This window comes from Mustelus asterias, chromosome 27, assembly GCF_964213995.1.
Source record: "Mustelus asterias chromosome 27, sMusAst1.hap1.1, whole genome shotgun sequence".
In the NCBI taxonomy this organism is placed as follows: domain Eukaryota; kingdom Metazoa; phylum Chordata; class Chondrichthyes; order Carcharhiniformes; family Triakidae; genus Mustelus; species Mustelus asterias.
Window position 1 is genome coordinate 24,708,538 of NC_135827.1, and position 72,089 is coordinate 24,780,626.

The 72,089-nt window shown below is 42.9% G+C and overlaps 1 protein-coding gene across 1 annotated transcript; it reads left to right on the top strand.

The window, feature by feature from the left end:
• The first annotated feature begins 3,809 nt into the window (after positions 1-3,809).
• LOC144479873 (A disintegrin and metalloproteinase with thrombospondin motifs 15-like) lies at positions 3,810-60,373 on the top strand. The gene is made up of 9 exons (XM_078198901.1): positions 3,810-4,567; positions 10,457-10,845; positions 31,959-32,091; positions 34,658-34,825; positions 41,321-41,604; positions 47,290-47,467; positions 51,153-51,328; positions 55,071-55,246; positions 58,076-60,373. Exons 1-9 carry the CDS (start codon positions 4,009-4,011, stop codon positions 58,860-58,862), a joined length of 2,850 nt encoding a protein of 949 aa, XP_078055027.1. The 5' UTR covers positions 3,810-4,008; the 3' UTR covers positions 58,863-60,373.
• Positions 60,374-72,089: the final 11,716 nt, after the last annotated feature.

Sequence of the window (72,089 nt, forward strand, 5' to 3'; positions counted from 1 at the left end):
TGAGTAAGTCCTGCCCTGGTTCAATCTACCAAAATGCATTACCTCGCATTTGTCTAAATTAAACTCCATCTGCCATTTGTCAGCCCACTGGCCCAATTGATCAAGATTCCGCTGCAATTGGAGATAACCTTCCTCACTGTCCACCATGCCACCAATCTTGGTGTCATCTGCAAATTTACTAATCATGCCCCCTATATTCTCATCCAAATTATTAATATAAATGACAAATAACAGTGGGCCCAGCACTGATCCCTGAGGCACACCGGTGGTCACAGGCCTCCAGTTTGAAAAACAACTCTCTACAACCACCCTCTGGCTTCTGTCAAGAAGCCAATTTTGTATCCATTTAGATACCTCACCCTGGATCCTGTGAGATTTAACTTTATGCAATAACCTACCATGCGGTACCTTGTCAAAGGCCTTGCTAAAGTCCATGTGGACAACATCAACTGCACTGCCCTCATCTACCTTCTTCGTTACCCCTTCAAAAAACTCAATTAAATTTGTGAGACATGATTAGGGCTGACTGTCCCTAATCAGTCCTTGCATCTCTAAATGTCTGTAGATCCTGTCTCTCAAAATACCTTCCAACAATTTACCCACCACAGATGTGAGGCTAACTGGCCTGTAGTTCCCAGGCTTTTCCCTGCAGCCCTTTTTAAACAAAGGCACAACATTTGCCACTCTCCAATCTTCAGGTACCTCACCTGTGACTTTCGATGATTCAAATATTTCAGCTATGGGACCCGCAATTTCCTCCCTAGCCTCCCACAACGTCCTGGGATATACCTCATCTGGTCCTGCAGATTTATCTACCTTGATGCACTTTAAGACTTCCAGCACCTCCTTCTCTGTAATATGTACACTCCTGAAGACATCAATATTTAATTCCCCAAGTTCCCTAACATCCATGCTTTTCTGATGAGAAATATTCATTTAGGATCTCACCCATCTCTTGTGGATCCACACATAGATGACCTTGTTTATCCTTAAGAGGCCCTACTCTCTCCCTTGTTACTTTTTTGCCCTTTACGTATTTGTAGAAGCTCTTTGGATTCTCCTTTGCCTTATCTGCCAAAACAATTTTGTGTCCCCTTTTTGCCCTCCTGATTTCTCTCTTAACTTTACTCCTTCTCCTGGGGGTTGTATGTTCTTCCTGTGTCTGTATGGGTTGCCTCGGGTGCTCTGGTTTCCTCCCACAGTCTGAAAGAAATGCTGGTTAGGTGCATTTGCCATGCTAAATTCTCTCTCGGTGTATCTGAACAGATGCCAGAGTGTGATGACTAGGGGTTTTCACAGTAACTTCATTGCAGTGTGAATGTAAGCCTACTTGTGATTAATAAAATAAAACTTTAAAAAAAACTTTTCCAAGGTTGCAAACAATTCACAACAATAAACCAGCATGTTATAATATCAACAGTACCGACAGCTAACGCCGTTCTTTAACCAACAATAAACAATTCCCTTACAATAAGAAAGGGTTTGTTGTAAGTTATCTACAACTTTCCAGGACATTGTCCCTTCATATTTTCGCCGACCGAGGCTTCTGCTCTCGGGAGGGGACAGAACAATCGTCAGGAGCAATTTTTCACTCGTTGGAAGTTGAGGGCAAGTCCACTTACCATCATTAGATGGCGGTGGCGAGCCTTGAACAAATCCAACCCAACAGTGAGAGCCACCTGTTTACTGGGCAGTAACAGCAGCAGAAAGCTCCCAGAACAGAGCCCAGCTCCAAACCACAAGCCCCTGTGCTTGAATACATCTCTCTCTGCAGATAGTGAGCAGCTAATCAAATCTGCAATCACACAATACATTTCTGGAGCTCGGAGGTGAGTGAGGACTAGGGCTTGGAATATGAAATGGGACTCCTTCACACAACTTTTAGGAGTTTAATAATACATACAGAGGAATAGGTCATCGTACGTCACATAACTGTTGCAACCATCGCTGCAGAATCATTTTTATGGATGTCTCTGAAGATTAATTAACAACATCAAATATTCAGACAGGGCAATTTCCACACTGATAACTTCAGCGCTGGTCTGACCCCCACCACACTGGGTGACAGGCATTTTACCACTCAGGTTCTGGTGTAATTCTCTTGTCTCTGTCTCTCAATCATCGATATATAATAGACACCGTTATCTTTCGGTTGGTGGGTTGGTCATAAGTCAGAGATAGTCATTTGGAAAAGTGTCTGTTCTGACCAGATGAGAGGTGGAGGCTGGGGACGGTGGTGAATATCCCGGTGGGAATGAAGGTCTCGCAGGAAAAGTGAATATCACTGCTTGCAGTAACCGGGTTAAGAGGCAGCTCATAGTTGGCGCTGTTGTTCTGCGAATGACCAAAGCACAGGATTTAAGAGGAAACCAATTTATCCATTCTGACCCCAAAGCAAGAAACAATCATTGCTCCAGAATGTAAATAAATCGTCCCCTCCACGCATTTTAAAATCTCGCTTTAATAAAGGCTTGTTTAATTTCCCCGCGTCTTAACTGACTTGCATTGGGATCTGTTGTGTGTTTTTTTTATATTAACAGGAGAATATGGGTGTAAACATCTTTATTCAGTTAGCGCTACAGGTCTGTCCCACTGGAATCATCTTCAGTCTGCAGCGTGTCCTCTGTGCATTCCGACATATTTTCACGGCAAGTTTACAGAGAGGCTGGGTAAGTGCAGCAGTGACAAGTGGGGTGGTGGTTGGGGGAGGGGGGGGGGGGTTGCATTCGGGATCAGGTCAGGTTCACCGCTGCGGATCTAGAGGGGAACACTGTTCCTTAAAGATGTAAGTGTGTCCAGATATTAGACTGGGAGACGCTCTGATATGCTTGTACTGGACTCCCTCACCCACCTCCCTTTGCCTCGGACGCTGCATTGCCGGGCAGTCAATGTGATGCAGAACCGTGCTGTGTCTCCGCCTCTGCACAGACTGGAAGCAATGCAATGATTTAACACATACACACAGGCTCACTTCATTCTGTACCCGGAGAGTTGGGGGATACAGGATGAGGCTCTCGCTGTTGTATAACTGACTCTCTCCACTGCAAACCACCCCCCCCCCCCTTGTCCTTTCCTCAATTACCCCAACACCCCGACAGGAGATTTTCACATTAAAACATTAAAAGAAGATAAAACGCCAGTGCGCGAAATGTGTTGCAGAGTGTGGACAGCTCAGATCATCTGCTGTAATTCCAGCTTAGACAACAACTGGTTTCCAATTCAACAGCAATAACACAGAATACAGCGCACACTACAAACAATCCTTAGAATTAAAGGGGGGCAATGCGAACACTATCTGGTCTTTTCAAGTAAGTGCCAGTGGTCTGCCAGATGTGTGAGTTTAGGAGTGTTGAAGGAGAGACCATCCCAAAAGCAACGAAAGCAATTTTCTCTCTCTCCCTCTCTCCCACAGAGAGTGAGAGCCACTTGATTCTAAACCGGGAGAATTCAATCCGGCAATAACCAGTTAAAAGAGGGAAATGTCACGATGCAACCTTCAGATCCTCATCATGTTAGGTAGCTCAAGTCAATAATAAAATCCTGGATGCTGCCCAGAGTCCAAACCTTCTCCTGGGTGGGATGCACATTCCCACTGATGGGATGTACATGATAATATTTGGGTGGGATTGGGAACAGGGTGGGATGGACTAACAGCCTCCAAGTGGCGGAGACACTGCATTATGGATATATATGTATTTAGAAAAGCTCCCACATCCAATAAGCATTTTCCAGGAGGTCCCAGCCCTGATTTGCACGGCTTTTTCACACATGACTGAATGTATATATAGCAGAGACTCTCTCCTCACTCCAACACACCGGTACCAGAGGTAATGGAGTGGGAGCAGCCCAGCGGTGGATTTTACATTACAGTTTGCTGAGAAAACATCTCTGGATTTATTGTTTTTTTTTTGTAAATGAACAAGCAACTCCTGGTTTGTTTTCTATCTATATATATGTGAAGGATTCGTGTTGGACCTTTCTGTGTGTTTAATATTGAGGAATTCCACAATGTTAGCTGTGAGCGGATCGGTGGTAATTTTGGTTTTGAGTGTCGCCTGTCCCATCTCCAGCGACTCCCTGGAAAGTCAGCTTGTCACTCCCGTCCGGCTGGGAGGTACATCCAGCCAGGGCCACTTCTTGAGGAAGGGTCTGCAGGATGGCAGCGGGCAGGGGGTGGCTTTTAAGATCGCGGCGTTCGACCAGGAGTTCTACCTGAGCCTGGTGCCCGACTCCAGCTTCCTGGCTCCGGCTTTCACGGTGCAGTCTGTGTCCGCCGCCCCCCGCCCAGCCTGGGGTACCACTCTCAGCCACTGCTTCTACTCGGGCTCGGTGAACGGCGAGCCGGCTTCTTTCGCCGCCCTCAGCCTGTGCGACGGCATGCACGGGGCTTTTGGCACCAACGGGTCGGAATATCTCATCCAGCCGGCCAGGAGGGAGAGCCCGCTGGGGACAGGTGCCCGCACCCCTCACCTTATCCGCCGCAGGAGTGCCTCCAGCCCCCCGCTGCCCTCCAGGTGTGGAGTGAGTGGCACCTCCGCCAATGTCGAGGTCCTGCAGAAATTTAAAGGTGACCTGATTTTCTTTCTCTCCTCTCTCTCTCTCTCTTTATTTTGCAAATGACAGATTCACCTCCAGTTATCAGACACACCAATGTCCCCACGCATCGCATCTGTATCAGGATATGTATTCCCTGCAATTGGAAATAGCAACATTCCCACCTGACCTTGAATGATGTTAGAGGCTTCCTGTGACTTGTCCCAATCGGTTTAATTGGAGGGTAGGTGTCAGTGAGGTAGATTTTTGGTGCAATTCTGTAAATGATGCAGCCAGAGGGTGGATGGGGAACAGTCCCAGCCGCATCTCCACATTCAAACCCTTCTGTGCAAAAATCTCTCGCAATTCCCGCCTGAACCTCTCTGCCTTTCGGCTAAAGAACAAGCGTAGGATCAACCCTCCGAGATCAGGTGTAAAAATTTATTCTTGTCAGTTTGGATCTAGTATGTCCTCTTTATGATTCAATTGGTATTTGGAGCAAGCAAGGAGATAGACTTATCCTGCACACTCTGCACACTGTGACCCTGAGAATGGAATAAAATGTAATCTTAAACAGAATAATTATAAGAACTACTTCTGATTTAATATGAGTAAAATATTTATTGACTGCCCCTTTCCTTCCCTTGGCACTCCTCTAGGACAGAGCAATTATTTATTGACGAGATATTTACACAAAAACCACTCTGAGAATGGAATAAAATTTAATTTTATGCAGAATAATTGAAGAAAACTTCTGATTTAATGAATAAAACATGTATGGACTGCATCCTCCCTTCACACTCCTCTAATACAGTGCAATGTATCTATTGGGATGGGATGGTGATTCTATGTTGATGTAACGGGGATGCGGTGTTTCCGGAACATTTTCTTACCGTATGTAAAGTAAACCCTGACCCCCCGAGTCCTTCTCTAACAGTTGTCGGAGTTGGGACTCCTGCTGCCCACTGTGTGAGGACACAGTCAGCACTTGTGTTGCTCTCTCTCTGTGTGTAAAGTGCAGTTGGAGGGGGGAGGGGGGGCGGGGGTGAGACCTGCTCCCCACGTGATCAAACATGTCATGTGTGATCCCCCGCATTGCAGCTGTATATTTTACCCACATCTGTTGGCATTCTGTCATCCAGGCAGAGCGGGAGCTTCCTCATGGTCTGCTGATTATGATGTCTGTTCTGATGACTCTCAGAGTCCTGATCCTCCTTCACAGCGGCGGTGGGTCAAACCTATGGCAGCTGAATTATTGACACAGCAACAGTTTCCACGTGACTGGAGTCTCTTTTGGGGGGTTAACCCTTTGCAGGCTGCAATGCCAATTCCGCCCAGCCACGTTCTGCGTTCCCCATCTCGGTTAATGCAGACATACGTTTAATTTCAATGTAAAACATTGTTTGCAGTAATCTACTGGCCCATAATCTGTACAGTAAGAAGTCTCACAGCACCAGGTTAAAGTCCAACAGGTTTATTTGGAATCACGAGCTTTCTGAGCACTGCTCCTTCATCAGGTAAGTGTGCCCATCCCAGTCCAACGCCGGCATCTCCACACCATAATCTACATGCCAAGACTACCTCTGTCCTGTCAGAGTGATTGGTCTGATCTGGTATCCAGCCCCAGATAAGCTGCAATTTTCTCCGATCAAATGGCCGTCAGCACCAATGCCAGACTTTTGCTGTCAATTCCTGTTCACTATCAGGCTGCAGCTCCATCCTGGTTCAATTCCTCTCCATTGCCTACTCTCACATCCTAACATTGCTTCACCTCTTTCTCCTCAGATTAGTTCTTGTTGAAACCCTCGCCCGCGTTTTGTTACGTCCACGTTGCATTGTTCTCCTGACAAGTCCCCACTTCCCATACAGTTACAACCACTGTTCTAACTCACTTTCCATACAGTTACAACCACTGTTCTAACTCACTTTCCAAACAGTCACAGCCCCTGTTCTAACTCACGTTCCATACAATTACAGCCCATATTTTAACCCATACAAATTCCTAATCACTCTTCATGCCCGTGCTCGCTGAAGTCCATTGGCTCCTGATCTACCAATGCCTTGATTTTAAAATCTTTATTTTTACAGCACTTAATGGCTTTGGCCTTCTCCAACCGAACAACCCTCCAGGATTCCTACATACCTCCAAATCTCACCTCTTGTCCCCGCCCGCCCCTTAACCCACCATTGGTGTCTGTTCCTTTATCCACCTAAGCCATGCACTCTGAAATTTCCTTGCTAAACACATCTGTCTCCCCCCCCCGCGCCCCCCCCCCCCCCCCAACTTTGAAACCTATCTCTTTGATTAAATGTTTAGTCAGTTGCTGTGAATCATGAATCCCTTGGCTGGATGTCAATTGTTTGCTGTCTTGTTACGCTCCTGTGAAGTGTATTGGGACCTCTTCCTTTTTAAAAGGTGCTACATAAATGCAATCTGTTGTTGTAGCTCAGGTTACAATGGCTGGCTTCACTGTCACTTCACTCCCTCTCCCCAATCCACCCTTCCCTCACCCTGACTTCATTTTTACTACCATTTCGCGCGGTGAGAAAGCAATCAAATCTGAGATGCCCCTTTATTACAGAAAACTATTCAACTTACCTTCTGGTTGTGCGATGACCATTTTGATGAGCTTCAGAGCATACTGCTCTCCTCCCCTGTTTGTGACAACTGGACTTAAATAATAAAATTGAGCCGATCTGCTCAGTAACCAAACTCCCAATGCATGGCCTATGATCACAGGGAATGCAGAACAAGCAGAATGATGGATCTAACTTAATAAAGATCGTTCTATATCTTTGTGAGAATGAGTCAGGTGTGCCTTCTGACTTTCACTGGTGAATAAAAATACTAACTCTGAAATTGTATAGCAGTGGGAACATCTATTATTGATCATCTAGTTCAGTTTGTTTGAGAACAATACTTTTGCCACCTTTCCTTTGGAGAAATTCAGCTTAATAATTAGCAACTAAATGAGAAATGTGTTAAATGGTGCAATTCGGCCACAGAATTCTACCCTGTTTATGAGACTCTTGTGATTTGGAGGTTTATGAGGTTATTTGCTTCTATTAGCAGCTTCTTCAATATCTTCGTGGGGAAGTGCACTTGTGTGCTTTTAATGTTAAGTCATTAAGATCCCAAGCCCTCAGGCTGCTACCACAGAAAGTAGTTGAGGCCAAGACATTGAATGTTTTCAAGAAGCAGTTAGATATAGCACTTGAGGCGAAGGGGATCAAAGAATATTGGTGGGGGGGCCGGGGTGTGGGTGGGAGGGGGAGGTGGGGATTAGGCTATTGAGTTGGACGATCAAACATGATCATAATGAATGGTGGAGCAGGTTCGAAGGCCCTAATAGCATTCTCCTACTCCTACTTACTATGTCTGATTGCTGAACTATGTTGAGTTAACTGATCCTGTGTGCGCGAGCAACAATTTAGCTTCAGTCTGAATTGACAGCTTCAGCTGACATAGGGAGATGTTAAAAATCAGCTGATATATCCCTGTTCCTGATTACTGTCCAATATCTCCAGCAAGAAATGGGTGTCTGGATTAAATTCAGTCTAATGCCTATTGATGCTCGAATGTTCTGCCAACAGTTACTGTCTAACTTTGCACAAAGTGCTTGGGCAAGATACCAAAGGGCTGTCAGGCCCAGACAAACTTTTTGCGGGGACTTTTCCCATCCCACCTGCCATGGGTATCGTAGCAGGCAGGTGGAGGACGGACCATGCAAAGGTCCATTGACCTCGGGCGGGATTTTCCAGTTTTGGGGTGAGCGCGGCCAGAAAATCCTCTCTCGGTAAGAGTTAGCACCTTTTAAGAGAAGAGGGATATGAAGTAATAATTTACATTGGAGTACAAGATACCAAGTTACTTAAACAAATCTCCATTCTCTATCCAGAACACTGGAATAACCATTATAATTCTAGTTAGTAAATTTTAAGTTCGATGGATAATTCTTGGCTGTGGTATCAGATGCATTTTTGCAGTTCCTTAGTAAAGAAAGGGGGGTGCTGTGACACATTTGGTGTTCACATAGTTGAACAGATCATTTTATTCCATTCATTTATTTTACTCATTAAAAGGTTCCCTTTTTGTCTGCATTTTGATCATTATTTGCTGTTACATTTATTTTCCTTTTTTGGAGGTAACCCTACCTCATGTACCAATCCTAGCTGACAACATTGTTAAATCAATTTATTTCAAGCAGTTTATAAAAGGACAGAGTTATCCATGGGGTGAGGGGAAGAGTGACAACTCTATTTCCAACAAGACTAACCAATCAGATCTCTGGAGACCAAACAGTTATGATATATTCTTCGACACATGATTCCATAAACTTATTCAGTGCTCCCAGAAACACCTTCCCAAGAGAAATGGAGCCCAATTTAACATTTTTAAAAATGGAAGAACTTCAGAACATGTGTGGTTTATTAATCACACACAGCTCATAAAAACTGGAGATATAAGACCAACAAAAGGGGACCAATAGTTCATATTGATTCAATGTCTCAATGCGTTAAACATGATGATGAAGCAGGTATCAATATTTTTCCACATGCTTTGTGATCACCATAACCAGTGGATTTAACACAGTACATTAATTCATTCAGTATGGTTATTGTTGTCACTTACCTATTATCATCCTTGCTGACTCATTGACTGAAAATGAGATTTCATTATAAGATGGATGGGATTCTATGGCCTTGCTCGATTCGAAACCGCAAAATCTTTCCATGGTCTGCCCCTCGCCTGCTCTGAGTCTCATGGCAGGCGGGACGGTAAAATTCCAGCCCATGTGTTTATAAAATTAGAGTGAAAGTCTATTAATCAATAGATCAGAAACACTAATGTTGTTCTAAAGCAATAATTGTTTATCTTCCATGGATGCGGATGGTGCATAGTAAAGATGTTTTAAGGGCTAATAGTCCTAGCATGTCTGGCCCATTTAAATAGACCATCTCCAATACCCACATTCTCAGCACATCCTTCATACTTTCCTCTCCATTAAGTTTGCTTCTTTTTGATTTGATTTATTATTGTCACATGTATTAACATACAGTGAAAAGTATTGTTTCTTGTGTGCTATGCAGACAGAGCATACCATTCATAGAGAAGGAAAGGAGAGGGTGCAGAATGTAGTGTTATAGCTAGGGTGTAGAGAAAGATCAACTTAATATAAGGTAGGTCCATTCAAAAGTCTGGTGGCAGCAGGGAAGAGAATGAGAGTAAAAGATAGAATTAGAGGGTATGCTGGGCACAGCTTGCAAGAAGTCACCATGCTCCAGCTCCATTTTGGATCAGTTTCTTGAAACCAATATAATAATGCTCACTCAAAACTAATGATGAAAATTTTTGATGAATGGGATTTTGCAAGTCTGACTCCAGATAGGCAGCTACTGGACCCAACTGATTTAATTATAGTTTTAATTGATACTATGGATAACAGTGTAATTATGCACTTGGATGTTTAAACTCTGTATTTGTTTAATTTAGGAGGGGAGCAATGCTATTGGCTCCTGATACACTTGCCAACAGTGATCCCAAAGTGTGTTTGCCAGATTTTCTAATCCTGGCCATTTGGAAAACTAATTTCAACAAATTTGTGTGGATTAAAAATCTGGCAACTTCACCTTGGCATTGCTACCTGCTTCACCCAACGGTCATTTTAAATTTGGTGGTTTGAAATGCTAATAGATTCAATCCATTTTATACTCTGATACCCATTATTGAGGTACCCATATTATCAGCTGATTATTCCATATAGTTGCAAGTTTTATCATCATTCATTTTATCATTGAAGATGAAGATATTTCTTTGTGAGATGCATGTTTATAACAAATTTCTAATTAATGAAGATAGCATATTATACTTTACAAAATCAGCTTTGGATTCTGGCTAACATTTTAATTTTCTCTTTTTAAGCATCCCATACCATGGATCATTCATCTGAGGGGGAACCTCTGACTAAAAAGGCCAGTAGATCCAAGCGTTTTGCGTCAATACCCCGCTTTGTGGAAACCTTAGTAGTGGCTGATGAGTCCATGGCCACCTTCCACGGTGACGATCTTAAACATTATGTCCTGATGTTAATGGCAGTGGCAGCCAGGTTATACAAACACCCCAGCATTTTGAATCCTGTCAGCATTGTGGTGGTGAAATTTATGGTCATCAATCATGAAGACAAGGGCCCAAAAATCTCCAGCAACGCAGCCCTAACTCTGAGAAACTTTTGTGCATGGCAGAAAAAATTTAACAAGGCCAACGATAAGAATCCTGAGTACTATGACACTGCAGTTCTTTTCACAAAGCAGGTATGTCCCTTTATCTCTTTTTCTATTGTGATTGATGGCTTGTCAGTGTCCATTAACAGCACTGAGAAGTCAGTCTCTGGTTTTGTGGCATTCCATCAGCGTATGTTCCTTGTCTGCACAGACCTTTACCTCACTAGAATGTAGAATGATTCTGTTGCCTGTGACATGGACGTACTGTCAGTTCCACATCGACAGCTCAAATAACACTCTCCTTCTGCATCTTGCTCCATCAGGAATTTGACTTTGCACTAAAACGTGACAAGTTTAATCTCTATGCCATGTTACAGAATACACTAGGGCTAGGTTGTAATGAACTGCGTAACCTGTTAATACCTAATGTCACCCAGTGAGGTTCTTTCTTTAACAACCGAAAATATGTAAAGCTCTCCCTTTATGCCATGTGTTCTAAAAGGAAATGTATTAGAAAATCTAGTACAGCTCTTTGTCGTATTTTCACCTTGTATTTATTTTATTGTTATTCAGGATATGTACCAGATACAAAACTTAAAGAACAGAACTAAACTGGCCTTTTAATTGGCCTGTTCTGTTTATTTGCAGACTTAGGCATTTTTGTTTTAATGGATCAAAAATTCAACTTGCCAGAACAGCTCTATTTCTGGACCACTGGAGCATTGACCCTGACACTAGTGTCTGCTCCTCTTCATTTGGACAGCTTGTGTGTTTTATCCTGTCAATCATTAACGACTAACGTCTCCTCAGCTTCACAAGATCAGTGTCTTGATGGCTTGGTTATTCACAGGACATGTTTTAGTTTAGACATTTACTCAATTAAATATACACCAGGTCAAACTAAAATGGCAATGCCAAATCAGCCTTTCATTTAACCTGATCCAGTCAGGTAATGATTAAATGCCGTAACAAGGGTTTTGTGAAATGACCTAGCCAACAGAAGTGGGACAATATTGATCAGTCTTCAAGTTAGCAATCAGTCTAAATCATAAAAAAGGCTCCTTTATTTGCTTTCTTTTCTTCCCCATCACATCTAACACTTGTTTGGGTATAAAGTGTACAAACATCTCTTTTGTACCTTCCCTCTGCAGTCATTACGAAATGGCCTACACAATGAGTGTCAGCAGACTATCGATGGAGTATACCCATTAAGCTCAATTCTGTTCCTCCACAATGCCCACCAATGCTTACGGCAGGATTATTAGGCAGCAAGAAAGAATAGCATCTTGCCATTCCTAAGCCCAAGGACACTGAGGCCAATTCTAGCACCATGACTGTTATTATTGGTAAAGTCTTTTTACTATGCTACGTGCTATTGGTTTCATAGAACTGCAAAGCTTTGTTTGTATGACCACAGGTGTTTGCAGGTGCTTTCCTGGTCCTATTATGGTTTAGAATGACAGATTCACTGATGCATTCCAACCTAATAGCCTGCAATAAGTTGGGCCAAGTTGGACTTGTTTTATGAATGGGTCTCTACACGCTCAGTTTTGTGTGAAGTGCGCACGGGGTTTTACTTCCCTTCTGTAGATGTGAGGATTTCTCAGAAATCCTCACATCTACATTTCCACACTTCCTGGTTACTTTTTAAATGGCATTTTCTTTCTCAATATATCTTTAAAAAAAAAGAAATGCACAATTTGTGAACCTGTTTTCAACACCTGTATTTTCCTGCTCTGAAACCACACACCAGTTTCTTTCTCACGCTCTGTTTTGCTTGCCACTTCCACCATGATCACTTTGCTTTCTGTAATTATTGCCTCACCTGGCTTTGCTCCCTGGTATAAAACCACCCTAATTTGCAATTTTACTGTCCCTACCCCTGATACATTCAAAATCAACATTCACTCTCTAAAGCGTTAGAGAGAGCAGATGCTCCAAATATAAATCTACGAAGGACATATTAACCAAAACAAATGTCATCTGTCTAGCTGCTGTCAAGGCCTGTGGGTTATATTGGAATCAAGCCTTGTAACTAGCCATGTGATGTAATTTGCATGTAATCCTGAAGCATAAGCAATATTTACTGATCTTAATTATAACTACATTGTGGTCTACAGAAACTGTCTAGAAATCTGTGCTATATGCAGATGGAACTATCTATTTTAGCCAAATTAGTTGATTTTGAATCATCTGGGTTGTTTGACCAATATATCTGGCGATATGCTAGCCTCATCACAATATGAGCATTAATTCTCTGTGCTGAAATTGTTTGGAGGGGTTGGAGATTGAAGTGAAAGTTGCGATGGGGTATTCAACATCTTTTCATAACTGTTATATTCTTGTGGTGGACAATCATAGAGTAATACAGCACAGAAGAACCCCATTTGGCCCATCCAATCCATGATTGGTGTGGCCAAAAGCAGATACATTCCTTAGCTATCCAATTTCTGCGCCACAGGGAGTGCCTTGAGACTGCTGGTTGCCATTTTCCTGTCTGTAAAATGAGCCAGTGGAAGTTGAAAAATTAGGCACGAGGGGGCACTTCAGCCACTTTCTAGTCACCTGAAGCACAACCAATGCAATTTTTAGCTGGGCAACTAAGTGAGCGAAGAGCATGCCTGCCCATTTCTAGTGGGAGGCTCAAATCAAGGACGTACATTGTTGTAGGACCTGATTGCAATTTGAAGTACAGACGGGTGATGTGTAATCCATGCTTGCTCTGCTCATTTGAACCTGATGGTGAGCAGTATAATCAATGTTCCTTAAAAGGATAACTGGTGACCACAAAAGGGCTTCAAACTATTTTTTTGCAACTTCACTACCTCAGAGATTGACTCCCACTATCAAGACCTGGTCTGTTGATGGGCTCAGCAAAGTTACCGGCCCATTTCTCTGTCCTCACTCAACTGAGTGCCCACCAACTACATTCAGGTGAGCCCCAAAACTAAGGATGGATTATGGCTCCTCATGCTGGTTGCAGGGCAGGTGGCATTGTGCCCTGCCCACTTCTCACCCATAATGGGCAAAAGTTGTGGGTTTTTTACACTGTGTCTGCATTTGTTATCACTTCAACATTTGTTTATTGCACTTAGCCAGATGGACACAATGAAAAAGATAAAGCATGAGAATATTAATCCAAGGATAACCACAAACTGTTGTTTCAGTTAATTTGTACAGTACAATGTGTTCTGACAGAGTGGAACTTAGCTTATGATGGAAAGTGGCAACCACTTCATGTTTAACCCAACATTTCCATAATATTCAAGGAGATTAACTCATTATGGAGAAACTCTGAACTCTGAATTTTCCAATGTTAAATCAGTCAGGTTTTGTGGAATGCTTGTTGCAGATGCATGGAAACTCCCATTTACAAAGTATTTTATTTCTGTCTGCATAGTGACTGGAACCTGGTGTGACATTATCATTCAAATGCTTAATACACTCATGTCAAATTCCTTTGCCATTAAATAGATGTGTTAGCTGGTTTATGTTTTAAAGTTAATGCTCCTCTTAAAGTTTTAGACAAAGGAATGTGTTAAGTGCTTCTATTAAATAATAGAAATCTGAAAATTGTGGGTTGGAATTTTCTGGCTGTTCACTCTGGCGGGGTCTTCTGGTCCCGTTGATGGCTTACCCCCACCTTGGATTTCCTAGCAGCGTGGCGTTTAGTCAATGGGCAATCCCAAATATAGTGGTGGGACTGGTGGAAAGATCCTACCACCAACAAATGGCACGTTGCCTTCCACTGCAAGAAATACGCCACGGGGAGGCCAGAGAAAGCCACCCCCCCTCCCCCCTCCCGCCCATCCTCCCCGGTGATCTCTGACAACTCTTAAATTTAACTTGCACAGACAGAGCTCTTTTAAAAAATATTTTATGTTCATTTGATGTGCTGCAGGATCAGTTGCTTGGTTTTAAGAAGTTCCCACAAATGTCACATCAGCAGCTGGAACTTGACGAGTTAAATTTAATTCATAAATCTGAAATTGAAAGCTAGTCTCAATTTTACTCTCATCGATGTTGTAAAACTCCATCTGGGTTCATTATGCCCTTTAAGGGAGGAAATCTGCCATCCTTACCTGGTCTGGCCTACATGTGGCTCCAGACCCACAGCAATGCTCTTAACTGCCCTCTGAAATGGTTGAACAGCCAATCAGTTCAGGGGCAATTAGGGATGGACAACAAATGCTGACCTTGCCAGTGATGCCCATGTACCATGAATGAATAAAAAAAAGTTCCTTGCAAAGTGAAATTTTTAAAGTTAAAGTTAATTTATCAGTGTCACAAGTAGGCTTACATTAACACTGCAATGAAGTTACTGTGAAGATCACCCAGTTGCCACACTCCGGCATCTGTTCGGGTACACTGAGGGAGAATTTTAGTATGGCCAATGCACCTAACCAGCACGTCATTCAAACTGTGGGAGGAAACCGGAGCACCCGGAGGAAACCCACGTGGAGAACATGCAAACCCCACACAGACAGTGACCCAAGCCAGGAATCGAACCCGGGTCCCTGGCGCTGTGAGGCAGCAGTGCTGACCACTGTGCCACCAGTGTTCTGATGAACAATCACTCCTTTTGAAATTGGTTCTGTTGTCCAATGCAGCACTCCTAACTTAGCAGCTGTTGCATTCATTAACAAAAGTTCAGTTCTTTACAGCGAAATCATTGCAACAAATATTTTTGTTTTGAGAGGAAGAAGATGCAGGAGAATGGTATGTCACATTTACCACAACTGATGCCGTGGTGCACTTTGTTCCTGTCAGGAGGTGTATCTGTAAACCTGGATCCATATTACCATTGTGCTTCTAGAGGTAGCTCTATCCTTATAGAGACTTGTAAGTGACACAGTGAAGATAGCTAATCTAAATCTGTGTTGTGGCTAAAAAGCAGTCCGATCATCATATTCTGTCTATGAGTGACGAAGCTATCAACCTGTCCATCAATCCAGTACATTTCACACTGATTATGAAGAAGGATCATGCCCCAAAATGTGGAGGCTCACAGTGCCATGTAAAGCATGGAAATATTGCTGCATTTTGGATGCCAGCACCTCACATAATCGGGCATCCGGACCTGAGGCCTGTTCCATACCTGATGTGGTGATTAATGGAAGTCTGCACGAGGTTCATTTAAGGCCATGTATTTCATTTCAGCTGACGGATATCACTCCGCAATGCTGTTGGACCACCTGAGCCACACTCTGGGTGTTTGGCACTGCCACTCCTGGGTGCCTCAGATGAGGTCACAATTTTAAAAACAGCAAAAATGTGCCAACTGACAACGTGACCTGTTCTTAGGCCTGAAAGCAGCTCTCTCCTCTTGTGGCTGGCATCAAACAGGCAATGAATCAGGAGTAGCTTCCAGCCCTTGAAATGCCACTGGCACCTAGCATCCCAGATGCTGATCTTCTGGCACTCCTAGGATATGTTTTGGTAAATGCCTCACATCCCATGAGCTTGAGAGCAGAGTGCAGCGGGCCTGAGGAGATGTATTTCCTGTGGCACAGCGTCAGGACCACATTATCCACCCCGTTAATTGGCAAAATGTGACTTGTGCACACTACCACCTGCCAACATGCACAATTCGCTTAACATTGCAGTTCAGACTCATAAACAGCTTTGCCACATGATACGTTTAATGTGTCACTTTCAAATTGCACCATTTCATACGAAATGAATAGAGGCAATTGACCTGGGCGGTTAAATTCAATCAGCAGTCTGCTTCATTCACGGGAAGATATTCAGACCCACTGGGAGTGTTTGAGAGATCATAGGACTTTTACACACTTTCTGACCTCCTGAAGCCATAAGGGGACGGCGCGCTTGCTCTTCTGACCCTGCTGGTGTATGCACTTCAAAGCGAATTTGGATATCCTTGATCTGAATTTATTGCACGAGTCCTGGAGTTCTCCACCTCGCTAAGAAGATATTGTGCAGAGGAAGCTTTTATCTGGGGAGCAGAGTGAAAAGGGCAGCCGTGGCAAGTTATTAAAGGAGCAGAGGATTTGGGAATTGTGGATACATAGTCAGTTTAGAGACTTAGAAAGATAACATGAGTTGCTATGCAAGAATATCCTGTTTTAAGTAGTCGTTACATTGCTGGACACCACTGCTTAATATCGAAACCACTTATTTTGAAGCAAATATTCTCATTTAAGTGTATGAAATATCAGGAGATGTGTTCCCAACCAAGATTTCCAGCCCCAATATGTAACATGAACATGAAATAAACAAAACATTACGTTTCTTTGCATTCCCAGTGATATGACAAAGAACCAGGGTGCACGGTGGCACAATGGTTAGCACTGCTGCTTCACAGCGCCAGGGGGTTGGATTCCTGGCTTGGGTGACTGTCTGTCCGGAGTCTGCATGTTCTCCATGTGTCTGTGTGGGTTTCCTCCGGGTGCTCCGGTTTCCTCCCACAGTCCAAAGATGTGCGGGTTAGGTGCATTGGCCACGCTAAATTGCCCCTCAGTGTCCCAGGATGCGTAGGTTCGAGGAATTAGAGGGGTGAATATGTGGGGTTATGGGGATAAGGCCTATGTGGAATTGTTGTCGGTGTAGACTTGTTGGAATGAATGGCCCCTTCTGCAGTGTAAGGATTCTATGACTTCTAGGAACCAAGTGGAAAAAGTTTTTATTCTGATTGCTGTAAAATAAGGCTACAAAGTACATCCCCAAAATAGAGTTGGCACATTTTTGTGAGATTGTTTTCTCCCCTCTCCTCACTTATGTTAACTCATTTTATCCCTTAAAATGGCCCGGAGGCCTGTGCTAATTTTTATCCTGTTTGTGGATGTTTGACCTGTTACTGGAGGGTTTCTTGGCTTTGACCCCCTTCTTTGTGTGGAACCAGTGACCAACATCTGGGGGTAGGGGTGCTAGTTGGTACCATCGTCTTTGTGGCTATCTGCTTCACTGTCATGTTCATGGTCATTGGGTGCTTTGGTGGTCTCTGGAAATTTCAGCGGGAGGTTGTGGTGACCAGGCCTCTGGTCAACCCCATGAGGTGGGTGAGTGAGCAAGTGGCCATGGGGAAGAAGCAAAAACACAAGCTAAAAGTTCGAGAGAATAGGTCAACAGTCCTCTCTTTAATTCACCGAGCCGCTAACTATGCAGATGGTTACAAAAAAACTTCTGCACACTACCTTGTAACTGAGTAATACTTAAAAATGAATAAATGTCTTTTCTTAGTACTTCGTAACAAATCTACTCTAGTTAAAATGGGATATTGTTGTTTCTCTTCTCACACCTAGTGTGTACAAGGCAAATTTTCACCTGATTCCACAGCAAGTTTCACCTGGAACAAGTCGCTAGTCTGTCACCAGGGGCTTATAGTTTGATGGGGGGTGCGGGGGGGGGGGGGGGGGGGGGGGGGGGTGGGGGGGGGGGCTGGAGACACTCTATATCAAGCATGGCTGACCAGGAGTCTCTCCCACTCTTACCGCCAGCCATTGGCAAGTTGGAAGGATTTTACAGGTTGATTAACCTGATGGCCACATTATGAATACACCTTCCTTAGCCATCAAGTCCTGGGGTGGGACTCAAACCCAGAGCTTTTGGGTCAGAGGCAGGAATGCTACTGACACATTGTGCCACAAGACCTCCTCAAAATGGGATGTCGCTGTACCTGATCTTCAATGATTATACATTGGAGAAAATATGGAAAACATAGGCTTGAAACCGATGAGATTATTCATTTAATCATAGAATCTTACAGTGCAGAAGGAGGCCACTTGGCCCATCAAGTCTGCACCAAACGCAATCCCACCCACGCCCTACCCCATAACCCCATGCATTTACCCTAGCTAGTCCCCCTGACACTAAGGGACAATTTAGCATGGCCAGTCCATCTAACCCGCTCATCTTTGGACTGTAGGAGGAAACCGGAGCACCCGGAGGAAACCCACGCAGCCACGTAAAGAATGTGCAAACTTCGCCTGGATCCCTGGCGCTGTGAGGCAGCAGTGCTAACCACTGTGCCACCATGCCGCCCCCAAATCATGTATCAATCCTATCCAAATGTTATGACAGTGATTTTCCAAATCATTAAGCTAGTCGTGTATTTAGCTATATTTAAGTATCCCAAAATATTTGCATATTATAGTTTGATAATCTTTTTAAGTGTTTTGCCCTCAATTGTGGGAATTGCAAACTTGGTTTTGTCATCTCAATAGATTAGAAGAACAAAAAGCTTCACAAAAGCAAATGAACCATTTGAACCTGCATGAAGATCATGAATTGTCATTATCAAAATTTCATTGCATCATGGTAATAGATGAAGCAAAACACTTACTGTATCGAGATGCAAATTTAACATATACTTATCTCCAAATTAACCTGATTCTAGCTGTGAAGTGAAGGAATTTATTTATGATTGTAACTTGTGACAGCATTGCAGCATCCTGAAACATTTCATATAGTCATTTTTGAAGTAAAGTGACTGTTTTGTAAGCAAATGCAACAACCATCCTGTGATAGGATCTTCCCACAATCAGCAACTGTGGGACCAATCCACCCATTATTTTGGTGGCGTTACATTGCAGAGGAATGCTGCCTATACTTCAGTAGAAATCTGCTCCTTCAAAATTCGTGATTCTTAGTAAATTAAATGCGCTCATTAAACATATATAATATTGGCTGGAATTCTCTGGTCGTTCACACTGGTGGGATTCTCTACTCTTGATGGCTTCTCCCCTCCCCCCCTCCGCCCCCCGCTGTGGGTTTTCCAGCAGCATGGGGTGGATTCATTAGGAATTCCCATTGACAGTGCAGGGAGTAGATGATTCCAGCACGAGCGAATGGCACACTGCCTTCCACCGCTGGGAAAAATCCTGAAGGGAGACCAGAGAATCTTGCCAAATACATTTACTTTGAATCCATTTTATTTTTATTCTGGTATTAATGAGCCTGCAAATGGATCAAAGTTTATGACTTCATTCATGAATGAAGTTCTTGGAAAAATTTATCGTCATAATATGTTTATAAAGCTCTGCTGCACATGTCCTAACTCACATCAAGTCCTGGCAACCATTGTGCTCATTGGCGTACATTGGCTCCCAGTTACGTATCACCTCAATTTTAAGATTCTCATCCTTGTTTTCAAATCCCTTCATGCGGTATGTTGGCACAGGGGTTAGTACTACTGCTTCACAGCGCCAGGGACCCGGGTTCAATTCCCGGCTTGGACCACTGTGGAGTTTGCACATTCTCCCTGTGTCTACCTGGGTTTCCTCTGGGTGCTCTGGTTTCCTCCCACAGTCCAAAGATGTGTGGGTTAGCTGGATTGGCCATGCTAAATTGCCCCTTTGTGTCCGAGGGACTAGCTAGGATAAATGCATGGCGTTATGGGGATAGGGCCCGGGTGGGATTGTGGTCGGTGCTGACTCGATGGGCCAAATGGCCTCCTTCTGCACTGTAGGGATTCTATGATCTTTCCCTTTCTCATTCTCTAACCTCCTCCAGCCCTAGAATCCCCTAAGATCTCTGCACTCCTCCAATTCGGGCTTCTTCAGCATTTTCATTGGCAGCCATGCCTTTTAGCCGCCAAACCCCAAAGCTCTGGAATTTAAACCTCACCACTTCTCATTCCTCTTTTAAGAGATGTTCTTCAACTTATTTATTTAACCAAGCTTTTGGTCATCTGTCAACATCACCTCATGCATTTCGATGTCAAAGGTTTGTTTGATAATTGACCCGATTTAAGTGCCTTGGGTTGTTTTTCTGCATTAAAGGTGCTGTGTAAGTATGAAATGTTGTTGTTGCAATATTGGAAACTTCCTGTAATGACCTCAGTGAAGCCTGTGAGGTTGGCCTTTTGGAGTATGAGCTCCCTGTTTGAGGTAATGATTACCTGCTGGATCAGGGAGTCTCACCTGTGTACATATATTGAGGAGTGTCAGGGCTACGGACACTCCGGATTCTGACTTTGTTCCTGAAGCGCTCTTAGGAGTGGAGATAAGTTTATAAATAAAGGGAATCTGGTAAATGGACACCAGCCTCTGAGGAGTTACTTCAGTTATGTTTTCAACATCAGCTCCTTGGGATTCTATTTGAGTTTAACAAAGACGCTAAATGATGTATTTGTAATTGATGCTCAGTTCATTGAGTGCTGTATCCTTTTTGTGTGCAAATTATGTAAGAGGTGAAAATGCTCCTTTGTAATTTACACAACCACTATATATTTCTTTATTCTTATTTATACAGTAATGTTAAAGATCTGACTTTCTTTCACAGCCTGATGTGAAAAAAAACAGGAGGCAATGTTTGTGGATCTTTTTCATACACATTTGACATACAGTATATTCCAAAATCACATTGACATACAGTATGCTCCAAAACCACTTAATCAGTTCCACAAAGTCTGGCTGTTGACCTTTGGTGCTATTACACAATGCCGACTGCTTTGATACTTGCATGATGTTGAAAGTAGCGAAAATGAGCAGTTTTGAGCTCAACGTTTCGCATTGTACCCTCGGCTCACTGGACTCCGACAACTAAATGTAACTCTTAAGTTTTTGGGATGAAAAAAAAGCAATTGCTTGGTCCAGCTCAACTTCATAAAATGAAAGCAGGTTGCCTACAATCCTCTTAAATGTTAAATTTTTAAGTCAAACATTCTGTCTATTTTTGCCAGAACATGCATTAACTCTGCATAACCTTGCAGCTTAGCGCTCTGAGGCTCCATTGTATTTTAGCATATTAGGCCTCAATTCTCCAGCCCAGTTAAAGTTTTTATGTTCAGTTATTCAGTGGGAGAATTTTGGCAAGATGTGTAGTGCAAACTGCATGGCTTTAACATAATGGGCCTCATTACATGGACACGTTGAAATCATCTTGTTTAGCATAAGAACAAATAAAATAGGAGGAGGAGAAGACCCCTTGAACCTGCTTGACAATTTAATAAGATAACAGCTGAACTTTAACATCAAAAGAGAAAATGCTGGAAAATCTCAGCAGGTCTGGCAGCATCTGTAAGGAGAGAAAAGAGCTGATGTTTCGAGTCCAGACGACCCTTTGTCAAAGCTCTGACCAAGGGTCATCTGGACTCGAAACGTCAGCTCTTTTCTTTCCTTACAGATGCTGCCAGACCTGCTGAGATTTTCCAGCATTTTCTCTTTTGGTTTCAGATTCCAGCATCCGCAGTAATTTGCTTTTATCCGAACTTTAACATCAGTTGCCCTTCATAGGATAGAATCCTTACAGTGCAGAAATAAACTATTCGGCCTATCGAGCCTGCACTGACAACAATCCTACCCAGCCCCTGTCCCCATAACCCCACGTATTTACCCTGCTAATCTTCCTGACACTAAGAGGCAATTTAGCATGGCCAATCAACCTGACCCACATATCTTTGGAGCGTGTGGGAGGAAACCAGAGCACCTGGAGGAGACCCAAGCAGACATGGGAAGAAAGTGCAAACTCCATACAGACAGTCACCCAAGGCTGGAATTGAACCCTGGCCCCTGGCACTGTGTGGCAGCAGTGCTAACCACTGTGCCACCTTTCTCCTGAGACTGTGACCTCCAGGTCTAGACTTTCTAGTCAGGGGAAACAGCCTCCCAGCATGACCCCTGTTAAACCTTCTAAGAATTTTGTACATTGCAAATTTTGTTTAATCACATTTGGTCAAAATCATACCAAATTCTCTCTCTTCATAGGTTTATGTGTATCGTTTTGTTTGTCAGACAGAACTTTGCCGTTTAAACATAATGAAAGAATTTATCAAATCGATCAGATCAAAATACTTGACACAGGGGATATCATGAGTTGAGTGGATGCAGTGAATTGTAACTTTTTATCTAAGTTTAATCAGGAGGTATGTTTCTTCCTGTATGAAATGAATTCTTTGCTAAATTGTGGATCGTTTAGGAATATTTTGATATATTAAATATCTTAAAGAACAGTAACTGACTTTTATAGCCCAAAGTTCACAGAAAATTTAGTTTGTAGTCTTGTCAGCCATCCACCCAAAGAGATAAAAGCAGTTATCTGAAAAAAATGGCCTGATCTAATCATGGTCAGTGATTGGAATGAGAAGGCGATAGCAGATGGGTTTTAGCATGTAGCCCTGGTTCAAACACCAGCCTTCACAAGAAGCAAATACAGTGCCTCACTGCACGATTGTAATTCATCCCTTGGATGCTCTGTGTCTCCTTAGTATAGACAGCAGCTACAGATAAGATTCTAGCACCATATATGGGAATAAAATTGTGATAGTAAGGTATTTAGTGTAGCTTTGCCAATAAGAAGGAGATGTCTTTGTGCCTATGTTTACTTCTGCCTCTGCCTCTCTCGCTCCCTGTTTTTCTCTCTCGTTTGCTCACAAATGTTGGAATGATCGAAAAAGAAATAATTTATGTTTAAATAGCACAACTTCAGGCCAAATGTCTGAATCTTTCAAAGTGCTTTAAACAATGAATAACTTTTGGATTTTGGAGGCTGTTATATGAACAAATACGTACATGAAATTTGGGATAAATGTCTGATGGCCAGCAATGATTATCAAAACAGACTAATTGCACAATGATAAATGAGTTAGGGGGCTCCTGACGTCCCCAACACCACAGGTATCAATCTTCAGCCAATTCGATTCACTCCATATGATATCAAGAAATGACTAAGTGCATTCGATACAGCAAATACTGTGGGGCCCCAACAGCATTCTGGCTGTAGTGCTGAAGACCTGTGGCTCCAGAACAGGCTAATAGAATCATAGAATCCCTACAGTGCAGAAGGAGACCATTCGGCCCATCGAGTCTGCACTGACCACAATCCCACCCAGGTGTCTTAGAGTCTTAGCTATGAGGATAGCGATGAACATTGTCGGACAATACAGCAGGATATAGATAGGCTGGAAAATTGGGCGGAGAAATGGCAGATGGAATTTAAACAAGATAAATGCGAAGTGATGCATTTTGGAAGAACTAATGTAGGGGGGAGTTATACAATAAATGGCACAGCCATCAAGAGTATAGAAACACAGAGGGACCTAGGTGTGCAAGTCCACAAATCCTTGAAGGTGGCAGCACAGGTGGAGAAGGTGGTGAAGAAGGCATATGGTATGCTTGCCTTTATAGGACGGGGTATAGAGTATAAAAGCTGGAGTCTGATGTTGCAGCTGTATAGAACGCTGGTTAGGCCACATTTGGAGTACTGTGTCCAGTTCTGGTCGCCGCACTACCAGAAGGACGTGGAGGCTTTAGAGAGAGTGCAGAGAAGGTTTACCAGGATGTTGCCTGGTATGGAGGGTCTTACCTATGAGGGGAGATTGGGTAAACTGGGCTTGTTCTCCCTGGAAAGACGGAGAATGAGGGGAGACCTAATAGAGGTGTACAAAATAATGAAGGGTATAGATAGGGTGAACAGTGGGAAGCTTTTTCCCAGGTTGGAGGTGACGATCACGAGGGGGCATGGGCTCAAGGTGAGGGGGCGAGGTATAACTCAGATATCAGAGGGACATTTTTTACACAGAGTGGTGGGGGCCTGGAATGCGCTGCCAAGTAGGGTGGTGGAGGCAGACACGCTGGCATCGTTTAAGACTTACCTGGATAGTCACATGAGCATTCTGGGAATGGAGGGATACAAACGAATGGTCTAGTTGGACCAATGAGCGGCACAGGCTTGGAGGGCCGAAGGGCCTGTTTCCTGTGCTGTACTGTACTGTTCTTTGTTCAGGTCCTATTCCTGGAACCCCACATATTTACTCTGCTAATCCCCCTGACACTAGGGTCAATTTAGCATGGCCAATCAACCCAGTCCACACATCTTTGGACTGTGGGAGGAAACCTACGCAGACATGGGGAGAATGTGCAAACTCCACATAGACAGTGACCCGAGGCCGGAATTGAACCCGGGTCCCTGCCGCTGTGAGGCAGCAGTGCTAACCATTGTGCCCCTAGCTATAAACTGATCCAAAGCATCCAGCTGAAGCTCACTTCTTAACATGATGGAGGAACACATCACTAGGGTGGTACTGATCCATACAGATCAAAGCTAACTCGGGTCATTCCCGGGTCTGTGTTGAATTAGCCAAAGTGCTCAGCACTCTTTGTCGATGGGGAGGAAAGGCCAACCCCCACTGTTACTTAGTTAGCTATAATGGGAAGCGCGTATAACTGGATATCAGCGAGGGGCAGGGCTCTGTAATCTGCAGATACTCAACATCTGGATTCAGTGGTCAAGAATTGCCACTTACATCTGCTGCTAGAGGGTTGTCATTGCTTACTGAGTAATATCCCGAATGTGTCAACACCTTTGAAAAGGTTCGGGAAAAACATCTGAAGGAAAAAGTTGCATACACCCTTCAAATATTTGCGTATTGTTGACTAATGATATCCAATTGCAAAAGTTAATTTTTATTTTAAGAGTTCATGAATGGAATTTTTATTCATTAGGCTGGGTTGTTAGTCAAGAACCATAATCACTGCATCACCATATCAACTGTTTGCATTGGAGCCAAATACATTAAGCCACCAAATATATTTGTGACAATAAAATGCAAACAAATATGTTCTGTAAATGTGTGAGGGTGATTCTATGTGAAAAGCCTTTCGGATGATATCTTCAGAATTTCATTGACACACACCCAGAAGCAACTTTGAAATAGGTAGAATGAGTCCATCCTTCTCTCTGGGCTTCTTCACTTCCATATAATAGCAGTGTATGGTGCAAGCAAAGTTCATTTGCGCGCATTTGTGTCAACTCTTGTTACAACAGGAAATGAATGACTATTGACACTACCTAAATTACATTGTTCAAGAGCAATAAAAATAAAATAAATAACGTTCTCCCCGTGTCTGCATGGGTTTCCTCCGGGTGCTCCGGTTTCCTCCCACAGTCCAAAGAAGTGTGGATTAGATTGATTGACCTTGCTAAATTAACCCTAGTGTCAGGGGGATTAGCAGAGTAAATATGTGGGGTTATGGGAATAGGACCTGGGTAGGATTGTGGTCATCCCATTGAATAAAATAAAGAGTTAATTTATTAGCCACAAGTAAGGCTTACATTAACACTGCAATAAAGTTACTGTGAAATTCCCCCAGTTGCCACACCCCAGCGCCTGTTTGAGTCAATCCACCTAACCAGCACGTCTTTAAGACTGTGGGAGGAAACCGGAGCATCCCCACGCAGACACGGGGAGAACATGCAAACTCCACACAGACAGTGACCCAAGCCGGGAATCGAACTCGGGTCCTTGGCGCTGTGAGGCAGCAGTGCTGACCACTGTGCCGCCGTGCCGCCCCAGTGAGGACCCTGGAAGCAGCCCCCACAACATAAAATGATGTCCCAATAATATTTTGTGTGCCATTAGAAAAAATGATGGGGCAATAATCTATTATGAAGATCTGAAGGATTGTCACTATCAAAATTACATTGCACCCCAGCAATAGATTTGGTTTGACAATTTTGATTTGCTGGTTTAAATTTCATTCACCTTGGTGAAAATTCGCTGTAGCTAATGCGAGCAGTGTAAGTTTCTGATGACAGGCAACAAGACCTGAATCTGGGAAGCAAGCCAAAGGAAGCATCAAATTTCCTAGCAGGTTAATATCTTGCAGGTCACAGTGATGGGCGCGTATCCGAGGTGGAAATCTGAGCTGCTCTGAATTTAACCGGCTTGATCAGTTCAGGGCTCAGTTTCTCGTACCATAGAAAAATTCTCCGTTTATAAGGAATTTGAACCCTCACTACTTAAGCGAAAACTTGAACTGGAACCAAATTCTCCTTGGTAGCGTCCCATTGATTTAAAAGTGCCTTTAATTTTATTTAACAGTTCATTTCTGGCTGAGATTTCAATGGGTTTGAATAAGCAGAGATTGAACAGGTGCTCTATCTTAAACTAAATACAATTTGATCATTTCTTCCAAGTCTGGTGTTTGTAGCAGTTAAGAATAGTGGGAAACTGAAACTGAAAAAGGGTTAAGAATTCAAACTTTTATATAAATATTTATTCTAGCCCTGGGGGAATATCACCTCCATTAGTTAATTGTAATTGTGTCCTTAACAACTGGATCTATAACTTCACTACAAATAGTAAATCAACCACTGCCTACTCACACCCCTTTTTGGATAGTACATAGCAGCACTGATACCAGCATTATTGAGGATTGTATTATGGATATATTTGGTATAGGGCAGGGTAGATTCGAGTAACAGCAGCAGACAAGGTGCCAGGGATTGGCTCGAATTCTCTCCTTACGGAGGTCATGGTGCCTTTACATCCCAGAGAGTATCATTTCTCTAGAGAATGATTTAAAATGTTTATAAATTTTATTCTTCTACAAATCCACCAGTTGTTCTGAATGTCTCCACTGCCTCTTTGTTTCTCTCCTTTTCTTCTCCCAAAGGTAGGGGAGTCTACAACTAGAGGGCATAGCTTTAAGGTGAGAGGGGAGAGATACAAAAGGGTCTGGAGGGGCAATTTTTTCATTCAGAGGGTGATGAGTGTCTGGAACAAGCTGCTGGGGGTAGTATTAGAGGCGAGTACAATTTTGTCTTTTAAAAAGCATTTAGACAGTTACATGGGTAAGATGGGTATAGAGGGATAGGGGCCAAATGCGGGCAATTGGGACTATCTTAGTGGTAAAAACTGGGCAACATGGACAAGTTGGGCCGAAGGACCTGTTTCCATGCTGTAAACGTCTATGACTCTATATATTGTTTTGTTTTCGCAATATTGAAGTGCCTTTTATCTGAATGGAAATATAACGGGCACAACATAGTATCGTTGTAGCTGGACAACTGATTTTTAAAATATATATTGTGGGATCAGTTTGGATCTCAGGAATTTGACATCTTGCCATTGTGTTCACAAAGAGTGTTTCTGATAGGTCAGAGGAATAATAGCAAACAGCTCAAAAACGTACATGCGCCAATGACTCCACTGCCACTGGTAAAGACACTTCCACTGGTAAAGACACTTCCACTGGTAAAGACACTTCCACTGGTAAAGACACTTCCACTGGTAAAGACCCTAATTTCTGGTATTCATCTTCTACCACTTACGAGTTAAATTTCTGGCTAACATTCTTTGTGAACACATATATAATGGGATCATGAAACCAGTCAGAGAGCTTTTGGATTTGTTTTAAGTGGACAGAACAACATTATCTCAAATTCTCGTAAAGCTACAGTGCAGGGGGAGTCACGCACCATCTTCTAGTCTTATCTTTTAGCTCATTTGCTTTTAACTCTCACTGGTCTCTGTGGGCATGTTATGTTCTGTGACAAATGGTTTCAGTATTGGATATGTCTAATTAATCACCTGCAGAGCTCCCTGATGTCAAAGGTCATTCATGGGCCTGTTTCCCACCAGCTTGAGTATTGGTGCACCAGGATCTGCTTTTTCCACATCTGCTTTTCAGGCACCTCATCAGCTTTCAACTAATCAATTATATCCTCACACACTGAAATCAAAACACTGCACTTTGCTGCAGCTCAGAACCTTTCACTGGTCCATGATAAATTCCTGATATCCAATTGCAGCAGCTATTTTTGTTTCATTTTAAGTTGTTTGATACTTACTGCTGCTATCCCCAATGGGGAAAACCATTTGTATTTTTAATACCACTTTACACAAATGCTTGGAGGATATAAAGGATTTTCTGATCCTGCCTCTGGCAAGACCCGTCATGGGCGGGAACAAGAAAATTTGGAGAACCAGCCAGAAAATCCATTGACTTTTGGTGGGATCAGAAAATCCTGGACTTTCACATAACATTTTCAGGATAGCTCAAGCGGCGCCACCTCTGATGTTACCCACGGTTCTCTAAAGGAAAGCAATTCGCCGAGGCTCCTTTAACAGCACCATCCAAATCTGTGACCTCTGCCATCAAGGAGGTCAAAGGCAGCAGATGCATGGGAGCACCATCCCCGGCAAATTCATCTCCAAGCCACTCACCATCCTGATTTAAGACGTATCACCGTTCCTTCACTGTCACTGGGTGAGAATCCAGCAACTCTCTCCCTAATGGCGCCATGGGTGTATCTACACCATATGGACTACAGCGGTTCAAGAAGGCAGCTCATCACCACCCTCTGAAGGGCAATTAGGGATGGGCAATAAATGCCAGCCTAGCCAGTGATGCCCGCATTCCCTTAATTTAAAAAAAAATTTGCACACTAGGAGATAAATCACAGCTATGACAAATTAGGTGAGAGTTCATCTTTAATTTTGCAGCACAGATTTTATGAGAGAAAACTGTTGCTGGAAATCTGAAATAAAAATGGAAAAATTCTGGAAATTTTCCCCAGGTCAGTCAGCACCTGAAAAGAGAAAAGAAAGTGGGACCCTTCATCAGCTTAGGTTTTATCTTTCTCATGAGCTCCTAAACGGACAATGTAGCCTAACTGTATCTTGTGTCAAGAAAGAAACACAATCTGCAAAACAGAAGGTTTTGCCATTTAATTTACAAATTAAACTACTCTCTTATAAAACAAGGAAGTACTACTTTTGTGAAAGTGACATACCACATTAGCAAAACCTGTGCTTGTGAGGAGAAAAAGTGGGGCCTATCATGGGCTCGGCTTAATACCGCTTGTTGATTAACTCACCAGCCCTGATGTCCCTCTGCACAGCACTGGGATGAGTGGAGCATGCTGTGGTTGATGCTTTAAAACAGACATAAGCAATCAGCAATGTACAAGCTATCAGATCCTTGTGTCAGTAATCCATCTTCTGTATTGCCTTAATCCCAGTTGATGATTCAGCTGTGAATGTGAATTTTTACCCCCTTAATTTACAGCTGTTTTAAATCAAAACATTGAAAAGAATCACTTACAGTGCTGTAGTGGTTAAAAAAAAAAATCACCAGGGATGAAAACTGTTAAGCTGGTAAATCTTGTTGCATTTTTGGCCACTTCTAGTATTACTATCTTCTCTGTGCTGGGACTATGGTTATAAAACATTTGTCAGAACAATTTAAAGGAGTATATAAGTTTATGGTATCTGGATTACAGTGACATTTTATTTAAACTGGGTCTACAAAACATATTTTTCAAGAAATGCTAATAACAAGACATAATCATTATCCATATAACATGGCGTCAGTCTGAAATGTTTTGAAGGATTGGTGGTGTCGATCTGGGGAAAATGTTCTCTTGTGGTCTAATATTGGGGAGGTGATGGCCCAGTGGTATTATCGCGAGACCATGAGTCCAGAAACTCAGCTCATGTTCTGAGACCTGGGTTCGTATCCTGCCACGGTAGATAGTAGAATTTGAATTCAATAAAACATATTTGGAATTAAGAATCTACTGATGACCATGAAATCATTGTTGGGAAAACCCACCTGGTTCACTAATGTCCTTTAGGGAAGGAAATCTGTCATCCTTACCTGGTCTGGCCGACTCCAGAGCCACAGCAATGGCTCTCAACTAGGGCTGCCGGCCAGCCAGCGATGTCCATGTCCCATAAATAAATTAAAAATAGTTGACGTGTTTTGCTAACTGTAATCTCTTCAGAAATGTTGGCCCTCCTGAGTAACATACTTGGTACAGGACTGGTGTCGGGGGGATGAGGAGGGACGTGGGTGCTGGCTACCACATTACAACAAAATACATATTTAATGCAGCCAGAGTAAGAGATAATATAGTGGGAAATGTTTCTCCCGCTGTCCAAGGTTGGAGAAAAGGCTGAGTAAGGTTTACTGAGGATGAAATATATTCTGCATTCTTCCCGAAATTGACAGGGGAACTGACGAACGATCCAAGCTCTCTCCAAGCTTTAAGGCTGAGATCCCTTGTCAGTTACTTTGGAATGTGAGAAGAATATAAATTTCTTCCAGGACTGAATCGGATAGGGACACAATAATGATTTTATGTGTACACATCTTAGAGGAAAAGTAATTCAAACGTAACTTTCACTTTAGTGTGGTAAGGTAAGAGGGGCCTCTTTCGCTACCACAAACTAAAACAAACACTTTAAATTCTTCAGCATGCACTCAATCTTATTTTTACACTCATTGCATGTAAGCACTATAAACCTGTACAGTTACACACAGCTGCCTGGCAACTAGTCTACCAGCCTCTACAAGACCAGAGTCTCATTTTTCATATTTAGCTGGTAAATATATCTATCCCTTCTCAACCTTTTTGCAATGATAAAGCATTGGATCAAGGCCAGGATGGGGTGCAATGCCTTATCGTGTCAGCCTGGACCTTATATGTTTCTCTTGTGGGGACCTTGAATTGGATTCTAATTGAATTTGGTTTTTTTGGAGCAAGCAAGGAGATAGATTTGGGCTTGTCCAGTCCACACTTTGGCTTTGTAACTTTAAGAATGGAGTAAGAATTAAATATATATATATCCTGGTGATTTTTTTTAAAACAAAATTAAGAAATAAAATTCTGAAAACAAAAACTTGCCAGATGCTGGCTGGTCTCCCAGTCGTGACATTTACAGTAAAATGCAGACAGATGCAATCAATTGGCAATGATAAACTTTGCACTGAATGATTTAACCAGCTTTCCAGATGCGAATAGAATAGAATAGAATCCCTAGAAGGCAGCCTTATGGCCCATCAAGCCTGCACCAACAACAATCCCACCCAGGCCCTATCCTCATTACCCCACATATTTAATTGAATGTATTCAAGAAGCAGCTAGATATAGCACTTGGGGCAAATGGGATCAAAGGTTATGGGGAAAAAAACAGGATTAGGCTATTGAGTTGGACAATGAGCCATGATCGTGATGAATGGCAGAACAGGCTCAAAGGGCCAAATGGCCTCCTCCTGCTCCTATCTTCTATGCTTACCCCACAATCCCCCTGACACTCAGGGGCAATTTAGCATGGCCATTAGCTTCGGACTGTTGGAGGCAACCAGAGCACGCAGAGGAAACCAACGCAGACATGGGGAGAATGTGCAAGCTGAACACAGACAGTCACCCAAGGCTGGAATTGAATCTTGGTCCCTGGCGCTGTGAGGCAGCAGTGCTAATCACTGTGCCACTGTGCTGTTTAGAGTTTAGAACCTGGATGGGCTGTACCTTAAATTAGAGATGTTTTGCAATTTCACAGCTACACTGAGCACTTACCTTTGTTTGTCCAATGGATGTTATTATCAACTGCCTCACAGACATGCAGTTCTGTGGAACTTTAAATAGTTGATGGTGTGACAGTTAGTTTTTGCCGCTCACACTGATTTCTACTACTAGCATGCTTTATGATGGGTGTATATTTTATTTATTTCTAGGACTTGTGCGGTGCGCAGACCTGTGATACATTGGGGATGGCAGATGTGGGGACGATGTGTGATCCAAAGCGGAGCTGTTCTGTCATTGAAGATGATGGACTCCCATCAGCTTTTACCACTGCCCACGAACTAGGTTTGATTTGATTTATTATTGTGACATGTATTAGCACACAGTGAAAAGTATTGTTTCTTGTGCACTATACACACAAAGCATACCATTCATAGAGAAGGAAATGAGAGAGTGCAGGACGTAGTGTTACAGTCATCGCTAGGATGTAGAGAAAAGATCAACTTAATGTGAGTATAGATTACATTGCACTAATTGGCAATATACAATAGTCTTTTCTGTATTTTTCACCCGATTTTGTTTTAATTCTTGGCATGCTGTACAATGTAGAACAATATCCTGGACTGATATTCCATCCAGGTAAAATATCACTAAGTACATTCGTGAAAACCTGCTGTGCACTTTCTTCAATGCGAGCAAAATATTATCTTCATCCAATTATTTTCCTCAACCGAAATAAACCTTGGGAGGAAAATGAGTCCAAGTTTAAGAAACTATGTCTCGTAACTGGTGTGCACAGATATTCCGATCAAGAAACTAAACAAGGGAGAATTGATAATTCAGAGACAGTTCTACTTGCTAGCTATTTGCCCTTGGATATTACAATAAATTGTCTTTGAGATTTTGCTGATTAGTCCAGATCTGGTGAATACACACAGTCACTGTTAGACTCCAGTTGGCACTACTCCCTCAAGTTCCTGGATAGGTGCCAGATGACATCTTTATTGCAGCTGTGCTGAATGAGTGGAGGCTGTTACAAAAGTGATATCGCAATGACCATGTGAAGTGACCATGCTGAATAACCTTCCTTCAGAAGAAGTTGGCTTCTGGACAAACCTTTCAGACAGATATCTTGATGACTTTGGTTGGGAGGGTTGCGCAAACTGATTATCTTTGCTATTAAAAGTGGATCATTGAATATTATTGGTAACGCAGTTGGCAAATGTAGGATCCGCACATATTTCAGTGATGGTGGGCAGAATTTTTCCATATTTTTTCAAAGTGTCAGGCTCTGACTGATTTGATTTGATTTATTAATGTCACATGTACTAATATACAGTGAAAAGTATTGTTTCTGGCACGCTATACAGACAAAGCATACTGTACATTGAGAAGGAAAGGAGAGGGTGCAGAATATAGTGTTACAGTCATAGCTAGGGCATAGAGAAAGATCAGCTTAATGCGAGGTAGGTCCATTCAAAAGTCTGATGGCAGCAGGGAAGAAACTGTTCTTGAGTTGTTTGTAAATTAGCGTGTATTTCTCCAGTTGCACAGCCCAGTTTTTTGTCCAGATTTCCAGGCATTCAGAGAACAGAAAATGAGTGGATGGGGTTTCGCCATCAGTCTGGCGGGGCGGGTCTGATAGAGCCGGTAAGGTTGGCTCCATACAGATCGGGGCGCCATCTTTAAAGGGCGCCCTGATCAGCGCTGAAGTTTCATCCCCTCCCCCCACCACTACCATAGAGGTAGTGGGGCTTGTTCCCCCCGCCCACCTCGCACACTCATCGGGGACTCTCCACCACCCCTCCGCACAGCACCCCTCCACACAATCATCGGGCTTTCTCCGCCCCCGCACCCTACCGTGGGAGTGTTGCTGACACTTCCCCCTCACTACCCACTCCACCCCATGCGTGCAAGTTCCCCACACTACTGCCTGCTTTCCATCCCCGCCCTCACCCCATTGCCTGTAAGCTTCCCCCTCAATGGCCTCAGCGGTCTCCCAGCCCCCACTACACATAATTGGAACCCCTTTCCTCCAAAATGTGGCTCCCCAGAGAGCCCGCCGCTGGCACTCCCCCTTGGCAAAGGTAAATATGGCCCCCAGGAGATCCCCTCAACTGATTCATGCCTTCAAATAGCTGTGACATCACGTCAGTGAGGTTTGAATACCTAGTGAGGGGGAGATGAAGTAGCGTGGGGGGGATGCTGGGTAATTAGATTGGAAAGTATTCAGAAACATTAAACTGAGGTTCTTGCCCTTTGTTGATGTGAACCTGGTGACGTCACCGGCGAGGGGCGTGGAAAATCTGGAAATGTAATCCTGCCAGGGAGAATCGGGAAAAATGATTCTCACCCTACTTTTTGCCTGCTTTGCCATTCTCTCTGACATGAAAATCACCCCTGATGAGTCTGTAGTGTGCCAGTTCCAGGAAGGGGTGTACGTTTTGAAGGACATTACCTTACAATAACCTGCTGCATGATGGCACAGTGGTTAGCACTGCTGCCTCACAACGCCAGGAACCCGGGTTCAATTCCGGCCTCGGGTAACTCTCTGTGTGGATTGCACGTTCACCCCGTGTCTGCGTGGGTTTTTTCCGGGTGCCCCCTTTTCCTCCCATTGTCCAAAGATGTGTGGGTTAGGTTGATTGGCCATGCTCAATTGCCCCTTAGTGCCAGGGGAATTGGCAGGGTGGATGCGTGGGGTGATGGGGATAGGGCCTGGGTGGGATTGTTGTCAGGGCAGGCTTGATGGGCCAAATGGCTCCCTTCTGCATCGTGGGGATTCTATAATTCTATGATTCTTCATTGAAAACTAATTATTTGCATTGGTCTATCCTAAAGAATTTCTAATAACTAACAGCATCCAAATGAATGTATCTTTATTTGAAATGTTTTTGTCATTGGGTTTTAGGGCATGTGTTTAATATGCCTCATGACAACGTCAAGGCATGTGAAAACGTGTTCGGGAAGCTAAAGGACAATCACATGATGTCTCCGACCCTCATACACATTGACCGTTCTAAACCTTGGTCAGTGTGCAGTGCGGCAATCATCACAGACTTCTTAGACAGTGGGCATGGTAAGTGGGAACTAATTACCACAAGGCAAAGCCTAGATGAATTCTAAATGTGTTTGCTTATGTGAATAACCACTTTCTATTCGCGAAAGAACAATATAGTTAATTTGCTATGTGGTTCCTTGGGGGATGAGCTGTTACCCCTGCCATGCTGTCCTTCACAACTAAAACAATAGATCCATTGGAGAGAAGCATAACAAAAAACAGAAAACCCTGCATTATACTCATGCCACATGCCATTCATTCTCATTGAGTGGAGATTTGTTGGATTGGAGATGAGTTGTTAACTCATAATGCATTGGCAGTTTTATTTGTTTAAACAAGCCAGAAAGAATATAATATATTAATGGTTCATTGTTGAACATTGCTAAGTAGAATGTGCTATCCAATTTGTTCAATTTCATATCTCTTTCAAACTCACTCATTTGACAGACAGCCAGTTCGAATAAGCACCACAATTGCGAATATCTTTTTCTTTACTGTTCAATTCACCATGTGAGTAATACCGTGATCCTTATTTTAAATGGATTACTTTCTCAGTGGCTAGCATCACTATCTACATGTTGATATCAATACAAAATTTGCCGTGATCAATAAGGTTTTATAGACTTAAAATTGTTATGCAAGAAACTTGTTAAGGAATTGTCATTGTTTAGGAATTTTATGGGAGTAAAAAAGCAATGAACGATATATATATGTAATATATATAGATTATATTTCTGGTTGTAGTAATCTATTTAATCATTTCCCTTTGATCATTGATCATGCTAAAACCCAATTATGTAGTTGTCTATTTCCAACTAAATGCAAAGCTGTCTTATTATAAGTTCCTCAGCTGGACATTTCTCACAATTACATCCATTCCATACCCTCTCCATAAGTGTGACCTGCAATTTTTGGCCAATTGTATTTAATGCACATTTTCATATAGATATATTTTTATGGATATGTAAATATACAACATTGTATAAGATAGGGTTGGAGGGAATTAAGCACAATATTCGTTCATTTCTGGCTTTTGGATTTGAACCTAATGTGGAAAGATCAAAAATAATTTCTCTACCATTGGCAATTGTCGAAGACTCTCTCCGAAGCTAATTTAGACATGCTTAAGTAAAAACTCTGCACAATTTGGCACTACTTCAGCATCCTCATGTAATAATTCAGTACAATAATTTATAAGGACATAAATAGTTGTTTGGTGGTACAGAATTTAAGAATTGCTGAAAAAAGAGACATGTTGTCAAAGTTTCCCATTCTGTACTCATCAGGACAGATACGCAGGAAAACAATAAAAGGGAACAACAATTTATACTGCATGAGAAGAGAATGCAGATTGGTTGGCAAGTGAACTCTGATTAGTAGATGCCAGTTCTAAGATTTTTACCCAGTGACAGTGAAGGAACGGCGATATAGTTCCCAGTAAGGACGATGTTTGGCTTAGAGGGGAACTTGCAGGTAGTGGTATTCTCATGCAATTCAATAATTTTATTAAATCAATTTAACCTTGGTGCTTGTGCAAATTAACAACAACATTGTTTGCCCAAAACTGCATGAACATTTTCCCAGGAGGTACTTTTAAATTTTGATTTGATTGACTATTGAGATTTTGTTGAAAGATCTCAATGCACATTCTGGTATAATGGAGGTTTTATTTTAGGGGAACATTATTTATCTGAATTGTTTTGTCAACCTTCCATCATGCAGGTCGCACCAGATATATAAAATACATTAGGTATTCAGTTCAGTAGCAGACAATTGGATTTATTTACATTGAGATAATAGTTATTTTATGCAGAAATCAGCCATATTAAAGGGGAAGCAATAGAAGATATTTGAAATCAGTATTAAATTTAACATCTAGTGAGCATTGGGTGATTCTGTATTTACCCCATTATTTTGAACATACAATAAATTGTTAGCTTGGAATACATATATTGAGATGGAATCTACTAAGTATGACCATCTATAGAAATCATTTTGCAACACCTTGGTACCTCAGTGAAGAGTCAAAGTGGAAGTGAAATATTAGGCACAATTTCATGGCCTCATTGCGGTGGGGGTGGGGCTGAAATGTGCAGCGAGCCATTCAAAATTACATTGACTTTGGCAGGGCTGGAAGATACTGCTAGCGGGAGGAGCCGTAGAACTTCATGCATTGGATTTTCTGGTCCTTCCTGCGAGTGGGATCTTCCAGTCCAGCTGAAGGTGAACCCCCACCAGAAATGCAAATGGCCATTGACTTTGGAACTGGAAGATCCTATCGGCAGCCAATGGTGAACCTCCTCTACTGCTGGAAAACATGCCATGTGGGTGGGGGCAGTGGGGGGCGGTGGGGGGGAAGCTAGGAAATCCCACCCATTGTTTATCACTGCTTTCAGCTCTAGTTAAGTTTAAGTCTATTTATTCGTGTCACAAGTAGGCTTACATTAACACCGCAATGAAGTTACTGTGAAAATACCCTAGTTGCCACACTCCAGTGCCTGTTCGGGTACACTGAGGGAGAATTTAGCATGACCGATGCACCCGACCTGCACGTCTTTCGGACTGTGGGAGGAAACCAGAGCACCCGGAGGAAACGCAGAGATAAGGGCTGCAATTCTCTGACCGTTCACACCAGTGGGATCCTCTGGTCCGATGGTGCACCCCAAACCATGGGTTTCCCAGCAGTGTGGGGTGCAGTTAATGAGAAATCCAACTGGCAGCGGTGGGATCAGAAAATCCTGCCACCGGCAAATAATGCGCCGTCTCCCACCAAGAGAACCATGCCACGAGGAGGCCAAAGAACTCCCCCCAAGATATAAGGGAATTTTGAGATGAAAAAATTCTCATGGTGCGATTAAGGAAAAACTTGGCGATGAATGGGATTGTTCACCACCACATGTTTATCGGCACGTGGATAGCTGTGGGCTGTGTGAAAGACGGAAAGAATGATCAGTAACAAACACTAACTGGTCAAACATCTGTGCAGTAAGAGCTGAAAACACTCTGATGGTTGACAACAACTGATAGCTTACAGGGTGGGGTAGCAGCAGTTATTCTTGTGCTCCTGATAATAATCACATGGCATGATATTGTTAATCCTGTTACTGCCCATGCAATATTTGCTAAGCAAATAGTTTTCGGACTGAATAAACCAGGCAGAGTTCAGCGGTTCTGTTCAGACAGCTTGACATGGGCAGCTGTCTAAATTCAAACGTCTAAGTGAGTCAGATAGTTTAATTGATTTGAGATCCCATGTGGAGCAATTGTGCATTTGTAAAGATTAGTGCAGCTGTGCTCTTTGGATTTGAAAACAGAATTTTTAATAAAATAGTAAAGAGCCTATGTAACCAAAACCTTTACTGAAATCAAACATTGATGAGATTTACTTCAATTAAAAATAAGGGGCAAATTACACTGAACCTAACAGACTACTTTGAAGAAGGTTCTCCATTCTTTAGAAGGAACAAGGTGGAATAAAATTTCACCAAGTGCTCTTGTGTAAGATCACTGAGTGCTGTATGTTTTCTCTACGTTGACTCAACAATAAATGTCATTGTCTTAAACTTATCAGGTGTATAATGGTGTTTCCATTTGTATGTCAGTCACTTTAGTTAGGCCTCCTCAGCTGATGTATTGTGCACATTTCTAGACACTAGACTCTATGAAAGATGTCAAGGATTTGGAGCGAGTGCAGAGGAGTTTTACCAGAATTATAATACCAGGGATGAGGGAATTAGGTTATTTGGAGGGACTAGTGAACACAAGTAGGAGTAGACTAAAGCCCATTAAACACTACCATTCAATATGATCATGGCTGATCTTGGGCTTTGACTGGAATTGCTCTCTTTAGAGAAGAGAAGGTTCAGTAAATATTTAATAGAGGAGTTCAAAATTATCAGAAGCTTTGATCGAGTAAATAAGGTGAGTTTTTTTTCCATTGGCACAGTGGTTAGCACTGCTGTCTCACAGTACCAGGGACCGGGTTCAATTCCAGCCTCGGATGACTGAATGTGCTGAGTTTGCAGGTTCTTTCCCTGTCTGCATGGGTTTCGTCTGGGTGCTCACGTTTCTTCCCACACTCCAAAGCTGTGCAGGTTAGATGGATTGGCTATGCTGAATTGTCCCTTAGTGTTCCAAGATGTGCAGGTTAGGTGGAATGGCCATGAGAAATTTCCCCCCGGTGTCAGGGGATTAGCAGGGTAAATATGGGGAGTTCAGGAGATAGGGCCTGGCTGGGATTGTTGTTGTTTCAGGCTCAGTGAGCCAAATGGACTCCTCCTGCACTGTCGGGATTCTATCATTCTATGATTGGCAGATAGGTTGGTAACAAGAGAAACCAGATTTAAAATAATTGGCAGGAGAACCAGAGAGAAGATGAGGAGGTTTTGTTTTAATGTAGTGAGTTACAATGATCTGGAATGCGCTGCCTAAAAATGCTTGAAAAGGAAAAACATTGCAGGGCTATGGGAAAGAGCAAGGGCGTGGAACTAATAACATAGTTCTTTCAAACTTGGCACAGGCACAGTGAGCTCAGTGGCCACTTTCTGTGTTGTATGATCCAATAATTCTACATGCCTTGTGTGTATGAATTATTCAGATCATTGACTTGGACTTAAATTTGAATGTTATTTAAACTTGAGAAACATCGCTGAGAATTTCAAAGAAGTTGGACAATTATAGATCACGTTATAGACTTGCGACTGGTGCAGATCACCACAAGGATGAATGAATGTTGGTAATTCCTGTTCACAAACAATTATATGATTTGGATAAAACTCAAGAGAATGGGAAAATTACGAGAACAATTTGAATCTGGAAACGCTTATGGGTGTGAGAGTCAAGATCATAAAGATTGTCACAGATTCTGACAGATTTGTTGCTTTAATGATCTCCAGTTGAAATGATAATTTACACAACCATTCAGTATTTGCAATGGGGAGGCAGTGGCAAAATGGTATTGTCACTGGCCTAGTAATCCAGCAGACCCAGGGCAAGATCTGGGGATGTGGGTTCAAATCCCATCATGGTAGAAGGTGAATTTTGAACTCAATTTTAAAAATTAAAAGTCTAACGATGACCTTGAAACCATTATTGATTGTCATATAGAACCCATCTGGCCCTTGAGGGAAGGAAATCTGTCATTCTTACCTCGTCTGGCCTACATGTGACTCCTGACCCACAGAGTCTTTAATGCTGTCTGAAATAGAGGACATTTAGGGTGGGCAATAATGCTGGGTCCAGACAGAGACACTCACATTCCATGAATTGAATATATTTTTGATACCTCTAAAATAAATGAGAAGATAATTTTCCATTACATCCTATATGAAGTACACCATGAAAACCCCACAACTGGTGTTGAATCAATACTGTATATTATTTACCCAGGGAATGAACACCATTTCACTGGTTGACGTAACAGATTCAGACTTTTATTAAATCAAATTTACCCCACAATTAGCAGAATGAGTTAAAAAGTAGCATCACCATCTGTTATGAGAAATATGCCACTTCTCCAGTCTGGAACATATGGAGACTTTTCCCTGCCCTGTGGAAATGGGGTTGGAGACGGAGAGGATCAGAAAAGTAGGAGGAGCTCTGCCAGTGCAGACTCAATGGGCTGAAGGGCCAGTTCTGCGCTGTACGACTCTATGATGGTTCCTCCCGCATTCCTACCTCTCAAAGAATTTCCTGGGATAGGCTGGGAACAGGGTTGGCTGCCACAGTCAAATCGTCAAATTAGACGCCACTTCGGGGCTATTTTGCGATGGTACCAGCATTTTGGTGGCAGCTTCATGTTTAAATGACAGGGCCATATGCAGGAAAGGCCACACCCTGTCTGTTAATAGTCCAGCAGCCTGATGGACAAACCAGCTTGGCCCTTTATTTCATGAATTCTATGGAGGCTACTGAGGGCATTTCCATCGAGATGTGCTCTCATGCTCACCTGGCTACCTTTGTGATGCCCATCTCTGCCACTGGACTGTCAGCCTGGCATCATTGTGGGCTTTCTGATTGGGCCTCCATCGCTTCTCGGTCTTTTGGCCAAGATCAAGCGTCAGATCAAGCCCAAGATGAGGTGCAGTGCCTTATCTTATCGGCTTGGGTCTTGTCTGTCTCTCTTGCGCGGTCCTTGAATTGGATTCAACTGGAGTTGGAATTTGGTTGTCGGAGCAAGCAAGGAATGGATTTGGGTTTGCCCGGTCCATTCTGAAGATTGGCTTTGTAATTTTAAGGATGGAGTAAAACATTTTTTTAAAGTTTGAGCCTGCAGCCTTGGATGGTAACCATCGAGGTGACCAATTAGGAGGCCATGTCTGGGAAGTTTGTGTTGGCAAGATGTGCTGCTGATACGTACGGCATGCAACCCACCCGAAAATCCAGCCCCCTGTGAGTCAGAATGATGCATGAGTTGTTTTTTGTGTAGTGATACCTTGCCCATGCAGAAAACCCAAATTTTGTTGTCTTGCAACAATCCATGGAATGTCAGTGGCTAATCCCTTTCATCCACAGGTGACTGCCTCCTGGATGAGCCAATGAAGCCGATTACATTGCCGGACAGCTTACCTGGAGAGAGCTACAGCTTGAACAGACAGTGCGAACTGGCTTTTGGGCTGAACTCCAAACCATGTCCTTACATGCAGCCTTGCCTCAAACTCTGGTGCACTGGGAAAGCCCGTGGACAACTGGTGTGCCAGACACGGCATTTCCCGTGGGCGGATGGAACGGACTGTGGTGACGGCAAGTTCTGTCTGAAAGGTGTCTGTGTGGCGACGCATGATGTTACAAAGTACAAGGTAGGATCTCAGAGTAACTCCTATTTTGAAAGTTCTTTATGTCTGTATGACACTCAATCTCTTTTTTCAGTTCACACTAGATATTAGTATTCTGATAATTCGATGAGATATGCTCATTTTTATCATAGAACCCCTACAGTGGATAAGAGGCCATTCGGCCCATCGAGTCAGCACCAGCTCTCTGATTGAGTATCTTATCTAGGCCCTCTCCCTGTAACCCCACACATTTCCCATGGCTAATCCATCTATCCTACACATCTTGGGACACTAAGGGGCAATTTAGCATGGCCAATCCACCTAACCTGCACATCTTTGGAGTGTGGGAGGAAACCGGGGCACCCAGAGGAAACGCACACTGACAAGGGGAGAATGTGCAAACTCCAAACAAACATTTGCCCAAGGTCGGAATTGAACCTTGGTCCCTGGCGCTCTGAGGCAGCAGTGCTAACTACTGTGCCACCACGCTGCCCATACTTCACAGGGTCCTTACTTCTATTGCTGCTTTGGTTAGATTAGATCAATCTATGACTGTCTGATGTATGGACAATAAAATTATATTAAATAACGCATTACTTGGATACTTACACTTAATCTTGGTGTTAGGTCTAAGCTGACTTTATTTAATTACAACGTTTCACTCCACTCACCAAGAACATAGCAAGCGATATGTATGAAAAATTCAAGATCCAGTTCTTTAATGATCTGCTGGGAAACGATCATAAACCTTGTGTCGTTGAGTTCAGATTATTTTTGTTTCAATTTCAGTTTCAGCAGATAGTTGTCCTTGTTACAGTTGCCTCTGGGTACAACTTGTTATATTATTAAATATATCTAGATTAAAATTACAGTTGAATTTAGTTGGTTTCTACTTGTGTCCAATTACACTTGAAAATCTGGGATATGGGACACTTGAATTTTATTAAATGTGTCGGAGATCATAATTTTAAAAAAAATAAAGGTTTGTATTTATATAGTGATTTGCACAACAGCAGGAAGTGAGGTTATTGTAATGGAGGAAATACGGCAGCCAATATACACACAGCAAACTCGCACAAACAGCAACATGATATTGACCAGATCATCTGTATTTTTGTGATGTGATTGAGAGAAACCTGCCCTGCTTTACTGTGGAATCTTTTACATACAACTCAGAGGATTAGACAAGGCCTCAGTTTAATGCCTCATTCAAAAGACAGCATCCCTAACAGTTCAGCACTCCCTTATTATTAAACTGGAGTGCCATCCTTGATTTTAGGGGGAGGCAGTGGTGTAGTGGTATTGCTGCTGGACTAATAATCCAGAGACCCAGGGTGATGCTCTGGGGACCCGAGTTCGAATCCCATCAGGGCAGAAGTTTGAATTCAATAAAAAAAATCTGGAATTAAAAAGAAATCTGGTGATAACCATGAAACCATTGCCAATTGTCATAAAAACTCATTTCGTTCACGAATGGGAAGGAAATCTGCCATCCTTACCTAGTCTGGCCTACATGTGACTCCAGATCCATAACAATGTGGTTGACTCTTAAATGCCCTCGGGGTGGGCAATAAATGCTGGCCCAGCGAGAGAAATCCTGGAGTGGGGTTTGAACACACTTCTGATTCGCAGGCAGGAAAATTACTAAATGAGGCAGAGCTGACAAGTCTGCAGGAAGCTTCCTTTCATACTTGGTGCTAATGCTAAATCGTTAATCTCGTGAAACAGCTAACCTGCTAAGAGTTCATAAAAAATAAAATAGGCACCAATGAAAAGTAATAAGGTGAAAACCATGCAGTGCACAAGCCTATCAGTCCTCCCACAGAGATCCCTGATGGACATTAAACTTTATGACGTAACGTCAAAAAATAACTTTGCATTATTACAGTCGGATGGCAATGCTTTTGAATACAGTTAAAAATAATTTATTTTATCTAACATTGATGTGTTCAATAAGGAAGAGGTGATTGGCCAATATCAAAATTCGCTGGACTCTGGGGAAGTGCCGGTTGATTGGAAAACAGCTAATGTGACGCCACTGTTTAAAAAAGGAGTTAGACAAAAGGCAGGTAACTACAGGCCAGTTAGCTTCACGTCCGTAGTTGGGAAATTGCTGGAATCCATCATTAAAGAAGAAATAGCAGGACACCTGGAACAAAATGGTTCGATCAAGTAGACGCAGCATGGATTCATGAAGGGAAAGCTGTGTTTGACGAATTTACTTGATTTTTATGAAGATGTAACGAGTGCAGTTGACAGAGGGGAACCGGTGGATGTGGTGTTTTTAGATTTCCAGAAGGCGTTCAATAAGGTGCCTCACAAAAGGTTGCAGCAGAAGATTAAGATACACGGAGTTGGGGGTAAAGTGTTAGCGTGGATTGAGGATTGGCTATCTAACAGGAAGCAGAGAGTTGGAATAAATGGGTGCTTTTTTGGTTGGCAGTTGGTGACTAGTGGCGTGCCGCAGGGATCGGTGCTGGGGCCTCAACTGTTTACCATATACATAGACGATCTGGAGGAGGGGACCGAGGGTAGGGTAACAAAGTTTGCGGATGACACAAAGATGAGTGGGAAAGCGAATTGCGTGGAGGATGCGGATAGTCTGCAGAGAGATTTGGATGGGCTAAGTGAGTGGGCGAGGATCTGGCAGATGGAGTATAACGTTGACAAGTGTGAGATTATCTACTTTGGAAGGGATAATAGTAAAATGGACTATTATTTAAATGGTGAAAAATTACAACATGCTACTGTGCAGAAGGACCTAGGGGTCCTTGTGCATGAATCGCAAAAACTCAGTTTGCAGGTGCAGCAGGTGATCAAGAAGGCAAATGGAATGTTGGCCTTTATCGCGAAGGGGATGGAGTATAAAAGCAGGGAGGTCTTGCTGCAATTGTACAAGGTACTGGTGAGGCCGCAACTAGAGTACTGTGTGCAATTTTGGTCCCCTTATTTGCGAAAGGATATATTGGCCTTGGAGGGAGTACAGAGAAGGTTCACCAGGTTGGTACCGGAGATGAGGGGGTTAGCTTATGAGGAGAGATTGAGTAGATTGGGCCTGTACTCGTTGGAGTTTAGAAGGCTGAGGGGAGATCTTATAGAGACATATAAGATAATGAAGGGGCTAGACAGGGTAGAGGCAGAGAGATTCTTTCCACTTAGAAAGGAAACAAGAACTAGAGGACACAGCCTCAAAATAAGGGGGAGTCAGTTTAGAACAGAGTTGAGGAGGAACTTCTTCTCTCAGAGGGTAGTGAATCTCTGGAATTCTCTGCCCATTGAAGCAGTGGAGGCTACCTCATTAAATATGTTTAAGTCACAGGCAGATAGATTTCTGATCAATAAGGGAATTAAGGGTTATGGGAGCGGGCGCGTAAGTGGAACTAAACCACTATCAGGTCAGCCATGATCTTATTGAATGGCGGGGCAGGCTCGAGGGGCTAGATGGCCTACTCCTGCTCCTATTTCTTATGTTCTTATGTTCTTATGGCGCTCATAAGGCACTGTAAAATTAATCAGTTGTCTTTTTAAACAACCTTTCAAAATTCATATCTAAAATATCAATAGATTTAAAACAGTAGATGGATCTCATACAATTTCAATAATCTTGCAGTAAATACCATGTTGTGGAAGAGTCATTATATATATATATATATATATATACCTATGGGTTTTACTGGTCCATCATAACTTCTTTCCTCTAAGATATACATAGTCCGTATGTTACAAAAGTTAAAATAAATCACACTTTATATTAAAAGGACGGTTAGAAATGAGAAACATGAGACTTGTTTGGCTAGACAGTAGTTTGTAAAGAATTAGTTGAGGTGTCTCAGTGAATAATTAGCGTCTTAACAGTTATAAATGTGAGATTGTGCCAACACTCCTTCTTAAGCGTAAAATGGACATGCAGCCCGCTAAACTACATGAACAAGCAAAGCAGACTTCTTGGAAATAATGAAGAATTTTGATTTTTGATAAACGATTGAACTAATCATTTGTTTAGACAAGATAGTATTGTCTATTGTTTTAAAAGTTTAATTAATGTTTAGTTGACAACATAGAAACATAGAAAATAGGTGCAGGAGTAGGCCATTCGGCCCTTCGAGCCTGCACCACCATTCAATGTGATCGTGGCTGATCATGCACTTTCAGTATCCTACTCCCGCTTTCTCTCCATACCCCTTGATCCCTTTATCCACTAGGGCCACGTCCTGCTCCCTCTCGAACATATGTAACAAAATGACCCCAACAGCTTTCTGTGGTAGAGAACTCCACAGGTTCACAGCTCTCTGAGTGAAGAAGTTCTTCCTCATCTCAGTCCTGAATGGCTTACCCCTTATTCTTAGACTGTGACTCCTCGTTCTAGACTTTCCCAAAATCAGGAACATTCTTCCTGCATCTAATCTATGCAGTCCCATCCGAATTTTATGTCTCTATGAGATCCCCTCTCATCCTTCTAAATTCCAGTGAGTACAAGCCCAGTCGATCCAGTCTCTTTTCATATGTCAGTCCTGCCATTTCCGGAAATCAGTCTGGTGAACCTTCGCTGGACTCCCTCAAGAGCAAGAATGTCCTTCCTCGGACTAGCAGACCAAAACTGCACACAATACTCAAGGTGTGGCCTCACCAAGGCCAAGTGTAACTGCAGCAGGAACAACATTTTGAAAAGAATAATGAGAAGGTTAGAATGCACCTACCGCTGGTAAACTTGAAAACATACCATCAGACATAGGAGCAGAATTAGGCCACTCGGCCGATTGAGTCTGCTCTGCCATTCAATCATGGCGATATTTTTCTCATCCCCATTCTCCTGCCTTTTCCCCATAACCCCTCATCCCCTTATTAATCAAGAACCTATCTATCTCTGTCTTAAAGACACTCAATGACCTAGCTTTCACAGCCTTCTGCGGCAAAGAGTTCCACAGTTTCACCACTCTCTGGCTGAAGAAATTCCTCCTCATATCTGTTTTAAAGGATTGTCCCTTTAGCCTGAGGTTGTGCCCTCTGATTCTAGTTTTTCCTTCCAGTGAAAACAACCTCTCCACGTCCACTCTATCCAGGGCTCGCAATATCCTGTAAGTTTCAATAAGATCCCCCCTCATCCTTCTAAACTCCAATGAATACAGATCCAAAGTCCTCAACTGTTCCTCATACGACAAGTTCTTCATTCCAGGGATCATTCTTGTACACTCCAGAATCACTCTTACTGGTGTGATTCTGAATCTCTGGGGTCACAGTCCCTAATGAATAGATAAACATCATTATTAAACAATAGTTGGCCATGGAAGGCATTCTTCCAAATTGCTCTTCAACATGGAAATATTGCCTATGACATGATGCAGTTGGCTGAATGTAATGATCATTATTCCTTAGCATTGAGTCTCTATCAACACAAAACACAATGGTCAACCCTGATAATCTCAATTCAGTAATATTAGCTGGTCTATTAATCTAGGGTGTAAATGTATGAAAATAATCAGTAATTGATTACAGCATCACAAGATTTTTGGCATTCGCATTTGGCCATAGCAAGCCCAATCAACTCAACTTTAAAACGGAATTTTAAAAAATCTTCACTTACATCTGGATTGCATTTAAAGTTAATAATTGTGTCAGTCTGTATTATTTTGCAGTATTGGCATCCGTTATAAGATTTGCAGGACTAAGATGAGGGTTGAGATGAATACTGTTGACCACTTCTTCTTACAGGTCGATGGGAGGTGGGGAAAGTGGGGTCCTTATGGATCATGTTCACGTACGTGTGGAGGTGGTGTGCAGCTTGCCAAGAGGGAATGTAACAAACCAACTCCTGCCAACGGTGGAAGATATTGTGAGGGAATCCGTGTCAAGTACCGATCCTGCAATTTGGATCCATGCCCTGATAATGGTAAGACATTTATTGAAGACATATTGCGCTGTCATTTAATCAGACCTTAAATATCTTATACATTTTTCATATAATGGCAACAAACCAGGGCCATTCTGTTCTGTACATTCCGCAATACTACATTGATGTGAGTGTAAACGCAAGCAGGACCATTTTGTTCAGTTTGCACTGCAGTTTAATTCTTCCCTTCGATCAAAGTCAACGCCCCCCTCCTTTCAGAATTGACAATGACCATTTTTCAGGTGATAGGGTGGTTTAGTAGGTTAGAGAAAGACACTACTTTCACCATCGTGGCTTTAGCCCATACCAATAGCTGGAAAGTCCAAAGTTAAATCAGTTTAGACAGTTTCAACGCCGACGTTTCTGTTGATTGAAACTTGTATTGCGAAGTTATCCATAATTCAACATCACATGGCAATCTCACCTGGAGAGGTCCCAAGGATACCAAGATCTAGAGAAAGCCTATTCACCATCTACAAGGCACAAGTCAGGAGTGTGATGGAATACTCCCCACTTGCCTGGATGGGTGCAGCTCCAGCAACACTCAAGAAGCCTGACACCATCCAGGACAAAGTAGCCCGTTTGATTGGCACCAAATTTACAAACATTCAATCCCTCCACCACCAATGCTCAGCAGCAGCAGGGTGAACCATCTACAAGGTGCACTGCAGCAATTCACCAAAGATGCTTAAACTGCACCTTCCAAACCCACGGCCCCTTCCATCTAGAAGGACAAGGACAGCAGATAAATGGGAACACCACCACCTGCAAGTTCCCCTCCAAGCCACTTACCTTCCTGACTTGGAAATATATCGCCATTTCTTCGCAGTCGCTGGGTCAAAATCCTGGAATTCCCTCCCCAACGGCATTGTGGGTCAACCCACAGCACGTGGACTGCAGCGATTCAAGAAGGCAGCTCGCCACCACCTTCTCAAGGGAAACTAGGGATGAGCAATAAATGCTGGCCAGCCAACAACGCCCATGTCCCACAAATGAATTTTTTTTTAAATCCAGAGAAAGTTATATTGATGAAATATATGGTACTGTCCTGAAGTTTAGGATGCCACCGTCCTGAAATTTAGGATGCATGGCTGGAGTCAAGTAGACAACTTTCATTTGTAACTGATGAAGATGTGCTTGATGCTGATCCAGCTTTTAACATGAAGTAGTTAATGCTTGTGAAAGAAAATGAAAAGGATAATCTCTTCAAGAATACTTTGGAATGTCCAAGAAACCTGGCAGCATAGACCCAACACCCCTATTCAAATTAAGTATTGAATAATGGATGGTTGGGAATCAAGATTCAAGACTGTAGCATATTAAAGAGAGACACAATTAACTGCAGAAGTTTTCCATTGTTGCCTCTAACTTTTTTAAGTTGCACCAACCTTCACTTTATCACTGTTAATAGATGCCTTTAATACCCATTTATTGTGGAAATGCTTGTAACATCACCAACAAGGTTTATTGCTGGGAAGATTTTGATTAGCCAAGGCCAAGATTTTTAATGATGATAACTTTGCACATGACAGCTTTATGCCTGGAACACATTCTGGATAGAATACACAAAGATATTGAGTCGCTGAAGTGTAGTTAGATACCGTGACCAGAAGAAGGGTGATTTAAAAGGGCCTTACACATCTGAACTTATATCAATGAAAAGTAATGCAGTCCCCCACTATTTCACCTATTTACAATGTAACTTGCCTCATATAATTAAACAGGCACATTTCTGAAGGGATCAATGATGAAGAGTTTTTAAAAAAATAATGCAGAATAAGTTGTTCTATTCCAAAATGTTCTGAAACGCCAAGTAATTTTATTTATCTCTTTCATTTCTTTGGAATTTCTTTGCCATGCTAACATATGGCAAAAAAGAATAGTTGGCCATTATATTTCCAATCCTTGAGAGGTGCTGACATCTGTTTTTGGCATTTTATCTGATGATCTGAGGCTGTGCGAATTTGACCAGTTTCAAGATATATTTATGCCTCTCTCGCAAGTGTTTCTGGCCATAATGGGATTTGCGCCTGTGTTGAATGGGCCAGGGAAATCCTGGCCAATATCAATAATAACCACAACTGTTTTTGTAGTGTTTACCTGTCTTCTGTGATGTCAAATTGTACAAATAATTTGGGGTGAAGGAAGGATGTGGAAAAGATTGAAAGGGTGCAGAGGCGATTTACAAGGATGTTGCCTGGATTGAGTGGCATGCCTTATGAGGATAGGCTGAGGGAGCTCGGTCTTTTCTCCTTGGAGAGACGTAGGATGAGAGGAGATCTAATAGAGGTATATAAGATGTTGAGAGGCATAGATCGGGTGGACTCTCAGAGGCTTTTTCCCAGGGTGAAAATGGCTGCTACGAGAGGACGCAGGTTTAAGGTGCTGGGGGGTAGGTACAGGGGAAATGTTAGGGGGGAAGTTTTTCACACAGAGGGTGGTGGGCGAGTGGAATCGGCTGCCGTCAGTGGTGGTGGAGGCAAACTCAATCGGGTCTTTTAAGAGACTCCTGGATGAGTACATGGGACTTAATAGGATGGAGGGTTATAGGTAGGCCTAAAAGGTAGGGATATGTTCGACACAACTTGTGGGGCCTAAGGGCCTGTTTTGTGCTGTAGTTTTTCTATGTTTCTATGTTTCTAAAGTGTATCAATAACACTCAAACCAACTTGGTTATCAAACTGAACATGGTTTGAATGGAAGGATCCATTCGAAAGAACTGACTCAGACCCAGTCAGTTATATCCTGTCAGTCATACAGCCATAGGGCTGTGCTGTGAATAAAAAAAGCAAATATGCATTTGTTAATACATTTCCTACCAAAACAGCACCATCCCTCTTCTATTTTTATTCCATTTTTAATGGTTTTATTTAAATGGCTGGGAGTAGTTGCCTCATCTTACAGGGTGAAGGGGTTGAATTTGCATATGGAAAGTAAGGCCCCTGTTAAGCTGCAGACATTGGCTTCACACAGGAATCATTTTGGCAAAAGTGAGGTGGACATGACAGCATAGACTATTGATCACATTGGATCATGGTGCTGGTGTTCGTGAAAGAATACTTTGAACACAACACTAGTGCGTGCGTGTGGACTAATGGCAATGTGGGGAGGTGATGGCCTAGTGGTGTTATTGCTGGACTATTAATCTAGCAACTCAGCTAATGTTCTGGGGACCTGGGTTCAAACCCCGCCAAAGCAGATAGTGGAATTTGAATTCAATAAAAAATATCTGGAATTAAGAATCTACTCATTACCATAAAACCATTGCTGATTGTTGGACAAACCCATCTGGTTCACTAATGTCCTTTAGGGAAGGAAATTTGCCATCCTTACCTTGTCTGGCCTACATGGGACTCTAGATCCACAGCAATGTGATTAACTCTCAACTGCCCTTGGGCAACTAGGAATGGGCAATAAATGCTGGCCAGCCAGAGACACCCAGGTCCCACGAATAAATAAAAATGTGATTTACATGCCCCAAATAGTCAAAAACAATTTAAAAAATCATGCCCCAGCTATCTTTCATTCATGACAAAATTTTATAATCTTCGTGTGCCTGCAAATATCCTAGTGATATGCCAATAGTGAAGAGCAGAATATAATGACTCTACAGATGTGTTTGCTTCTATTTAACCTTTTCTGATTGTCTATTTATGGTTGTCTTTGGTCTGTATTTGAATCACAGGCAAAAGTTTCAGAGAGGAACAATGTGAGTCCTTCAATGGATACAATGTCAATACAAACAGACTTGCACCGTCTGTTGTGTGGGTTCCCAAATACTCAGGGGTATCACCCAAAGACAAGTGCAAACTTGTCTGCAGAGCGAATGGCACTGGATACTTCTATGTTCTTGCGCCCAAGGTAAGCACGTGATATATTTTAATGCTATGTATTCAAAATGTCAATTCTCCAGTCTTTGACCATCTTGTTTACCCCAGCATTTCTGCAGTGACTGATTTGCTCAACCACACCATTCCTTTCACCTTTGATGCCCCAGGCCCTAATTAAACAACCAGTCTCTCTCACCTTGCCCGCCCCAACCCCCCCGCTGCCCAGCACCACCCTCATCTCAACTTCCTTAAGCACAAGACATGCAGACTTGAAAAGATTTGGGGGGGAAGGAATTCACCCGCCATGGGAATTGTAGCGGGTGGGGGGGCGGACCTCAGAAAGATCCATTGACCTTTTCATGGTCCGTGGGATTCTCCAGTTTTGAGGCGAGAGCGGCCGGAGAATCCTGCCCAAGGTTTAGCCGTCCGCCATCAGATTTGGCAGGACCACATGAAGCGCTGCCAAATAAACTATCTCCACTAAGTCCAGAACAAAGTGCAACTGTTATTAAGAAAGCTGGTAGCAGATGAAATAAAGAATTTAAGAGGAATTTAGGGGAATGTTGAGAAGATGGAACTCGCTGACACATTGGGTGTTTGAAATAGATACCACGGATACATCTAAGACAGGGCTTGATTTCATGCAGTGGGAGACGGGCATAAAAGGATGTGGGACAACACAGGTTGCAGGAATTAGACTTTGAGGTGTCTCCTGAGATGTATAAATACTGGTGTAGACCACTTGAATTCGAATGGCCTGCTTCTGTGTCAAATTCTTATGTAATTTTACAGAACGACCTCAATCATTTCCACTGGGTCTGTAAATTCATTAAAGGTCACCTTCAACTTATCTGCCAGCTGCTCATTTTTTCTGCTGGCCTCTCCCACTCCCTTTAAATTTGCATAGTTTAAGAAGTCCTGATTTTGTACAGGTGAATGGGCCTAATTTTGTCCTGTGAACCCACCAACAAGAGACGTACTTTGGACAGGACAGTGGAGGGCATTCTCTGATCTCCCTGTAGCGTGTTTCTCACCGGCAGGAGACGGCATGCCGTTCGCCCGCTGTGGAATCCTCTGGTCCTGCCGCTGTCAATGGGATTTCCAATTGATTCCACCCCACACTGTTGGGAAACCTGCAGCAGGGGTGGGCTGTTGGTGCGACCGGAAGATCCCATCGGCATGAACAGTGCGGAAATTCTGGCCCGTATGTTTTATTTTTCTCTGTGGCGAGATGCCCAGCTTAACACTCTGGCAGGGAGCTTAGAGACCCAGTACATATGGCTGGCAGATGCGGATGGTAAGTAAAGAGTCTCTTAGTACTTGATTAATAAAGCTTTCTTTAACTTTATGACTTTATTGTCATTAAAGTGGATTTATTTTTAAAATCTGATTTTTAAAAATTAATTTGGAGAGAACTTCTTTATTCTATGTAAAACTACAGCTACATTATTATTTTATTTCCACAAAACATCAGGGACTGAATATGTGGGTAGGATTTGGAGAATGATTGGCACTCACCATCCTGAGGGCTGGCATGTAACGCGCAACTGCTGTCTCTCGACCTCCCACTGCCATTTGAGGCTCACTTGAGCATCGACAGGCAGTGGGTAGGACTTGCATCTGCCAGTACCACCTGTGAGAGCTGTCGACCAATGTGATTGGCTGAGAGCTCTCTAACCTTGCCAGGTGCAGTGCTGCAATGGCTAGAAGTGGTATTGGCTGGGACTAAGTCCCGGGAGCATTGCAAAGGTATGTCCCGGGGCGGGAGGGTAGGGGATGCCCTGGGTGGGTTGGGAGGACGGAGGGGCATCACAATGTTGGTGGGGTAGGACATGGGTGGAAAGGTTCCCAAAGCTCCAACATCTTGGAGAGGCCTTCATAGTGAGATCCCCTTCCTGGCTGAGATGGGAAGAAGTTTTTTCTGTTCCTTTTCCACCCTCTTCGCATCCACTGCCGCCAGCCTAAGAATTGAGGCTGGGCAGGATAAGGCCCTTCAGTGGCCATTATGTGGTCACTTAAGGGCCTTAAGGAGGTAGAAGGGTGCGATTGCCGCCCGAGGCAATGCCCGCCCAATGTGAAATTGGGAATCCCATCCATTCGTTTGGAACTTGCCTTCAGGGGGAAGCATTAAATTCTGCCCTCATGTTCCAAACTGATATTTGTGCAATCTCTTATAGAATAATGTCTAGCTTGGTCACAAAACCCACTACCTTGAAGCAAATGGTTTTTAATATTATATCGAGATAATGGCTGGGATTTTCCAGCTCCCCCATGACAGGTTTTCCTGTGGCTGAAACAGCAAGCCATTAGCTCACTGTTGCCGGGGTCTTTGGTCCCACCAAAGTCTATGGACTTCGGCATGGCTTACCAGCCCCAACACCAGGAAACGCACTGGAGCGCGTCAACTTCAGCACTTCTGGAAGATCCTATTGTTGGGAAGGGCTGGAAAATCCCACCCGCCCAACATGAATTCATCCCTATGTTCCCCTATGCCTATAAAACCAACCTGACATAAGAAGCAGGGCAGTAGAAATATTTTTTCAATTATGTCTATATTTATGAAGCACTAGTGTATAAATTGGACTGGATGTCAGAAATTATTTCCCATTATTCACCAAAGGTGGCAAGATTTTTAAAATTCATTCACAGAGTATGGGAATTACTGGCTAAACCAGTATGAACTGTCTACCCAGAATTACCCTTGAATGAGTGGCTTTGTTTGCCCTGTTTGGAGGGCAGTTAAGAGTCAATCACATTGTTGTAGGTCTGGAATCACATAGAGGCCAGACTAGGTCAGGGCAAGTGATTTCCTTCCCTAAAGAGCATTAGGGAAACAAATGAGTCTTCATGACCATCTCATAGTTTCATGGTCACTAATACTGATGTTAACATTCTATTCCAGACTGTAGAATACTGGTAAAATTATTGGGCTAGTAATCCAGAGACCCAGCTCCTGAGCCAAGGCACCTCGGGCAGCTGGGATAAAATGCTAGTCTTAATCATGAAACTACTGGATTGTCGTGGAAATCCACCTAATTCACCAATGACTTGCAAGGGAGGAAATCTGTTGGGCGGGATTTTCCAGCAGCACTCGCCCCAAGACTGGAAAATCCCACCCAAGGTCCATGTCCCGCCCGCTGCGATTCCCATGGCGGGTAGCATGGGAAAACCCCGCCTGTTGTCTTTACCCGGTCTGACCTATGGAACTGTAGACACACAGCAGTATGGTTAACTCTTAATTACTCACTGAGGTAGCGAGCAAGTCAATCAGTTCAAGAGCAATTAGGATGGGTAACAAATGCTGGCCTTGCAAGTGATGGCCACATCCCATGAAAGAATAAAACAAAGTTCAAGGGCAATAAAGAAAACAAGATCAAATATGAAGAAAATTCTTTTAATTAATTCAATTTCAATTCCTCAGCTGCATGGTGAGATTTGTACTCATCTCTTTAGATCATTAGTCCAGACCTCTGGATAACTCGTCCAGTAAAATAATCACGATGCTTCTATTGTGTCCAATGTATTCGCACCAATGGTGTTTGTCTCCGCGTCTCTTTAAGATAGTGTTCGTGTCACTAATCCATCATAAAGCCCACTTGCGCAACTGTTGGCAATGGCTGCAGGCGATACTATTTCAAACACAGAGCAAAAGAAGAAGCAATGCATGACTATCTGACAACACCAAACTTAGAAAAACTGGAGTCTAGTCTGAGATGCAAAGGGACTAGCCACTGACTGTCCATAACTCACCATGTTTTTCTCAACACCCCCAGGTGGTAGATGGAACTCCATGTATGCCGGACACATCAGCAGTTTGTGTGCAAGGAAAGTGTATAAAAGCTGGGTGCGATGGAAGGCTTGGCTCCAAGAAGAAGTTTGACAAATGTGGAGTATGTGGTGGTGATCACAAAAGCTGCAAGAAGGTTTCTGGTCTATTCACCAAACCAATGTACGTCTTGCTTTTTTTCTCTACGTTTTGACTTAACTATCATATTTTTCCATTAACGTGCCATTAATGTCTATTGGAGTTTTACAGTTTCAGAAAATAACAGGACCGGATTCTCCGACATCACTCGCAGTTGGGATTCTCCAGTCCCGCTGCAGTGAATGGAGATTTGACTGAGCGCCAAATTTTCTGTTCTCGTTGGCGGCGAGGTGTGAAAGGCCAGGTGATTCCAGCTCAGATTTCAAAATATCAATAGTAATTTCCATAATCAGGTACAGAATCCCAATACATGAAGAATTAATGTATGGCGGAATTCTCTGGCCATTCACGCCCCACTCCCAGTGAGAATGGAGAATTTGGCATTCAGCCAAATCTCCATTCATTGCAGGGGGACTGGAGAATCCCAGCTGCGGGCGAGGTCGGATAATCCGGCCCATGGTCTTTGCAAATTAATTTTCACAGTGACAGGATGCCTATCAGTCCTTTGGCAAATCCCCAGAAAATTGCGTGTGATCGAAGATAATGTAGAACAAGGAAATGTACATTCCCGGTGTGATTTTGGTTCCACTCTCTACAACCACGTGTGGAGATTCAAACACTTGCCCAAAACACATGTTGCCATGATCTAAAATATTACATTCCCGAAGTGTAGATACATCATTCTGAGGGAAACACTGAGTGGAAGGCAGGTCATATAAACCCTACGGTGCAGAAAGAAGCCATTTGGCCCATCGAGTCTGCACCAACCACAATCCCACCCAGGCCTTACCCCCATATCTACCCGCTAATCCCTCTAACCTACGCATCTCAAGACTCTAAGGGCCAATTTTTTAGCATGGCCAATCAACCTAACCTGTACATTTTTGGACTGTGGGAGGGAACCAGAGCACCCAGAGGAAACCCATACAGACACGAGGAGAATATGCAAACTCCACACAGACAGTGACCCAAGCCGGGAGTCGAACCCAGGTCCCTGGAGCTGTGAAGCAGCAGTGCTAACCACTGTGCTACCGTGCCGCCCAACATGAGAGGAGGGAGAAAGTAGAGGGCAAATCATCCCTGAGTTGCTTTTGCGCATTTTACTGGCTATGTCAGAGTAAGATTTGTAAGACCTGTGACAAGCTTGTCTTATTTGTTCTGGTCACAAGTCGTAAGTGTCTAGGGAGTTAAGGTAATTGGAAAGGAAATGAAGTTGTAAAATTTCACATTTTCAAATAAAATTATTTGTGAAAAGCTCTATTTATTGATGTGTGGGAAGGTATAACCTTTTCAAGGGTTTTTGCAGTGAGACTAAGTGTAAGAGTAGAAATTCCTTTTGGTTCAATGATTTCCAATTGATTGTAGACGGCCAGGATAGGGCTAGGGATAGGACTACGGAACCTCAAGGCCATACCCTCTGGAGGGTGCAGAATTAGCAACAGAAACTTCTGCGTTTTCGCATTTCACTGCAAATGTGTGGACTCTAAAAGCTGTCAGTTTTGGAGGAGTGCTGACGGTAAACTCAACGTTTTGCTGTCATTACTACCACAAAATTAGGCCATTAAGTGAAGCAAACTTTGAAGGAAATGAGGCTCGCTTGCCTTTATTTTATTTCTAACACTGAGGTTCTATTTCATTTGGCTGTAGATGCGAGTTTGTTTGCTTCTTGTAGAGTACTTAATGTTGAACGGAATGGGTAAAGCAATCTGTTGGTGATGGCTCCAGTGAATCACTCAGAAATCACACAACTTCCTGCCCCTCTCTTCACTTTCCACCAATTGAATGTTTCTCGCTCACAACTATATGGTCAACAAATTCAGTCATCATATTCTTTGAAAATGACAATAAGAATTCAGTATTTTACATTTGTATAACAATTTTGCGGTAAAATATAAACAACAAGAACAAAGAACAATACAGCACAGGAACAGCCCATCGAGCCTGCATCGATACGCGGTTTCTATCTCTCTGTTCGCCTCCCATTCATGTGTCTATCAAGATATGCCTTGAACATTGCTAACGGGCCTTGTTCCACCACCTCCACTGGCAGTGCTTTCCAGGCACCCACCACCCTCTGCGTGAAAAACTTCCCCCATGTGTCTCCCCTAAACTTACCCCCTCTCACCTTAAACCTGTGCCCTTTTATAATTCTGGGAAAAAGCCTTTGACTATCCACCCTATCTATGCCTCCTTATTTTGTAGACTTCTATCAGGTCACCCCTCAGCCTCCATCTTTCCAGTGAAAACAATCCGTATTTATCCAACCTCTCTTCATACCTAAAACCCTGAAGACCATGCAGCATCCTGATGAACCTTCTTTTGCACACTCTCAAAACCATCCATGTCCTTCTGAAAGCGTGGCGACCAGAACTGCAAGCAATATTCCAAATGTGGGCTGACTAAAGTTTTATACAGCTGCAACAAAATTTCCCAATTTTTATGCTTGATGCCCCGGCCAATGAAGGCAAGCATGCTGTATGTCTTCTTGACCACTTTATCCACTTATGTTGCCACTTTCAAGGCTCTGTGGACCTGTATGCCCAGATCCCTCTGTATGCCAATGCTCCTCAGGGTTCTGCCATTCACTGTATAATTCATACCTGAATTTGACCTTCCAAAATGCATCACTTCGCATTTGTCCAGAGATCCTTCACACTGACACCTGTTTAGGAATGGGAAAAAGCTAAGCAGGGTTTTGTAAGAGGGAGTTGAGGCAGCAATGTAAAGATATTTAGAAAATGTGTTTGTGCAGCTCACCAAAGTTGTAAGAGAGAGTGGGTGAATTGGGGGGAAGATGCTTATTAAATATTTTAATATTCTTAATATAGAATAAAAGTTGTTTCCTTTCTACAGACATGGGTACAATTATATTGTGACAATACCAGTTGGAGCCAGCAGCATTGATGTCAAGCAAAGAGGATACAGAGGCATGACCAGTGATGACAACTACTTGGCAGTTAAAAATGAGCACAGCAAATATATACTGAATGGCCACTACATCGTTTCTGCAGTGGAGCGGGACATTATAATAAAGGGAAGTTTGTTGAGGTATAGTGGAACAGCAACATCTGTTGAAAGCCTTCAAGCTTTTAAACCTATCCAAGAACCATTGATCATTGAAGTTTTATCAGTTGGAAAAATGACTCCTCCTCGTGTTCGCTACTCCTTTTATCTACCAAAGGACAACAAAGAGGATAAATCTTCACATAATCCCAATAAAAAAGACACAAAAGGAATCTTGCTGAACAATGACAGTTTGAGCAAATTGAATAAAATTGATACAAGGCAACCAGATTATAAAAGAACAAGTTATAAGTGGGTGGTGAGAACGTGGTCTCAGTGTTCTGTTTCTTGTGGAAATGGACTGCAACATAGATCTGTTGAGTGTGAAGACAATCACGGTAAAATAGCATTTGATTGTGATACCACCCAGAAACCAGAAGTCATACGGCAGTGTGGAGATCCTTGCCCAGTGTGGGAGATTGGCGGATGGTCACCATGCTCAAAGAGTTGTGGCAAAGGCTTCAAGAGACGTATCATCAAATGTAAAGCTGACACTGGGCATGCTTTGCCCAGAGAACACTGCAGTATAAGGAAGAAGCCACAAGAACTAGATTTTTGTACAATGAGACCCTGCTGAGAGTCATCAGTGGGCATTGTTTCAGATAGAGTAGCCTTTAGAAATGGCCACTGATCATTGGTTTCCAGCAACTTTTAGTGACAGTAATATCTGTTACGCCTGAATCCAAATGGAATATTGAGAAAAAAGAACTACTCCACATTGGGAATAAAATGGAGACCTGTGACACGTAATTGTGAGTGAAATTAACTGAAATTTACATGTTGAAGTCTACCTCTGAAATTTGTAAGTTGGTATTAAACTGTTTTGGTGACTTCATTGACCATGTACTAATGTTTGGACGCGATGACTGCCTCTTGAGCACTTACACAATGCAGATTGTCACCAAGTTGGAAGCAGTCAAAGATTTTAATGCCTTGATGGTGTTTTATTTACCAGTGACCACAAAATAATACAGGGACCAGTGTAGGTACAGCTGCAATATTATGCAGGGATGTATGGCCTAATATGATATATTGATGGTTAAATGAAAAACAGGGATGACCATCCTTAACTTCAGAGATGTGGAAGTTAGTTTGTTTGTAAACGGGCAATCTTATGTGCTACTTTATGAAATATATTAGATAGATAACCTGTTCTTTGTGACATGTATTAGAATATTTTACGCAGTAATACTATAGTATGACCATGTGGAGTGACGTTTCGTCAAGTTTAACTGGTGTCATCAGTTACAAAGTGTTATGTTCCAACAAAACTGTATTTATGAAAGAAAATGTAGAACATTAGGCTTGTGGTACAGTTCTGTATAAATATACACATTTGGATATTATCCGAAACTCGAGCATCACAGTGTTGGTAGCTGAGCCTGTTTGTAAAATGATCTTTTCCAATTATCTCTTAGTAAACTACCATTTTTTAAAATATGTAATAATTTATTCTGAGAGGGACAATATTCCATGGTGCATAAGTCATTTTCTGTATGCTGGTAGCATTATTTATTGTGTGTACTGGGTTCCAAGAGCATCAATGCAAAACCAAACTGACAACTTAATTATTCTTTTTTTGTTGTTGTGGTAAGATTGTAACTATGGTGCTATTTGTTTTGTCCCACATTTGCACATTTTATAACCTTGCCTGTAAACATTTGTGATAATTTTGGAAAATTTTCAATTTCTTTTATGGAAAAGAAACGTAGAACTGTTTCATCCTCCCTATTACTATCATTTAAGAAAAAGTCTGAATTCTTAGCTATCCTGAACGATACGCTAAAATGCAGGGCCACATCATATCAACCGTTTGTTCCATTTCCCCCTTATATTGTGGTAGTGCTTCTCTTTTCTAAAAAAACCCATCATATATGCCAAACTCTGTAACCCTTTCACTTGCGTTCTGGTTGGGAGGGACTGCAGTTACTGTTCTTCCATCTAAAAGATGGTTCATATGTTAGTGGGATTAATTTTACACTTTTGCATTTTTAAATTGCAGAAGGCATAAATACCGTTTATTGGCTGTTATGTATACCATGTATACATTTGTTTAATTGTGCACAAATAAAATTGTAAATACCTATGAATTAGTAGTCTTATCATTTATTGAGGGCAAGTATACATCTGCGGCACGGTAGCACAGTGGTTAGCACTGCTGCCTCACAACGCCAGGGACCCGGGTTCAATTCTGGCCTCGGGTCACTGTCTGTGTGGAGTTTGCACGTGTCTGCGTGGGTTTCCTCCGGGTACTCCGGTTTCCTCCCACATTCTGAAAGATGTGCTGGTTAGGTGCATTGACCCCGAACAGGTGGCGGAATGTGGCGAGTAGGGGAATTTCACAGTAACTTCATTGCAGTGTTGGTGTAAGCCTTACTTATGACTAATAAATAAACTTTATCTATGCTAGCAGTTCCATTGATGTTGCATAGAGGAAATAATGACCTGGGGTGGGATTTTCCTCCCTCTCTGAGGTGTGTTTCATGGTGACGGGTGGCGGTGCACCACCACTCGCTGGTGGCAGCATCTTACGGTCCCGATGTTGTCAATGGGGTTTCCCATTGAACGTGCCCCCTTTGCCACTGGGAAAACTGGGGGTGCACTGTTGATGGGACCATAAGATCCCACCAGCGTAGATGCCAGCAAGGTTTTGGCAATGACATACACTGCTAGCTATAAATGTTTGACTGAAGCGATGGATTGTAGTGTAGATATCTTCACATACCAATGACAAATGCAATGGTTGGAAATGTATCTTATGATAATGAATATCAGAAGGGAAAAAAAACTTCTAAATGCATAAAGCCTGCTGATAAAAATCATGGTATTTATTGGAAAGACTAATAGGAGTGATTGTACAAACTGGCTGAGGATTCAGATGATGGTTATGGACAAATTAACTTAACTGTCACTCTGAGATTCATAGATATATTCATAGAATCCTACAGTGCAGAAGGAAGCCATTTGGCCTATCAAGTCTGCATTGATCACAATCCCACCCAGGCCCTATCTCCATAATCCCATGCATTTACCCTAGATAGTCCCCCTGACATTAAGGGGCAATTTAGCATGGTCAATTCACCTAACCTGCACATCTTTGGACTGTGGGAGGAAACCGGAACACCCGGAGGAAACCCACGCAGACACGGGGAGAATGTGAAAACTCCACACAGACAGTGACTCAAGCCGGGAATTGAACCCAGGTCCCTGGCACTGTGAGGCAGCAATGCCGCCCTATTGCTGTTTTCCAATCATTCTAAAAGTTTTATCACTCCCGCATATGAGTTCTAAAAGTTTGGTAACATTTTCTGTGTATTTCGTATGACGTCCAGACAATGTTTATTGTATGTTACAACAAAACATCCACTGAAAAAGGATGGTGAAAGTTTGAAACTCACTTCTGTAAACAGCAAATAATGCTAAATCAATTTTTAACTTTATGTCCGAGGCTGATAGATATTAACTGAAGATATTAAGGGATAGACTGATAGGTGGATCTATGGAGTAATGGTCACTGATCAGCTATGATCTCATTGAATTGCAGTGGAATGGGGATGAGGGGATAAATAGTTTCCACTTGTTCCTATCTACCTAAAAGTTAGAATAGGTTATGAAGCACCTTACAAAATGAAAGGTTATAAAAATAGAAATACTTGTACTCATAGAGCACTTCCCATAATCACCAGCTGTCTCGAGATGCCTTGTAGCCAATGAAGTTCTTCTAAAGTCACTGTTGTGATGTAGAAAATGTAGCAGGTAATTTGCATACAGCAAACTCTGACTGAGAGCAATGTGAAAAATGACCATCTAATTATGTTTTTCTGATATGATAGAGGGACAAGTATTGATCAGGATACTGGGTATAACCAACAGAATTTTTAAAAAGTTTATTTATTAATCACAAGTCGGCTTACATTAACACTGCGATTAAGTTATTGTGAAAATCCCCTAGTTGCCACACTCGGATGCACTGAGGGAGAATTTAGCATGGCCAATGCACCTAACTAGCACGTCTTTCGGACTGTGGGATAAAACCGGAGCACCCGGAGGAAACCCACGCAAACACAGGGAGAACGTGCACACTCCGTACAGACAGTGACCCAAGCCGGGAATCGAACCCGGGTCCCACAGTGCTAACCACTGTGCCACTCCCTGCTTTTCTTCAAAGTAGCGTCATTAGATCTTTTACATCTATGCATGCAGGCAGCTGAGACCCTTGTTTAACCTTCGACAGTGCAGCACTCCCTCACTCTTGCACTGGTGTGTCAGCCTGAACTTCCATGCTCACCCTCTGGAGTGGGACTCAAACACAGAACCTTGTGGCGCAGAGGCAAGAACGCAACCTGAAAAATAAGGATCTTTTACAGTTATTGTACAATCTACGATGTATGATAATTTTACACAGGATTCTATGACCTTTTGATTTAAATAGAAGTTGGAGGGTAAATAGAATCCCTACAGTCCAGAATGAGGCCATTCAGCCCATCAAGTCTGCATCGACATCCCACATTTACCATGCTAATCCTCCTAATTTATAAATCTTAGAACAATAAGGGGCAATTTAGCATAGCCAATCCACCTAACCTGCACATCATTGGACTGTGGGAGGAAGCTGGAGTACCTAGAAGAAACGCTCGCAGACATGGGGAGAACGTGCAAACAAATATTTTTTTTTTGCTACTTGGCCATTTGGCATAAAACCTGTTAGAGTATTTGCTTTATGTATTTTTAATTAATATATATTCAATTACTTCATCTCATAACTCCTTGCCTCAATGAAGGATGGCCTTTACTGATGTATTGGTCCACCAGTCCTGGCAATACTCTGATATACCATCATACTAACCCTTGAATACTTGTTAATCTTTGCAATGAACACCATTTTTCATGATTATGCCCCAGTCCTTAAAGCTAGGGAAGCACAGTGGCACAAAGAACAAAAAACACAAAGAAAAGTACACCACAGGAACAGACCCTTCGGCGCTCCGAGCCTGTGTCAATATGATGCCCTAACTAAACTTTAAAAAAAAACCTTCTGCCCTTCCTCGGTCCGTATCTCTCTATTCCCTCCTTATTCATGTAACCATCCAGGTGCTTCTTAAATGTTGCTAATGTGCCTGTTTCCTCCACCACCTCTGGCAGCATGTTCCAGGCACCCACCACTCTCTGTGTGAAAAACACATCTCTTTTAAACTTTCCCCCTCTCACCTTCAACATGTGCTCCCTTGCAAATGACACTTCGACCCTAGGAAAAAGCCTCTGATTATCCACCCTGTCTATGTCCTCTCATAATTTTGTAGCCCTCTATCAGGTCTCCAACTCAGCCTCCGTCTTTCCAGTGAAGACAATGCTAGTTTATTCAACCTCTCCTCATAGCCATCACCCTCGAGACCAGGCAACCTTATTTGCACTCTCTCCAAAGCTTCCGTATCCTTCTGGTTAGCACTGCTGCCTCAGCTCCTGGGACCAAGGTTCGATTCCCGGCTTGGGTCACTGTTTCTGCGGAGTCTGCACGTTCTCCCCTTGTATACATGAGTTTCCTCTGGGTGCCCCCCCTCCCCCCCTTTCCCCCCCATTGATCTCAAGCAGAATGGCAGCGGACCCCCCCGCCCCTCCTCCACCACCGATCTCAAGCAGAGAGCCATCGGATGCCAGACACTTACATCCTCACGAACTGGAGCGCCCGAACCGGACTTTTGTAGAGCATGTCTGATTTGCGTCGTTTCTGGATGGGCGAACGCAGTGGTAAAGGGGGAAGTGCCAGTAAGGTTGGGCGTGCAGCCCATTAAGTCAATTTAAATGCATGCAAATGCATTTAAATGGCCGTTGCGCCCATTTTGGGCAAGGTCCTGATCGTGGCCATTTTCAGGCCTTGGTAAAGGGGGAACCGGCACGGAGGCGGGCACGGATCGCGCTACTCGCCTCATGCCCAATTTTACCAAGTTTCGCACCTGAAAACGGGCGCAACGTGATAGTAAAATCAGGCCCATGGTCTCCTTCATCAATCTCTTCCCTTGCCCAATGGCTCAATTGTCGCAAATCAGATGAAGCTTTAAAACGAATACAAGACAGGATTGATGCTCGTTTTAACAGAAGAACAAACTTTCCTCGAGTAGGGCAAAATACAATGGTTTTACAGCTTGAACTATGACATGGTGGTTCCTGCATACCAGAACCAAATGGTCGAATAAGTCCCTCCTTTGATGGCAAGTTTGTGGTTGAGAAGATAATTGGAACATAGGAAATAGGAGTAGGCCATTTGACTCCACAAGCCTGCTCTACCATTCAATAAGATCATGGCTGATCTTTTACCTCACTGCCATTTTCCCACACTATCCCATATTCCTTTACTTTTTGCCATCTAAAAATCTATCCGTCTCTGTCTTAAATGTACTCAATAACTGAGCCTCCACAGCCCCCCAGGGATAGAGAATTCCAAAGATTTTTCACCCTCTAAGAAAAGCCTCCTCATTTTAGTCCTGCCTTACCTGCCTCTGATTCTGAGTCTGATTCCAGATGCCCCCTGCTCGGGGAAACATCCTCCTGCATCTACCTTGTTGAGCACAGCGCAAATTTTAGGAACATAGGAATTAGGAGCAGAAGTAGGCAAATTCAGCCCTTCAAGCCTGCTCTGCCATTCAATCAGATCATGGCTGATCTCTCCCTGGTCTCAAATCCACTTCCCCACCAGTTCCCCATATCTGTCTTTCCCTTTTTTGATATTAGAAATATATCTATCTCCCTCTTGAAACCATTTAATGATTCAGACTCCACCGCGCTATGGGGCAGCGAGTTACAGAAATTTACCACCCTCTGCGAGAAGTACATAGAACATAGAACATAGAAAGTAGTTCCACCTCATCTCAGTTTTAGATCTACCGCCTCGCAACCTATACCTGGGACCTCTTGTTTAAAATTGCCCCTTGCGAGGAAACATTTGGTCTACATTTACTTTATCAATCCCTTTTAAAATTTTATATAACTCGAGCAGATCCCCTCTCATCCTTCCAAACTCCAGTGAGTACAAGCCCAAACTGTTTAATCTCTCCTCATACATTAATCCTTTCATCCCCAGATTCAATCTGGTGAACCTGGGTTTCAATGGGATCACTTTTCATTTTTGTAAACTCTGGAAAATACAGGCTCAGTTCCCTCACTTTCTTCTCATAGGACAATCCCACCATCCCAAGTATCACTCTTAACACCCACCAACAAGAGACCATTGCAGTTTGCAGCCAGAATGTTCATTAGCTAGGCAGAGTGGTTTGAAATCCAGAAGACTGGAAGGTATAATGTCCTAACTATGTTAGGGGTTGTGGGTTTTAACAAAGGTGGTTTACACATGTGAATTCAAAGTGACAACAGATTTATTCTCGGAGATGTTCTCTGCACAGAGTACAAACTGAAAGTAAAACAGCAGCCTAATGACATCCTAATGACATCACCAAATTATGCGACCAGCTTTTAAAGCAACCTGCAACCCTTTTAAATATATAACATTCCTCCTTCTTTACTTCTGTCGTCATGACAACAAATTACTACAATCAATAATACTCTAGATACAGTACAATGCACCATATCTGTCTTTCCCTTTTTTTATATTAGAAATATATCTATCTCCCTCTTGAAACCATTTAATGATTCAGACTCCACTGCGCTATGGGGCAGCGAGTTACAGAAATTTACCACCCTCTGCGAGAAGTACATAGAACATAGAACATAGAAAGTAGTTCCACCTCATCTCAGTTTTAGATCTACCGCCTCGCAACCTATACCTGGGACCTCTTGTTTAAAATTGCCCCTTGCGAGGAAACATTTGGTCTACATTTACTTTATCAATCCCTTTTAAAATTTTATATAACTCGAGCAGATCCCCTCTCATTTTTCCAAACTCCAGTGAGTACAAGCCCAAACTGTTTAATCTCTCCTCATTATACATAGTCAATAAGAAAGTCAAACAGGAGAATGTCCATTCGGCTTTGGTTAAATACGATGTTCTGGAACTTGGCTGTCTTTGAGCCGAGATGTATGATTTGGAACTTCAGTAGAAGTTTGGAACTTTTTCTCTTGGACCTAATTCTGCATCATTCTCACTCGAGATAACAGCTGAGACACAAGCATCAGGTAACTCAGCTTCAACTAAGTCTTTCGTAGTAATATTCAAAACACTGGGAACTAAAGAAGTTGGTACTTCTGGAGATGTTGCTGAGAAATCATTTTGAAATGACAATTAATCAGCATGGCGTTACCAAACTAGTTCACCTTCGGTTTGAACCGTGTAAGAAATTGGATCTGTTTTTGCTAAAACTATAGCTTATACCCATTTCTCACTCATGGCATAATTAGGCTCTAACACTCGATCTTTTGTTGAAATGTGCATTTTTTTCTCCTCACTCCCCATCTCGCAACTTGGGAGTCTTGTTGTTGATGCTCCACTATCTCTGAAGCTTCTGGAGTAATAACAAATCAAACGTAGTTCTCAATTTTCTCTTTTAGAGCAGTCATGCGGGTGAATTTTAGGCAGTCGCATAAGTAGTATTCCTTTAAAGTGCCAAAATGTTATTCATACGACGTGACAATGAACCTTGCTCGTTCGAAGCTTTTAAAGAATGTTTCAAGGATTGTATGAATCTTTCAGCTAGTCCATTGGTTGATGAATGATAAAAGTGTGGATTTTATATGGTGAAGACCTTTTACTTTGAGATAAGTCTCAAACTCTGGAGAAGTGCTCTTGTTAACTGGACTCTTTAATTAGGATATCATCCAGGTAACATTGTACACCCAGAGAGACTGCTTAGAAGCTGATCCATCAACCTTTGGAATAGGGCTGGCAAGAATGTTACTCCAAAGGGTAACGTTTATGACAAATTTATGAGTAACGATGGTAAGCAATGGTTGTGATTCAACAGCTCCATAGGTCTGTAAATACGCTTGTGAAAGATCAATCTTGCTGAATTTCTGCCCACCTGATAACTCAGCAAACACACCTTAAATTAAAGGAAGTAGATACTGATCAGCACACAACGCTGGTTTTAAAATGACCACAAATACAAATTGAACCACCTGGTTTCACGACAGTACAGTGGGAGTAGTTCAGTTACTCATTGTAACCGTCTCTAACACACCAGTGTTAACAAGTCGTATCAATTCTTCTTTGACCTTGGGAGATATTGCATATGGCACCATGCTTGCTTTCAGACTTTTTAGTGGACTATTAGACTTTATCTTGACTTTCACCTGAACTCCCTGCACTGAGCCAAGTGCCTCTTCAAATACACTATTGTATTTATCCAGGAGGTGCTGTAGGTCTGTTTTAACATCAGCCAGTCTGTTGAAAGCACTCCGGTTAAGCTTTATCTTCTCCAATCATGATCTCTCAAATAGAGCTGGAAAATTACCATGGAACGCATGGAGAGACAACTCCGCTTTTTTTCCACACAACTCTACACTGACTCTGATGTAACTTTTTAATGGTACGATCTCTTCCATGTATGATCTTAAAATCAGTTGGGCAGTTTCCAACTTGTGGATCATCATTCTTGCACCAAATTTTGAAGCCTCCTGAGAATCCAGTTCCATCAACACCGCAATTTCTACTGTTGTCTTTAAAAAGTAAAAAGTAAAGCTTATTAGTCACAGTAGGCTTACATTCACACTGCAATGAAGTTACTGTGAGAATGCCTTAGTTGCCACACTCTGGCACCTGTTCGGGTACACCAAGGGAAAATTTAGTATGGCCAATGCATCTAACCAGCATGTCTTTTGGACTGTGGCAGGAAACCAGAGCACCCAGAGGAAACACACGCAGACACGGGGAGAATGTGCAGACTCCGCACAGACAGTGACCCAAACCGGGAATCAAACTCCGGACCCTGACGCTGTGAGGCAGCAGTGTGAACCACTGTGCCACCATGATGCCCTTTGAGATCTTTAAGGTCAAAACATGTTCAGTAAGCAATCTTCTTTGAATAGCCTCATTTTGCAGACCATAAACTAGACGGTCCTGAAGAATATCTTCTAATGACTTGCCAAACTTTCCATTTTGTGCCAGCCTTTTTAAGGTTGCCACATACTGGACAATGCGTTTGCCTTCCACTTGATTCCTCCAGTGGAACCTGAACTGTTCCATGATGATCAGTGGCTTTAGAAAGTAATGCTCTTCAAGGATCTTTGTCGAGTCATCGTAAGTTTTGGTTCCTGGGTTTGCTGGATGAATCAAGCCCTGAGCAAATTAAAGGTTTTGCTTCCTATTTGACTGACAAAAACTTAGACAAGCAAATTGTATGCAATTTTATTCGCATGTACGAAGCACTGAAAAATCTTTGCATAGGAAGTCCATGATTCATTTCTTTCAGTGAAAAAGCCCATGGATCCTAATTGACCCACCATTTAGATTCTCTGCAGTGCAGAAGGAGGCCTTTCTGCCCATTGAATTTGCACTGATTCTTCGACAGAGTATCCTACCCAGGCCCTATCCTCGTAATCCCACCCTGCTAACCCATACATCCTGGGACACTAAGGGACAATTTAGCATGGTTAATCAACCTAGCCCGCACATCTTTGGATTGTGGGAGGAAACCAGAGCATCCAGAGGAAACCCACGCAGACACGGGGACAACGTGCAAACTCCACATAGACAGTCACCCAAGGCCAGGAATGAAACCGGCTCACTGGTGCTGCGAGGCAGCAGTGCTAACCACTGTGCCACTGTATTGCCCATTTCTCTTGCAGGTCCTTGCGACTTGAGACTGCTCTGTATTTTTACTGTCTTCCCAGAAATTCCCTTTTTTTAACTCTGGAGACCACTGACTTGAAGATTTTTCTTTCAGATGAGCCCATCCGTACAACAAAGCATCCACTCTTTTCAAATATGCCACTAAGCAGTATAGACAGCTTGTAGCAGAGAGCACAATTGTAGACACGCTGATAAAAGACACTAATGGTTAGGCAAGCTCATCTTTAGTAATTTCAGGTATACTCAGCTGCTATTTATTCAATGAGAGAATGTCATGTGTGCAGAACTAAACCTATGCTCTGTCCTTTAAGTCATAGGAAGGGTCTTGGCGGACAAGAGCAGCTATGCTGGTGACCTCCTGGAAACTTCCAAAGCAGATGTTACCTATTTTATCTCAGCCTCTTACTTGTTTGAGCATCTGCACAGGAGGGACCCAAACGCTAGGAATTAGTTAAGGAATTTGGAAGGTCATAACTGGTTGAGTAACTGAACTCGAGTCAGAGTGGAATTAGAGGAAATGTGGTATTTACACAAGGGTGGGAAGAAACAAATGAAACCTCAGCTGAGGAGGCGACAGAGCCAGATTTCTGGAAGCTCAGCTTCAGTAGAGCAAATGATCCAGGAACATTGCTCCCATGTGATGGCAGTGGTGACAATTTTTGTGCACGTGGCTGAAATGGTGGATAAGTGAGAGGCTCCAACATCAATACTGCAACCTCTTCGCGGGAAGTTTCCCATCACCCTGCAGAACATTGTGGAGACCAAAGCAGGAGGAGAAGGAGAGGGAGGAGGGGAAAGAGGAGGAACCCATCAGCAGGGTGGCCTGCAACTGCTGCTGCCTCCAAGCAGGCAAGGAGGATCTTGAAGCATTCCTGAAATTCTAGCCACCTGCATGCAGCTAAATTGGCCTCTGCTACCCAACCCCCCCCCCCCCGCCCCCCCACTCAGCCGTCCCTTCCTCAGCCTCCCAACTCCCCGCCCCTCTCCCCCCACTCCCCTCTCCAGGGGCCTGGGACCGACTGGAAAATCCCATTCAGCCTTCTTTAACAGGCCTTTGATTGGATTTACTAGCTATATGCCACACGTCGGCAAGTATCGCTGCTGCCCATATCTTACCTCCGGGACAATGGTCTTGAGTTGGAATGGCACCAGCAAACTGGCAAGCATGCCGAGGGTGTTAATTTTTGTGCACGTCCTCCTCCACGCCTCACTCCAGTGAGGGCTGAAGATCTAGCACCTGGTGTCAGGTTCCACATGTTCACCCATAATTCCCTGATCTGCCTCTCCACTTCCTCTCTCAACACCGCCATCTCTAGAAAGCGAGCCACAGTTTGAACTCATAGAGCATCCTTAAGATAGAAAAATGGACCAGGATCCTTCACAGGAGCATTTAGTCCTGGAGCAACCATAACTTTCTTCAGCTAGGTGGGGTTGTGGATAGTCTGGAGGGATGTCAGAAGTTACAGAGGGACATAGATAGGATGCAAGACTGGGCGGAGAAGTGGCAGATGGACTTCAACCCAGATAAATGCGTAGTGGTCCATTTTGGCAGGTCAAATGGGATGAAGGAGTACAATATAAAGGGAAAGACTCTTAGTACTGTAGAGGATCAGTAGGACCATGGGGTCCGGGTCCATAGGACTCTAAAATCGGCCCCGCAGGTGGTTAAGAAAGCGTATGGTGTGCTGGCCTTTATCAATCGAGGGATTGAGTTTAGGAGTCCGGGGATAATGATGCTGCTATATAAGACCCTCGTCAGACCCCACTTGGAGTACTGTGCTCAGTTCTGGTCACCTCATTACAGGAAAGATGTGGAAAAGATTGAAAGGGTGCAGAGGAGATTTACAAGGATGTTGCCTGGATTGAGTGGCATGCCTTATGAGGATAGGCTGAGGGAGCTCGGTCTTTTCTCCTTGGAGAGACGTAGGATGAGAGGAGACCTAATAGAGGTATATAAGATGTTGAGAGGCATAGATCGGGCGGACTCTCAGAGGCTTTTTCCCAGGGTGGAAATGGCTGCTATGAGAGGACACAGGTTTAAGGTGCTGGGGGGTAGGTACAGGAGAAATGTTAGGGGGGAAGTATTTCACACAGAGGGTGGTGGGCGAGTGGAATCGGCTGCCATCAGTGGTGGTGGAGGCAAACTCAATCGGGTCTTTTAAGAGACTCCTGGATGAGTACATGGGACTTAATAGGATGGAGAGTTATAGGTAGGCCTAAAAGGTCGGGATATGTTCGACACAACTTGTGGGGCCGAAGAGCCTGTTTTGTGCTGTAGTTTTTCTATGTTTCTATGTTTCTATAGAAGACTGAAGCCATTGGTCCCTGCCAGAACTACCATGCATTTGTCATCAATTCCATTCCCTTCCCAGCTAATGTTTCAGGCTGAATAAGAATATTTGACAGCAAACCAAGCTTCTGAACTTCACATACACTTTTTCAATTTCCATTCCGTCCACCTTAGTTTCTCGCTCAGCCCCTATGCAACTGAAATCCTTTTTCATATTGGGATATTTAACTATCCCAATGCTCCTCTGCCCAGACTTCTATCTCCACCCTGTAAACACCAACTCAGCAAAAATTCTGCTTCTGATACGTTGGTCATCTTTCACCCCTCTGCTTACTGATCAACATTGAACCATATGCGTCAAACGCAAATTTCTGATCCCCATGTTTAAGTCAGTTCCTATCTCTGTAACTTCCTCCAGCCTTACAGCCTGTCCCCCAACTCACTCCATCTCTAACTCTGTCTTTTTGTGCATCCCACTCCCTCACCCACTGCCCCCCTCCCCAACCTTTCCCTTACCACCGGCAACTCTGCCATTTGCTGCCACTGTCATAAACTGTGAAGTTTGCTGAATCTCTCCAACTCTAAAACTTCCTGTCCTACAACATCCTAAAACCTAATTCAGCGCAGGAAGATGTCACATACATTCCTATCTCTGCAAGTTGAAAAGTTTTAGAAATATATATATTTACAAAGAAATTAAAGGAAATTATATTGTTGCAATTGCCATCGTCAAAATTTTTACTTTAAAAATGTTTTGCTCAGCTCTGAGTGCTTAAACC

Excerpts from the sequence above, each read along its gene's own strand:
- LOC144479873 (XM_078198901.1), top strand. The coding sequence starts at position 4,009 with ATGTTAGCTGTGAGCGGATCGGTGGTAATTTTGGTTTTGAGTGTCGCC. Across the intron at positions 34,826-41,320 it reads CTTCTTAGACAGTGGGCATG|GTGACTGCCTCCTGGATGAG; the intron begins GTAAGTGGGAAC and ends TTTCATCCACAG. Across the intron at positions 41,605-47,289 it reads ATGATGTTACAAAGTACAAG|GTCGATGGGAGGTGGGGAAA; the intron begins GTAGGATCTCAG and ends TTCTTCTTACAG.